At 37.4% G+C, this 72,089-nt stretch overlaps 2 protein-coding genes, 4 long non-coding RNA genes, 1 other non-coding gene and 1 pseudogene across 7 annotated transcripts in view; 2 read left to right on the top strand and 6 right to left on the bottom strand.

Moving 5' to 3' along the window:
- The window catches only part of LOC127938325 (uncharacterized), a 5,103-nt gene extending 2,030 nt beyond the window's left edge, over window positions 1-3,073 (bottom strand). The window contains exon 1 of the long non-coding RNA XR_008148668.1: window positions 3,019-3,073. This is a non-coding gene — a long non-coding RNA (uncharacterized LOC127938325). The remainder of the gene's footprint in view (window positions 1-3,018) is intronic.
- Window positions 3,074-25,053: 21,980 nt separating this feature from the next.
- On the top strand, window positions 25,054-25,817 carry LOC127938929 (uncharacterized). The gene is made up of 3 exons (XR_008148843.1): window positions 25,054-25,209; window positions 25,395-25,587; window positions 25,675-25,817. It is a non-coding gene; the product is annotated as an uncharacterized LOC127938929 (long non-coding RNA).
- Window positions 25,818-26,344: 527 nt separating this feature from the next.
- On the bottom strand, window positions 26,345-28,016 carry LOC127938928 (uncharacterized). Its single transcript, XR_008148842.1, has 4 exons — window positions 27,951-28,016; window positions 27,002-27,102; window positions 26,717-26,870; window positions 26,345-26,480 (listed from the first exon to the last, which is right to left on the bottom strand). It is a non-coding gene; the product is annotated as an uncharacterized LOC127938928 (long non-coding RNA).
- A 12,125-nt stretch (window positions 28,017-40,141) lies between these two features.
- On the bottom strand, window positions 40,142-42,157 carry LOC127938945 (alpha-1-antitrypsin homolog). Its single transcript, XM_052535873.1, has 5 exons — window positions 42,037-42,157; window positions 41,191-41,871; window positions 40,814-41,084; window positions 40,560-40,707; window positions 40,142-40,454 (listed from the first exon to the last, which is right to left on the bottom strand). Exons 2-5 carry the CDS (start codon window positions 41,861-41,863, stop codon window positions 40,266-40,268), a joined length of 1,281 nt encoding a protein of 426 aa, XP_052391833.1. The 5' UTR covers window positions 41,864-41,871; window positions 42,037-42,157; the 3' UTR covers window positions 40,142-40,265.
- A 4,386-nt stretch (window positions 42,158-46,543) lies between these two features.
- LOC127938193 (uncharacterized) lies at window positions 46,544-59,878 on the bottom strand (annotated as a pseudogene).
- A 489-nt stretch (window positions 59,879-60,367) lies between these two features.
- Window positions 60,368-61,388, bottom strand: LOC127938733 (uncharacterized). Its single transcript, XR_008148784.1, has 2 exons — window positions 60,917-61,388; window positions 60,368-60,524 (listed from the first exon to the last, which is right to left on the bottom strand). It is a non-coding gene; the product is annotated as an uncharacterized LOC127938733 (long non-coding RNA).
- On the bottom strand, window positions 60,632-60,888 carry LOC127939091 (small Cajal body-specific RNA 13). Its single transcript, XR_008148890.1, has one exon. It is a non-coding gene; the product is annotated as a small Cajal body-specific RNA 13 (non-coding RNA).
- Window positions 61,389-61,512: 124 nt separating the features above from the next.
- On the top strand, window positions 61,513-64,340 carry LOC127938732 (glutaredoxin-related protein 5, mitochondrial). The gene is made up of 2 exons (XM_052535559.1): window positions 61,513-61,926; window positions 63,815-64,340. The coding sequence occupies exons 1-2, from the start codon at window positions 61,635-61,637 to the stop codon at window positions 63,985-63,987; spliced, it is 465 nt and encodes a 154-aa protein (XP_052391519.1). The 5' UTR covers window positions 61,513-61,634; the 3' UTR covers window positions 63,988-64,340.
- The last annotated feature ends 7,749 nt before the right edge of the window (window positions 64,341-72,089 follow it).

Raw genomic sequence — 72,089 nt, 5'->3', positions numbered from 1 at the left:
CATTTGGCCAATTTAACAAGCTATAAAAAAAAAAAAAATCCGTAAATTATTTTGAGTTCACATACGCACTCTGGGGACATCATAGACTTATTTTATATCTTGTGAAAAGGGGCATAATAGGTGCCCTTTAAGTTTACAATATAATTGTATTTTTATTTAATACTAGGCCTAACTTTTATTTTTAATAATCTTATCACATTATTATTTAATCTATTATTAAAATAAAGTGCAATAATATTATATATATATATATATATATATATATATATATATATATATATATATATATATATATATATATATAGTTATATTTAATGGGTCAGGCTATATGCATTGTGAGGACCAAACCAAATCTACAGGGGTAAAGGGAAAGGGAAAGAGTTTTCCAGCAGAAAAGCCTCTTAGGCATAGATCCAGGGTTTTGATATGGGAAACATAAAAGGTTAAGTTTAATGTGCAGTCTGAACACTCTCATTCCTGACACTCCTCTTCTCTGTTGAGCTGATAGACTGGGGTCAGCGGGGTGAATGAATCACAGGATTTCTTCAGGCTTGGGAAATGGTTGCACTCTGTGTCATCTTTGCTGACTAACCAAGAAACCAAGAACATGAAACTGTACAAATTCAAGATCAGAGCAGCATCAGAATACCTACAAACCAAAAATGAACTGATCATGGTTTCATATATATCTCCAGCTTAACTATATTTGTTCTTGTTAAATCTTAAATAATGCTGTGTGCTTACCTTTAAATAGTTTAGTTTTCTATTCTCAGTTTACTCAAGTGTGATGAATCATAAAGTGACCATCATGATTATTATTCAAAACCCCTTTCACCATGCACATAACATTCATTTATTTATTTAAATCACAGCATTCTATATTTATGCGTGTATGTTTGTATGCTTGGTATGTAAAATCATCTACTTCTGCCATAATTTATTTAAATATATATAAAACTTGTGTTTATATCTTTCCAATATACTGTTACTAAAGAGAAGTTAAATGCTTGCAAATGACTGTGACTGGCAGTTCTTAAAATATGAATTCCCAAGGTAGGAAAAATCTATTTTTTTGCTGCTCTGGTGGATGGAAAAAGTAGCTGTAATTATTCGCCAAGGTGTGACTACACACCCCAGCCATGGAAAATTAGCAACCTGCTTTAAACCCCAAAATAAATGTCAAAATATGACCTATGTTTTTGGAAAGATACTTTAGATTAGAGCCACATTTAAAATATATCAAACAAAATATTCTCATCGATCATGAATGTCACGCACTATGCTGTTTTTACAGCCCGTTCACACAGAACTTGTTTTTACAGCATCATTTTGCATATATACTCTCAAGGTGATAGATATGGATATTTGAAGTATGTTACATTTGTAACGTAAGTCCAATTTGGACATATTACATCAACTATTTAATGTGACTTACTGCATTAGTTGTGTTGCTTCTCTAACATTCACAATTTGTATTTATTTTTTATTCCACCTAGTGGTACAGTAGAAAGTCAGTGAGTCAGGGAACAGAACTTTCATTTTTTGAGAATTATCCTTTTAAGGACACTACCTTTCTGTGTGTAAAAGCTTCATATGCCCTACATCATAACTTTGTGGTCATTTTGTGGTCATATGTAAGAGTCACAACTGAACTTGTTTATCGACATTCATTTTTCACAGACTAAGAATATGCTAGTTAAGTTTCAGCCATGCCACATTATCGACTAGCACATAAGTAGAAAAATTGCAGTTTGAATATGCATGTGATAAACAAATTTGGGGAACTTGAGATGAACAGCATCAGAGTCTTACAAGCTTATCTGATAAGATGTGCAGGAAAGGAGGAATGTTTGATTATAAGAGGACTGGGATGATATTAGGTTACAGTTTTACCAAGCTATTTTTGTTGACATATTAAACCTAAATGTAATGTCACTCTGGAAATACCCTGCAGATTATGTAATATATTCTCTTTTTGAGGTTTTAGCACACTTTCTGGTTTACTGGTTGTTCAAAATGAACTGTGAAAGCATTTTCTAAATTCCCAGATTAGTCACAACATAAAGAAGAGCTTTTAACAGTGATTCAGAGCTTTTCTTTTTTTGATCTAACAACCAAATGTCTCCATTTCCAAGAACGCTTCAGTCCCTATAGGCCTTAACTAACATGAATATTCATGTAATAAAGGCATCCACACGTGGCTGTTAATTTTTTGTGCACACTCATTAAAAGGAAACTGCCTGTATTTAGAGCTTTCAGACAGAATGTTTCTTTCATTCAGCTGTGCATTATCAGTTACATTTAAATGTGCCATCAACAGCAGCACGGATTACATTGATAATGAACTGTTTACTGGTGTTACAGTGACATCTAGCGGAAGGGAGAGTTGTGTTTGACTTAATGATTAACAGTTGAGAGATGGGAGGACAGAAAAAAAGCTGTAAGGAAATGGAATCAGTTCAGTTCTCATCGAAATACGATATGTATGACTTCTTTCAATTTTGTACCTTCCTTTCTGGTGACAGATTTTAAAATCCCTAATATTATGCATTTTTTATAGGTCATATCACACATTCAAATAGTGCTACTTGAATGGCAACAGGAGCTGATCTGAAAACAACAACAAAAATGAACTAATGTCACAGTGAAATAATCATATTTAACATTTACTACAGTACAACTAGGAAAAATGAGAAAAATTGTAAGCATGTTAACAGTGTACATGCTATAATGACAAATTATTTCTGCCAATACATTGTACAATGTTTTTTTTATAGCAAGTATTATATAAATTGTATATGACAGACAAATGCCACTACTTTAAGCAATCATATACCCAGTGCCTAAAGTTGCTAGATACCTATCTAGCTAGAACAAGTGAGTGTCCAGTTACATCAGTTAACTTTACCATTCCACATGTTAGCTATCATTTCAACATGCACAGCAGCACTTTCCACCTATAGGAAAAACTCAGAAGTGACCTCAAAGTTAGTTGATAAATGGCTGGTAAAGACTTACCCCCAAGAATAAGAATTTCCTGCAGGCAGTATCTTCATCTGTCCATGTCTGCTTCTCTAGTCAGGAAAATAAAGTGAAAAATCTATAAAAATCTGGGAAACTGGTATGATTTCTACTGAAAACATGTGTTACTGTAACATGGGAGCCGATGAGACGGGCGGATAAACGGCAGGCTTTTATTAGTGACGTGGTCTTTACATGCATTGGGTCAAACAATGACAAACAGGTATATAGAGGGCAAAACACGAGATAAATCCTGAAACAGGCAGAGATAAATCTACAGCAAAGGTAATCCAACGGGGCAAGGCAAAGGGAGATAATCCAGGGACACAGGCAGGAATCAGGTTACAATGAGACAAGACTAGACTAAGACAACACAATATGGCTCTGAATCACAGCTAACACTGGGAAAGTGAGAAATGCAGAATAACACTTGAGACCAGACAGAACAAACACAGAAAGGCTTGGTACGCCGCTTACATTAGGAGAGAGTAAAACACTAAACAATACTCAACAGTTGAAACTGATCTAAGTGAGGGTTATATAGTGAATGTGTGATAGGTTACAGCTGTGTGCAATCAGTGCACATACAGTTGTGTGTGTGTAATCAGTGTGTTCAGCTGTATGTGTGTAATTAGTGCAATGAATGATGGGAACTGTAGTCCGGGATAACGTGCAACAGTTAGTGTGGTGCAAAAGTCCATATAGTGAGCGGGTGACCTCTGGTGGTGAGTGAATGGAAGTTCATAGACCAGATCATAACTTGGCTCTGATTGGCTCTGAATGTAGTGCGCTTAAAAGAAAACCTTTTGACTGGCAATGACAAGAAAAAAAAATGAAATATTTACAGAAAGGAACAAAATAAATAGGCTCCAAAATCTACACAGATATATGCTTTAAGAAGCTGGAAAAATAAAGATATAACAATGAATGTTATATTTAATTTAACAGTTCAAACATTGCAAAAGCAATACTCCAGTGGTTTCTTCCAAGTCCTCTAAAGAAACACAAATACTCTATATGATTTAATATTTTTAATTAAATTTTTAGTTTTATTCATGTCCATCAATGTATGCACATGCATGTGCACACACCAGAACTAGTAAATTGAAGATTAGACATGCACGCATGTTGCATAATTACGCCTGAGCTTCAAAAGCCAATGAGGCTTGTTTTCATGCATTACATAGTGGGTTGAACTTGTTTGAATGTAGATATATATCTGTAAACAGGGTGAATGAACAGGGACATGAGAACTACCTTCTTTATGGTCGTAACTATTTACCACCGTAAAGAGGGCAGCCAGGTGAATGGAGAACAACTAGAAGAAAACAAAACAAGGTATTTCATATTGAATGGCAGGTAAGTACTTCTACGTTTTTAGAGAAAAGTAGGGATGTAGTGGAGGCTAAACGCACATAAACGCTGTTTACACATCTCCCAAAATTCGAAAATATCATTTACCCACCTCCAAAGTGCGTTTATCCACCTCTAAATTGAGTTTATCCACCTCTAAATAGCCTAGAGTTCCTATGACATTTTAAATTAAGCTTATGTCGTTTTAGTTTCATATTGTTCATTATTAGTTTCATAGGTTGTTTGTTGTTAAAGATGAAGTCTTTCATATTGCGCTGCAACTTGTAATATTATAATAATAATAAAAATAATAACGTTCGTTATTTTGAATAGAAATCATCACTCATACAGCAGCCATTCAACTCATCTCCGGTTTATTTGTGTTCACATACAATGTCCACGATCTGCCAGGGCTATAGTCCAATGTTGCGCACATTTGAATAGATAATAATTGTATGACATGTTGGTAAAATATTTCGTCATACAGAATAACATTTTCTATTTATTTTACACTGATTTATGCGATCTGAAGAGCTCAAATAGCTAACAGAGCTAGCGATTACTCTCCTCTTATTGATTCGCGTCAGCTATGACATCAGTGGGATATCATTAGTTTGTAAAGCTGTCAATCATCTCATGTGAACCACGTGACCAAAAGGATGTCCTTCTGCAATGAAGCTGTCTGTGTCATTGCAGTCTGTGTCATTGATAAAATATATGAAAGACAAAAGTAAAAATAAAAAATTGATTCCAGCTTGTTAAATGTGAATATGTTCTAGGGTCTTCTCTCCTCTATGACAGTCAACTGAATATCTTTGAGTTGTGGACAAAATGAGACATTTGAGGACCATTCCTGGGCTTTTGGGGAAACACTGATCCACATTTTTCTGACATATTATAGACCAAATAACTAACCGATTAATTGAGAAAATATTCAACAGATTAATCGACTATGAAAATAATCCCAAATCCCTAATCATTACGTACAAGTGTATTGCATTGGATCTTTAAAAAAAAAAATTGTTCTCTCTGTTTTTCATTTATATTCATGATTTCAACCTTATTATTCCTTCTTGAGTCTCTTTAACAAGAATTCACGATGTGGTCACCCAGAATTTATAGTTTACCCACCTCTTTTTTTACCACTACACCTGATAGATGTACTTATTTTTCATCAATCTTAAAAGAAAACTAACAAAACACCAGTCATTTATTTAAAACTGTGGCTAAATTAACAAAACATAAGGCATCAACAGATGCACACAATCCACAACATCACAGCAGTAATGACTTTATTAATTTCTTTACTTTCAATAATATTAGACATAAAATTCTAACCTAACCATGCAGCTGATAGCTACATTAAATTCACTATAGATCCCCCGAGGAACAATTCCACTTGTTACACAGATATGTCATATGTCTATATGTCTCCATAACCTTCAAATTGGCTCTTATCATTAGAAACAAAAACACAACTTGATCTTAGAGAATTAGTTAATTACACACTGATCTCAAATCTCAATTTTCTGTGCCAAAAATAAAATAAAATATATAAATACAAATACAAAAAAAAAAAAAAAAAAAAGAAAAAGAAAAGGCAGTATCCTCTCGGCTATGTTCCTTCTTAGAGAGAAATGGAATCTCTGAGTATTTCTGGTCAGGATTTAGACTGTATCACTGAAACTCTCATCAGAGTTACAAAAGACCTGCTCTTATCATCTGATCTCGGTTGTATCTCTATGTTAGTGCTACTGGATCTTAGTTCTGCGTTTGACACTATCGACCACAATATACTTTTGAGTACAAAATTATGTTATCATGGTTCAAATCTTACTTATCTGACCATCATCAATTCGTAGCAGCGAATGACGAGGTATCATATCGATAAAACAAGTACAGAACAGTATCTAGTACCGCTAGGCTCAATGCAAGTAGTGTTACTTTTCATGCTTTACATCTTACCCATGGGAAAGTACAAGAAACATGGTGTTAGCTTTCACTGTTATGCAGATGATACTCAGCTCTATATTTCTTTGTGGCCCATTAACATATACCAATTTGCATACAAACATGAAACATGCCAACTAACGGAATGCATAGATTAAATATGTATATACTTTTGGAATTTGAAGATCGAGGTAAATTGTACTTAATTTGTGTACCGGGAAATATACAAGTATCTTCTGTTGCTCACGAAGGGCAGAACTAAATGGAAAAAATTATATTTCAACAAAATAAGACAAATTTGGCCATCTTCATCGTGTTCAAAAGCTCTTAATGCATCTTGTTTCCTTCTGGAGCATCAGTGAATGTTTGAATCTTTTTAAATAGTTGTGTTTGAGTCCCTCAAATGTCCTCAGTCTGTAAAGATGTATCTCAAAATCATAAAGTCACTGCTGGAAAGGGTTCAATTATGCAAAGATGCTGGAAAACTGAAGAATTTGCAGGACCTTAAAGATTTTTCTGAAGAACGCTGCTCAGTTTAACTGTTCAGAACAAACAAGGGACTCATGCACAACCATCACAAAACAGAAAGACAGTCGAGGATCATCAGGGAACAGCACACAGTATTAAGAACCAAGGGTTCCCAAACTTTTGAGTGGGGTTATTTTAATAATTTCAGCATTTTTTTTTTTTGTCTTGTGGACTAAACGTTAATATATTTTATGTACAATATCTTACTCAGGACAGTACTAAATAAAATATAACATGCATTTAGTATGATATCTCTTATTTTTTGAAAATTACTCGCACTTTCACAGATTCTGCAAAGGGTGCCCAAACTTTCTAGAAATGTAGAACATTATAAGAACATTGTCTAACATTTGATGGCTGCTCTATTAATTATTTATCATCAGTTAGGAATCTATGTGTGCAATAGGTTTATAAAAATCTTTCCTTTGAAAACCATTTTTTCTATCTATTTTCATCTTAAAAATGTATCTAAATTACGACCTATGCAGAAATGTTAACTCGCGTGTTCATGACCTCAAGGTTACATTTTCGTAATGCTTTACACATAGAAGAACTCTGTCCTGTTGTTTGATCAAGCTCAAAATTAAATGTCAACATTTTTGTCAGATTAATGTGTGATTACCTACAGATACCAGAGGGTCATATAAATTAATAATGTCCGTAGAGGGTTTCATGTACTTATGTCTGTTTTGTTTATGTATCTATTTCCTCTTAAACTATCCACCTCCCCCGGCTTCACTTGTCTAGATATGCTACACTATTTTATAATGTCTTATATGCTCACAGAACGTTTTTGACAGTTGTCATGACTGAAATATACATATCACTGATCTATGTAAATCTCTGCTCTCTTCTTTCTCTCCTCACATGGATGCTGATGTCTTCAAGCTTCTCCAATTCAACCAACCTACCACTTGCCCTCTTGACCTTATTGCTTATCTTCTATGAGTTATCTCTCCTACACTCACCTGCAGTGGCAGACACCATCAATCCATCACTCCTCACTATGCTTTTCCTCGCCACATTCAAGCGAGCAGAAGAACCTACACTTAACCCCACACTAGTGGAAAATTACTGACCAGTTTATCTTCTCCCATTCCCATTGACTTGAAGTGACCTTAAATGTGCATCCATGAGCTTCCAACATGACAACTGCATGCTGTATTGTAGCTAAGCTTATTTTATCAGTGATATTGCTCTCTAATTAACCAAAAAATAATAAAAGCAGAGAAAACTTCAAATTCAAAATTCAGTTATCTCTTTGTTATAAATCTTGTATCAAATGCCTAGTGCTCTTGATAACAAGACAGGAGTATGCTACCTTCCTGCAAATATGATTCATAAAAATATAATAAAATGAAAATGGCAACCCCACTTCTCTAGGTATTAAAATATACAAATACAGCCCTTGTGTTGTTTTGCTTAATGTAACTGCAATGTCTTTGCATGCTATGTCCATGTTTGTTTATTTATTTAAGTGAAAATTGGGTTATTAAGAAATTCCATGGCAACTAGCAGTAGAGAAGATCTGTGAACGCTCACTATCACTCAGTCCCTCCAGATCCCCATTCTTGGGACAAATAACCAACCTGACTGGCTCTGAGTGGATCTCTCTCAGAAAGCCTATTGGACCAGCAGCTCAAAATACAAAAAGTGCCAGTTTTCTCTCCTACCTTACAAAACAGCTCCGGTGGGAGAGCATTTACAACAACCAACCAAGACTCCACACCGCTAGCTGGTCTGAAAGAGAAGAGGTGAGAAAATATTCCCTTATATAAATAAAAAAAAACTTCCCTCATCCTCATGTGATGATGTCTGCAGGAAATGATCTGAGCATGAATAAGGCTATATTTTATGCTGTGTGTGTTTCAGATGGCACACATCTCACCATAATTATTATACCAGACTATGAATTACTTCTGGCTCATTCAGACTTGCACACCCAGCATACAGAGTCTTTCTGCACAGGTCTAACATTCACTTTTAACAGTGACATAGAAACTCACAATCAAATGAACAAGACCTGACAAACAAGCTTGCCAGATATGCATAACAAAACCAGACCAATTGGTACATTAAACTAGCCAAAACTAGTCTAATTGTGCTCGGGGGGAAATTACTTTCAAAATCACTGCAAATGTGAATTATAGGGGGTCAAAGCCTCCTGCCAGGGTGTTCCACCTCAGTCAAAATCAATAAAAGTCTTGGTTCAATAAAAATGAATGAAACTTTATAAAACTGAACGTAACTTTTTCAGAAACTATCAAAAATATGGCATTACAAAAGAAGAAAAACACAATGAAAATGAAAAAGAACAAATATAACAGGCTCTTTAAATATGCTTAATTCTTTGTTAATGTTTTTTCAAAGATTCGTTTTCGCTAATCGTGGATTCTGAATGCATTGCCACAGATTTTGCTTATGCTTCGTAGTTTTTCGTTTGGTGTTTCCTTTCGAAAGCTTCAGTCGATGCTGCGCTACTCAGCACATTGGGAAACGTCTTATTCGTGACCAGCTGTGAATAATGTGTGTAACACGTTGAGAGAATTGACCCGGTGGTGATATAGCCTCGGTTGATGACGTCATAGGGGCGGCGCGCCCACAACACGAGGCTATAAATAGATACTCCACAGGAGCATCAACAGGTTTTTTGTCCTTGGATCATTCAGGAAGATTCTTCTTGTCGGCTACAGATCTTCGTAGGATGAGTCAACGAAATGGTAAGTGTTGTGTTCCTCCATGCTCTCGTCCTATGTATAAGCTGGATACACATGTTTACTGTTTTGTTTGTTTGGGGGAAGAGCACGCGGTTCTGGCTTTAGAGACGGGCAAGTGCGAACATTGTGAACTGCTCTCAGTGTAGATGCTTTGTGCTCATCTGAACTATTTTCAGACTGCACCCACCTTTTCATCGGAGGGCTCTCGTGCTGATTTGCGAGACGAACGAGCGATGGGCTCGTCCCTTTCGCTTGCGGTGTCACCAGATCCACTTATCCTCTCGTGATCTTCTTCGGTTCACGAGGAGGATGATATTTCTCTTGGGTATTCGGGCCATGAGCAGCCCGCCTTTGAGCATCCCTCTCGCGAGAGGAAATCGGTCGAGGAACTGCTCGAGGTGGTTGCTCGCGCGGTGGACAGGTTGCAGCTTGACTGGCCACGCGAAAAAGAGACCCCCAAACATAGTAAGCTAGAGGATAGGTTTATGTCGGGTGGTAGGAGAGAGAGACCACAACATCAGTCTCTCCCCTTTTTTGAGGACCTCCATGATGAGCTATCGAAGTTATGGAGCAAACCGTATACTTCCCGCGTCTTTGTGCCATTGACGTTGACTTTTTAACTATCGTGGATGCGAAGTTGTTTGGGGTATTCGGAGATGCCACAGGTTGAAGAGACGCTTGCGAGATCTCTCTTGCCCAAGTCTGCATCCTAGGTTACGAAACCTACCCTCCCCACTAAGACTTGTAAAATAGCATCATCACTAGTGGGTAAGGCTTACCAAGCTCCAGGTCAGGCTGGTGCTGTGCTGCACACTAAGGCAGTGTTACAGGCGTACCAGGCTGACCTGCTGAAGGCTTGAGTGTTGCCGGTACAATCGATGAGGGAGCGTTCATTGAGCTTTGTCGGGCTACAAATTTGTCTCTCCATGGGACCAAGCAGATGTCTTGTGCCATTGGTAGATCAATGTCAGCTTTAGTCAGCACGGAGAGGCATCTGTGGCTTAATTTGACGGGCATTAAGGAGAGGGGACGTTTGTTTCTTTTAGACTCTCTTATTTCCCCATTGGGCCTGTTTGGCAACTCGTTTAATACGGATGTCAACAGGTTTAAGGAAGTGAAAAAACATGAAGCGTTTGTTCAGTTCCTTCCTCGCCGCACTCAAAGTGAGGGGCCGTCAGCCACCCAGCCTCTCCCCAGTCCTTCAAAAGCCAGGGAGGTTAAGAGGCAGAGTGTGGTGAACCGTTCTCCCCCTTAGTAGGGATTGGGGACATGTTCGCCGTGCTCAGCAACCTCTCAGGCCAGACATCAGGACTGTCCTTGATAAGAAGAGGAAGTCCTGATGCTCTGGCACCCTTGCTGGTGGGGGTAGTCCCTCAAGGGATGGTGCACGCTAGAGATTTTCGCCCCGCCCCGTTACCCTCACAAAACTCCTCCATCTCTGCCACTTTGTGTGATTTGGGGGAAGGAGGTTTCCAGCGAGCTATTAGATGTTCCAGTGGTTCCTGCTGTCATTCAGGACACAGAACATCTAACATGGGCTGTTTGAAGATGACAGGGATAGGTCTATTTTTATATCTATTTTTTTATAACAAATACAGCCATGGTTCCGAGACCTTCTGCCTGGCGAGTGAAGACTATGACTACACTTTCAGCTGTGATTTATTTACAATACAGCACAGCCTCTTGTACCTTATTCATTCATATTTCTTCCCTAGACCCTTACTTTGTGTGACAGAGGATTCTGAACTTGAACTCCTGTCATACATTAGTTTTATATACATCATCATGCATACATTAGCCTTTCCCTCTGGTGCACACTTACATTTAGCTGAAGCTTTTATCCAAAGTGACTTACAGTTTACAATTGCTGTATATGTCAGAGGTCGTACGCCTCTGAGCAACTATGGGTTAAGTGTCTTGCTCAGGGACACATTGGTGTCTCACAGTGGATTCGAACCCGGGTCTCTCACACCAAAGACATGTCTTATCCACTGGACCTACACTACCACTTGGATTTGTACTATTGTCATGTTCAAATATATGCATACACTAACTTTAATCTTTACATATCCCTGCTATAACCTTTTCAATAATCACACACACACACACACACACAGGTTTAATTATAACATTTTGTATTTACTTATCTGTATATTTGTCCGTTTGTGTCTCTGTTCGTGCTGTGAGGTTTCTAGCTTGTTGCATCTTCCGTGTTAGATTTGCTATGAGTACGGTAGATGAGAAGGGTCAAAATGCCTTTGGCAGTTCGGAAATTCTTAAGAAAGGAACTTTCATGGGCTGCACGTGCAAACCTTCTGATGGCTTGGTTATGTGGTTATGTTTGGGGAGGGGGAACAGGGAAAAAATGTCTTTGATTTATGTCCTAAATTAAAATGTATGCATAATTTGATTCAAGACTTGTATACCCGTGACAAATGTGTGTATATTTAAATTACGTTTTTGAAGAAGGTTGAAAAAGTATTCATTACCTTGTACTTACCCTCAAATGGTTACTCTCTTTTCTCTCTCTAAGCTATAAAAGGGTTAATTTAGTTCTCTTAGGGGCAAGTTGAGGAGGACAGTTGGTAGTGTAGGCCATGCCAGTAGAAGGTAGCTCAGCCAAGCACTGGTTGTAAATATTCTGTAAATATTTATTTATTTATTGGTTTTGGTTAAAATGTGCGTATTTTGGGACTGTGGAAATTGGAAATAAATTACCTTGCACTTGTGTTGTCGTTTTATCATTCCTATGTTTTTCCAACCTGCCTCTTCACACTTTGAAATAGATATTAGTTTTTTTTTTTTTTTTAATGCGTTATTTCCATGAACACATTTGCTATAGGGATTTAATATTTAAACATCTAAGGTGCATCCATTTGGAAGGAAAGTTCACATGAGTGCAAACATGAGCATTATTGCTGTAGCTAATGATGATACACATCTAATGTGAGAACTGAAAAAATGATCTTTTTTTTTATGACACCAAATCCTTGTTTGATGACCTCAAAATTCAGCTGCAGCCCTGACTGTGTGTGTGTGTGTGTGTGTGTGTGTGTGTTTTGAAAAATCCAGTAAGTGCATACAGCTGTGTTTCCTTAGACCTGAGGACAAAAGCATCCATCTTTCTTCATGCCAGATTCCTCATTCCACTCTGACATGGAAGTTTGGCCCTTGATAGACTCAAGCTAAACCAAAGTCCAGCAAAGTCTATGAATGAATGACAAAAGGCCATCATTTCTCAGAAGGAACCTTCAAAACCTCATCTCTTCATCAGTTTCAATCTGTCAGATCCCAGAAAAAGTAGAAAACAGTGTGAATCTTAAAACTCTAGTTCCTGAAGTCCTTCAGAGAGACCATTAGTCTGTTGGCTGCATCTCAACACATTATTTGTCTTCCTCTTACTGGCCTTTTTTTATTTTTTGGACTGAATCTTAGGTTCTTGTGTTGAAATTTGGAGATGAATGAGTATAATTCTTTTGGATTTGAGTTTAATTTTGAATGGATTGCTATACTCAAGCCAGTAGTATTCTGGGATGTGTTGAATAAATTATTTATGAGATCCTGGTGAATGAACTGATTCTTAAATATTTTACTTTCAGACTTTGTCTCATTCATTTTAACAACTGAACCTTTTTGGAAACAGAGAAGCAGAAAAATAATATCCATAAAAAAAATTCTGAGGACCTACTTTCTTCATTCGGATGATCTGGCATGACCCTTACGCAACGGAAGTTTATTCAAGTGTGCTTTAGTATACTTTTTTTTTAAAATAAAAATAGGAAAGTATGCTTTTAGTTTACTTTTTATGTACTTCTCAGAAATGGGCTTTATGTACTCCTCAGAAATATACTTAAAATGACATTTAAGTATACTTGACGTATACTTACAAAAAGTCCAAATATATTTGAGCTATACTCCTAGAATCCGTGTTTTCATTATTATATGATAGATGGCGCTAGTTCACATCTTGTGAACAGAATCCCCCCCCCATAAAAAACAAAAAAAACACAAGTGAAAAAGAAAAAAGAAACCTTTGCCTGTCACACAGGTTTCTTCTTTCTGTGAAGATACTGCATGTAGTGGCATAGTGCAAAACTGTGAATAATTTTCCAAAGTAAAGTAAACTTCATGGGAATAGAGAGTGATGAATACTGTGTAGGGACATGAGAACTTCAATTGGAACACGCATGGATGGATCTCTCTTCTAACATGTTGGTTTCACATAAGAACCTCATGTCCCACATGTCTGCCCCAACAAAACACCAGTGTTGAGTTTGAAATCTTATTATTCCTCAAGTGTTGAGTAACCTGTCACACTTACCTTTAATGGCAGATCGGTCAGATCCACAGCTATGATCCCCCCCCCCCCAAAACACCAGGAACATCTCTTTTCAAATTGGAGCTCTGTACAAGGAAAGCATTAGATTATTGAATCACCTCAGAACCATATTATACTGGGACTCCCCTGGCTGCAAGTGCACAATCCTCAGATTTCCCGGTCCGAGACATAATCCACATTCTGCCACCTGAATAGTGATGTTCTGTTCTTAAACAAATCGTTCTTTTGAGTCGGTTCTCAGGAAGAAACCAGTCGAGCCAGTTCAGAAATAAACCTGAATGGAACTTTAGTTCGGGGTTGATGACACAGGACGCACAGTCGAAGTAGCAGGTCCAACATGAAAAGAACCGATTAAGCCAGTTCAACCATCTGTCAAAGTTTGCAGAAGATTACCGAGGACTCAACAAGAACCAAATGAGCCGTGGCGACGTTTGCCGAGGATTACCAAAGTTTTGATGAGTGAGTTGATGGTACTGTGCAAACCTGAGGTATATGCTTATTATTAATTTACATTTTATTAAAATCTGCAAAAACCTTTGCGTCGAGTGATGTAAATAAATTTTACAATAGTTAATTGAGCATGCATATTATATTTAATGATGCTTAAGCAAAATTAAGGAGTTTATAAGACTGGTTAATTCATTCTTTATACTTTAGACATGTAGAAGATATCTATGTTTGTGCATCAATGTCTATAATGTGTGCTGTAGGTGTGAAACTTTTAGGAATCTTATTCAAGTTGTAGGCTAGACAATTGATCAGTCAGTCGTATCTGACATAAAGGACCTGCAAATTAAACTGACCACAAACACCATTAAATTAAGTGAATATAGTAATAATCAGCAATATGCTTTCACACAAATATCTTTATTTTATGAATGTTTCAGTATGTTTTGACACAATTTACTTATTTGAAATTTTGATTGATACAGCACTGCACTTTATTTGTTAGAAAATAAATGCATAGAGACGTTATTGCTTGATGACGTCAGGAACCGATGAATCGGCTATGGAACCTGTGCTCTCTCAACAGCATGGTAACCCCTGAAAAACTCTTCCCTTGTGCTTATTACTCTTGGAAACTGAACTCAATGGAACAGAATTATAATGTTGGAAATTGTGAACTCCTCACCATGAAGGCAGCCTGTGAAAAGTGGCGTCATTGGAGAGAGCCAAACATCTCTTTCTGATGCTTACCGACCAATGGCATCTTGATTATCTGTGATAAGCAAAGAGACTCAATCCAAGACAGGCCAGATTGTCATTGTTTTTTTTTAACCCAATTTAATTTCACTGTGACTTACCCATAATCCTCTGCCAGTTTAATCAGCCCCCATTGTTTGCATTCAGATTTTAAACGGGTCTATAATGTGACAGCAAACTCCTCTATGGTCACCCTACACAACTGCATTATAAATCAGTGCTGCACCCACTTTGCAATCAGTCATTACACTAACACATACAACCACGTGATGGAGGACAGGGGGAGGTTGATTGAAATCTTGTGGGACAGCATAGGTTAATGGTACTGTCTTTTGAATCTCTGGTCACACACACCACAATGTCCTCTGAGGCTCGCATGAAGGGACTTCTCTGCGTAGCCAGATGCAAATTGACAGGAATTGATTTTTGCTCTGATTGAAATGCTGTCTTCATGATGTGCTTGACTCAGCTTATTACTCAAAGCAGACACCTGCTATAGATCCACACAAAGCTGTCTTCATCTTGGCCATGAAAGCGTTGAACTTATTCACACTGGCAGCCTTCATAAAAGCATAAGAAAACAGTGTGTATTTTTAATCATTATTATATTAAAATTATAGTATGTATACTTGTATGGCCAGCGAGCAGATACATTACAGATGACCTGATCTGGTCTGTGATACATTGTATTTTGCATAAGTTAAGTTACCAACTACCAGCCTCCACTACCAGCAGCCCCCTCTACCAACGTATGATCAAAGCAGCAGCATTGAGTTCCCTCCATCAATGGGGGACTGACTTGATGGAATTTGGCTTGAACTTCAGGAGTGCTGCGGATGGGCTGGATTTTATTGATGCAGCTGTCAAGGACTTGTTCACCTTTGCCCTTGATGAAGACCATCAGCACATGGAGGAGGTTTGGCAAGGAGCACCTGTCTTTTGGTTATTTTTTGGACTTTCTAGCCTACGACGGGAGACAGTCAGTTCTGAAAAAGGAGGTGTCTTTTCATGACATGGCCACCAGTTCAGAGCTTCTTCATAACATGGCCGCCAATCCAGCGTCTCATCACAAAATAGCCACCAGAGGAGTAAGAGAAAATAGAGATTTCATTCTCACCACCACCACCACCAAAAACCAAATCCTTGGGGAATCCATAGCCGGCTAGCAGGGCAATCTTCTCACAAGGAAGGACAATAAAGCAGAGATTATAAAGGAAAGGGGGAATGAGCGACAGGTGAGGGAGAAACAGCTTGTGATCTGTGCATCCCCGCCACAAGATCAGCGCTGATTGCCCAGGTCAAAAGTTGAAAATGAAAAAATAACACAGGGGAAGCCAATGAGGCACCTTGAACCATGAAACAAACACATAACCACATGCACATCTTATAATACATTGTAAATGTTTAAGAAAAAAAAGGCAAAAAAAAAAAGCATTTCACACAATGAAAGCTTCTACATGCATGGGTTTTCTTTAAATACTTATATCTAATTATTCAGGATTTTTTTTTTTATTATTATTATTATTATTATTACAATTAACAAGATTAAGAGATTTATGAGAAAAATGAATTGATTTTAAATTTCATGGCATCAACACATCTCAAAAAAGTTGGAACAAGGCCATGTTTACCACTGTGTGGCATCCCCTCTTCTTTTTATAACAGTCTGCAAACGTCTGGGGACTGAAGAGACAAGTTGCTCAAGTTTAGGAATAGGAATATTGTCCCATTGTTGTCTAAAACAGGCTACTAGTTGCTCAACTGTCTTAGGTCTCTTTGTCGCATCTTCCTCTTTATGGTGCACCAAATGTTTTCTATGGCTGAAAGATCTGGACTGGATCCTTCTTCTACGCAGCCATGATGTTGTAAATGATGCAGTATGTGGTCTGGCATTGTCATGTTGGAAAATGCAAGGTCTTCCCTGAATGTTCACTTTCGTTTGCACAGAAAACACACTGTGATGATATGTTTAAAGATTGCTTTCCTCTCTTCTTAGATTTACCCTAGATTTAAACTGATTCTTAAGAAGTCTGTGCTGTAAAAGTGTTGTCTTTGCTAATTAAGTAAGAAACTGTCATGCCGGATAAGTTGCATCTTCTCATCACCTTTGGAGCCCACACTTAGAAGCCCACCTGTAATGCCGCCATCTTATCCCTAAGCCACAGATTCAGAAAATAAATAAATTTTCTTTTCTTTTTTCTCTCTAGTATGGCCCTGTAGTGGCAGAATTCCTTGTATGGGCACTTCCCCAGGACATACACACATCAACCGGAGTGAGAGCAAGTGCACGCCAATGTGCTTCATTCTTTAAGAATTGTTAATCAAGTCTTACACAAATAAAATTTTACATATATACATAAATGCATTTCACAACGACATTATTATCTGTTCTATTTCTTGGCAGCAAAGGTGTTCAGCCTTAAATGGCATTGCACTGCACTTACCACATGCACATACTTTAAAATGGGAAAAAAAAATTACGACAACATCATGGAATATGAAGCATGCAGTATTACTCCATATGTACTCAAGATTAAGATGAGTTTGGCAGAAACTGTGTGTGTTATGTATGCTTTAAATATGGTGCCAGGTATTAGACAAATTCCTATCTAGCATTACTAGCATAACACTAGGTCAACTGCACAGACAATTCACTAGATCACAAATTGAAAACAACTACATTTATTTTAATTTCAAATGGCGGCTGCTATTTAACCTTTTTTATAAGATGTCATAAGAGTGAACATTTCCAAGCCCCTCCCTAAAGACTGTCATGGGCCGTCATGCTAAACAAACAAAACTCAACCCCTTGGAAAAGACAGTTGGGTCCAGTTTGATTAGTGCTGCATTGGGGCTGGTTTACTTGGTGGTCTATCATGACCCATGTTGTTCATCAAAAAAATAAAAATAAAAATTAGTTCAAGATGAAGTAAGTCAAAGGCCTGATTCAAACATCATGCATCTTCAGCACAAATGGCACATGTTAATTTTGATATTTACTATTTTTGCCTTGTGCCACATGCTGTGCTCAGCAGAAGATTCTGTTGAAAACGCACTGTCAACTAGTTTATGAACAGTCTTCTGCAGTAAAGATTTTTATGAGGCAACATAAAATGATGAAGTGAACTACTCGCGCATTGTTTGATAAAAATGTTGCTGTAAGTTTCACCCAACTTCTTATTCAGAACATCACAGCATTTTAGGTAAATCTGACTGAATCCAGATTATTTAAGCAGGTTATAGTTCAGTTTGAGGTTTTGTTCGATTTCAAGTAGATTCATTAAAAGTAGAAGTAAAAAAGTTAAGTAGAAAGCTAAAGTTGACACTGTGACTTCACTGTTACCACCACTAATATTTAATTATTTCAAAATCAAGAATTTGGAAAGTTTGAGTTAGAATAATTTGCAAGAGAGTGATTAGCACTGTAAAAGTATTTCTGACATTTAACTGACTTTGGGACAATGAAGCCAGAAGTGCAAAAATTTTAACTCTTTTCTCGGTTTTAGGACTCCTGCAGAATTGTATTTTAAAGGTGCACTGCTGAATTCTGGCCTCTGTTGCCATCTGTGGTTGAAGTTAGAATTTTCAGGGTAAAGCAAGAAAGCTTTTTTTTTTCTTCTTCTTAATTTAGCCATTCAATACTGTTTTATTGTTAATTTTTGCACACACACACACACACACATACATGCACGCATACACACACACACACACGCACGCACGCACACACACACACACACAAACAATATATAATCATAATAATAAAACACAAATGTTTTATGAATGTGAATTTCTGATTATAATCTATGATCTTGCATTACCTTCATTATCCTCTTTCCAGCACTGGACTGTTGTTTGTATCTGATTTGTGAACAGGATTATAGAATAAACCGCCTCATTCTGATCCTACACTATGTTTTCTTGTGACATGAGCCCTATAATCCTCAGCAGACAAGCTGGGATTTCTGTTTTATCCAGGGCTCATCACTGCATTATGGCATGAGACCATGGGATGTGTCCTGCTGACCTCAGCCTTGCAGAGATGATTGAGACAGCAATCCTGTTATCAGAGTTTCATGTGGATATTCATCAAAGCCAGTAGTTGCAGTAATCAGAGGATCTCATCTGACCCATTCTGTGACAGTTACTAAACCAAACAGGCGTGTGTTTCCCAAAAGCATCGTTAACTAACTATAGTTGATAATTCCATTTAACTGTATTGGTAATGATAGAACTTGCGACCATAATTGCTTTTGGAAAACACACCCCATGACTAAATGACTAAAACATAATTTTCTCCTGTTCTTATATAATTTAAATACTATATATTTATTTGATTTCTTCATAGCTCAGAGACTTTAACACAGTCCAGCATTGCCATTCAAATAAATTGTATTATTAACATACCTTTCTTTTACTCCCTGGATTGTTCCCATGTATTTTGTTTATTAGTCTTGTTAACCCATTCTTAACCCATAGTTATAGCCCTATTGTTTCTTAATCTGTATTCACATTAATACAGATAAATCTGAATACATTCACCCTTTCGTCCATACTGAGACGGTGTTTTTATTCATTGGAAAACTGCGCTTTTTGAAAACAATATTCCAAGTGGATACATTAAAAACATTTTTTTTTTTTTCATTGTAGTTTGTGCTGTGAGAACTGCAACCCAGGCTTACTGTAAAAACATGCAACATTTCTGCACAATGATATTATGTTGCTTCCTACCTGTTTCATGACACTTTCAAAGTGAAATATTCAGTGAGTAGTGCTAAAAGCATGTTTTCTCTGCAACAAATGAATGTGAATCTGGCAATGTTTACACATACACATACAGTATCCCAGCAAAAGGAAATACATAATGAGTGGCACCAAAAAGTTAAAGCTCTACGAAAATTAAATACCACCTACACTAAACCCTACACTTCACCTAAACAAGCACTCCACATTGCAAGTGTAATACTGTAACGTCTTTGACCAAGCAAGCTTTCTATGTCAGAAAAGCTATATATATGACAATGTGATGCAAACGACAGTGTATTCGTTTACAAATCATGCATTGCGATAAAAGTGTTTTGAGGTCATAACATAGTATTGTGCAAGGAACCACATGAAATTTGCCCAAGTAATCATAATTCGGGTGAAAAGGCATACATGCTGTTGGTGTTTTACTGCCATCTATCTATCGATCTATCTATCTATCTATCTATCTATCTATCTATCTATCTATCTATCTATCTATCTATCTATCTATCTATCTATATATCTATCTACAGTATGTATCCATTTCCATCTAATATCATCACTCCCACATCTCTTTTAAAATAAGTTTGAAAAAGCAAAAAGGCATAACTTTTGTAAATTGATGTTCTCTACATAAGAATAACAAGCTGCTCTACTTTGAAAATGTAATTTATCAAGTAAAATATATTCTATCAATGACAATGATGATTTTTGGGACAGGAAATGTAAATTTTCTTAATGTTATTTCCTGAACTCCTCACAAGACAATATTCTTTAATGACATTCTAAATGTAAAATGTAAGAAAGTACAACATTTCACAGTATTTAACTACCAAACACTAATGAGCCCAGGTGTCCGGAGACTTGTCTTTTCTTTGTCTGGTTGCATAATATTCAACAATAATGTAAATGTGTACTCTCAAGATATTATTTGAAACATTGTGTGTACAATTTGTAAAAGAAGTACTTCCTTTGTCATGAGAAACAATAATGATAATGTGGATCACAAAATTAGAATGAATTTTAAAGGTACAGTCTAGCTATTGTTATGCCATCTGCAGTTTGTGTGAAAGCTGGGGAGATATATGAATATGTATAGTTCTGCTTCTCTGGATGGGTTGATTGCTGTGATGTTCAGATGTCTAAGAATTATGAATTATGAATCTCTTCCCAAAATGTTATTTGTGAACAAAACGATTGAACCGCTTCTCCTCCTTCAACACCACACTCTCACCCTGCTAATAAGGTCTGATTATGCTTTGAAGTGGAAGAGCATTATTTCCATAGACCATCTTTAATCCAGGTAGACTGAAGACCTTTGTGTTTTGTTCTGTTTGTGTTTGATGTTTAATTTATGGCACATTTCCAGGAGCACAAAATGGCAGGAAAGGGAATCGCTTTTGCCAGGTGCTTTTATTTATTTATTTTCTCCACTCTCTTCCTTTTTTATGACTTATTGATGATGGCTGGAGGAAACATAAGCAGCTTCACTTTTATAACAGTTCTCTTGAATCTGATCAGAATTCCATATATAACAGTCACTGGGTGTTTTCATTGTTTTACATCACTTCCCTTGTCTTTGTTACAGCATTTCAGACAGGCTGGCAGCCTGTGCATTGCTGGTAGAGATTTTACAGTGACTCTTTAGGCAGGTAACATCATTAAGACGGTAAGAAGCAGCAAGTGACTCTCTATGAGTGAGTCATTTGAATCATTAACTGATTCGTCCAAAAATGCTGATTCATTCGGGAATTAAACAAGTAACTGTCTATATGAATGAGTCATTGAATTGATAATTGAAACAATATGTTTTAAAATGCTAATTCATTCTGGAATGAAGCACATGACTGCCTTTATGCTTTAGTAATTTAATCATTCACTGAACTGATTCACTCCATAATGCTGATTCATTCAGGAATGAAACACATAGTTGTCTTCATGAATAAGTCATTGGATCAATCATTCAATCAATTTGTTAAACAGTGCCAATTCTTTCTTTTTTTTTTAAATGAGTCTACCCCCCAATATTACTGGTATAAACATAAGCCACATACAAAAGGTAAAGGGGGTGGTGTTGCTACAAATTATAGTATATAACAAAGTTATACAGCAAAAGAGATGCTTGAGCTTGAACGCTCCTCTGTTATTACCACTCCATGGAAGGCAAACCACGATTGCAGAAATCCACAGGTTTGTTGGTTTAATAGGATATCTGTTCAAATGACGTAGCTGTCACACTTGAGAAATATTATTGTACCCCCTTCATGGTAAAGTAAGTGCTTACAAAAATGTATTTTATTACAAACAACTTTACAGAAGACAATAACTTTTGATCTGTTTACAACCTCTCTTGCAAGGTCAGTGAAGTAGCTGCTGCATGGATTACCTGAAAAATACAGATGTGCTTTTATAAAACCTGGATCTTTCAGGCTAACAAGCTGCATAGTGTTATAAACAGAAAATTGGGCAACTGCAAACAATTTAATTTTGCATTAATTTGAGTAAAATGAAAATGAATTCCCTCCTCTAAGGGGATTAATAAAATAAATGTACATGTGTATATATACTGTCTTCCAACAGTCTTGAAGGAGTTCCCCGAGAGATGCTTAGCACTTGTTGGCCCTTTTGCCTTCTGTCTGTGGTCCAGCTCACCCCTAAACCATCTGGATTGGGTTCAGGTCCGGTGACTGTGGAGTCCAGGTCATCTGGCGCAGCACCCCATCACTCTCCTTCTTGCTCAAATAGCCCTTGATGCCTTCAGTGTGACTCTACAATTTTCATAGTCATGAAAATAAAGAAAACTCTTTGAATGAGAAGGTGTGTCCAAACTTTTGTCACCTCTGTTTAAAAGCCCAACGCGCCACTCCTCGGGAGACCGGTCTCTTTCCCGTGCATGCACACTGGTGTCCTCGTGGGTCCAGGAAGGGTGCGTTGAGGGACTCCCGCACCACTGGAGACGTGAGCTGCCGGACCCGCGATCCGGATGGGAAAAGCACCCGTTTACACGGCCGACGGGCCAGAATGCCGGGCCGTCCATCCCCTGTCAGGGCCGCAGCCAACGAGAGTGATGCGGACGCTAGAGGTAGCCGCCGCCCCTCGCGCCCCGGACAGAAGAGGGGAGCAGTATATATATATATATATATATATATATATATATATATATATATATATATATATATATATATATATATATAAATAATGAATTTTAAGCAATCTTAAAATCTGCATAAAACTTTTTTTCAATTTACAATTTTTTTAATGGCACAAATTATTATTATTTTTTTTTTTTATTAACATTTATCCACACATTAAAAAAAAAAAAAATGAATGTAATGCAACATGAGCTCATAACTAATGAAGATGCTCATCATTCAGTAAGCCCACTGCAAAAATAATTAAATAAATAAATAAATAAATTCTGTTTTCTGCTTATCAGATTCAAGATGATCTGATGTCAGTGTGTACCTCTGTCGTGCATGTTAAGTGAATCACACCCTGAATGAGATGCAGAAGCACAAATGTTGCTTCAGGCTCTGTTCTGGATCAGTCCTGTATCCAGGATCTGTTATATTTGGTATATCATCTAAGCTGAAATTGAACTAATGCCATATTTTTTCAAGATGCAATAGAGTCATTCCACAAAAAGAGTACCCTTTTTGCCCACGAACATTTGTGTACTAAACACATCTATAAGTAAATGTTTAACATTTATTACATTAATTCAACATTCATTTAATTTGTATACACATTTATACATTATAATTATTTTATGGTGTAATCTTCAGAATTTAAAGGAAATATATACATACATGTATAGCCAGTAATATATATTAAATGTAAATAATTTTAATAAAATATTTTTGAATTGTATTTAAGAATTGTATTTAAATTATAATTATATAAACAGTAATTTCAAATAAAACAACATAATTTAACTGCATATTCACCACTATTTACTCTCCCATTCAAATTAATAATTAAGATTTTAAGTAAGATATCTTATGCTCAACAAAGCTGCATTTATTTAATGAAAATACAATATAACAGCATTATTGTGAAATATCATCACAATTCAAATGAGATTCAATAATTATATTTCACTATATTTTAAAATGCAATTCATTCATTTAACACTGAATTGTTAGCAGCCATTACTCCAGTCTTCAGTGACACATGAACATTCAGAAACGATCATGATATGGTGATAAAAAATCTAAATCATTAATAATACCGATCAGTCATGTAAAATAACCATGTAATCAGAGGTGAAAAGTATGGAGTCAAAATAGGGCCATATATATCTGCAAAATAAAACAATGTTTTGCAAACAAAAAAATATGTTTTGCAAAAATAAAATATGTTTTGCAAAAATAAAATATGTTTTGCAAATAAAAATAGAGTATTGAGGGGGGAAAAAAAATGCTTTTTTGCAAGTAAAAAAAAAATAATTGCAAAAGAAAAGTTTACCACAAGAGAAAAAATAAAGTTTAGCAAAGTAAAACTTCAACAGCAATGACTCAAGGGGCAAGGAACTCGACCGGAAGTTGAAGTCGGGTGGGGGCTGCCATCTTTTAGCAGAACTTCACTTGCGTTAGCATTCCCATTGACTCCCATTCATTTTGGCGTCACTTTGACAGCGAATAACTTTACATCTGAGGCGTTTAAAGACTCTGTTTGTCCATTATTTATTTCTAAAGATACACGACAATGTATAAAGGGCTCCATTACCTTCTATGTTACATTATGGCCCCGTATAAACAGTTTTTGTAAAAATAGGCTAACGATTGCGTCATAACCACTCGGCTCTCTGTCGCATTACCGTACAGACAGGTGATACTTACTCCTGCTCACTCACGACAAAGAACAACCCGCTCAAGCTCGCCGTCTCTGCAAGATTAACGATGGCAGTTTTCACGCACAGCTACTAGAAGATTTACATCTGGCAGACAGGTTGCTGACGTCGTCAAGCTTCGTTTGAGTCTGCGAGTCAGAAACGGAAGTGCTAAAAAACGCTAAAACTGGGCTTCATTTGTCTCAATTGAGTTCCAGTGGGGTCGCTGTGTCCATTTCTTTTACTGTCTATGCAATGACTTTGCAACACATTCCCCTTTGCGCTGCTCCTTTAAATCCGCGTTTCAGTCATCCGTGCCTCTGCGGTGCAAGCTTTCCTTTGCGCTTCATTTTTTCTTTGCGCCTCGCTTTGTGTCACTGATTTGACGTGGGGGAGGGGTCAAGAGGTTGAGGTGTGTACAAGGGACGAATGCCTGTCCTTCCCGTTACGTCATCAGTGCGAGCCCCAGACTGAGTGGATCGATCGAAATGGAGGAACAGAGACATTTGGGTGATGGATCACAGGTATGTGTTATTGATCGCTTTCTTGTTATTATTATAAGACTCCTATATTATTAATAACAGATACTTCAGACCGGCCAGAGGGTGGTATTTAACAGGGTTTTGAAGTAAAATTATTTGAGTAACACATAGCCTATTATGTGTGGAGAGCTTTCACTGAACATCATAATCTCTTTTATTTGATTGAGGTGGGCCTGTAGAGGCTTTTTGCACCTCTTTTGTTGTCAGTTTGTGTTCCTACCTCGTCTCCAAGCAAGCCTTGACTCCTTTACTAGTGGGTGGAATAACCATCCTCTCCACACAGAGAGTAATCTAAGCCCAGACCAGTTGTGGGAAATTGGACTCCTGCAAAACCCTGTCACTCCTCCAGTCCTATCCGAGGTATTTTAAGAATTTGTGTCTTTTAATGTAATGTTTTCAAGCAAGATATTGCCCCAATGTCCATAAACTATTACCAACTTTTAACAGATTGCACAAGACGACGACTCTTGACTGGGACACAGACAGTATCTCTGACCAGCCGTGGACAGGAATTGTAGTTCTTCCAGTCGAATGCCCCTTAACTTAAGAACTTAAGGCCCAAATTCAAACTTTTTTTAACCCAACCTCACACTCTCAAAACTATGGAAGAGACCATTATTTAGAAGTTTAAAATTTTGTGCTGCTTCATTCTTAATTGACACTAAATCAGTCATTGAAATGACTAGTGACCAAATGATCCATTTACAAGCAAATTAACATCCAAGTCAATAAAAAACAAACTTAAGTTGACATTGCATGCTTGTTTTATTTTCTGTATTAGCTATATTTAAAGCAGAAAATGGCTAGTATAACAACTGGTGTTCTCTTAACACAATTCATTAAGATATAAAATTTTACAATATGTAACACGTTGTGTTCTCTGCCCATACACAGTAAATTTCAAAACCATAAGAACATTTACCAATGTATAAAAGGTTTTTTTTTCCTGAACATGTACAATTCCATACCTTTAGTATCATTTTAAATTCTGTTTAAACCGTTGTCAAATTGAATGGCTTGGTTGGGGTTGGTATTGTCTGAATTAAATCAAATACATTTGAACATTAATTTGTAGTTTTTATTTTACAATATTTATACTAAATCAACTCTGTCAGTTCATACATAACACAGCTTTCAATTTCTTGGAGAAAGTCTTGCAGAAAGTTGATTATAGCTGTTTCATAAGTCTCTTGTACTGATCCCTTCTCCGACATTTTTGGAAGAATGTTCTGCATGATGAAGTCTGCATCAGCCTGTGGAAAAAAAAAAAAAAAAACAACCATCCATTTTCAGGTACATATGCACATGCATTTGGCTTTTATCCAAAGCTACTTTATTACCATTTTCTACTATTATTTTTTTGTAAGGAACAACTGTTTGACAATTATTCTTTAACTTGGCAAATAATAATTTTCCTATCTATAACATTCCTAAAGTGAAATACAAGATATAGGCATTTTTCTTTTTATCTTTTTTCAGTTACTGATACCTTATTATCATCATCCACCACATCAGGGACAAAGAACTGGTGGCAAAGTCCTGAATGGTTTTCCAGGATGTCCACAAAATTGTACACTTCAAGACCTTTTCAGATTTGCTTCAACAAAGGGACCAAACGTAGAGTTGCATGAAGCACAATTGATCTGGAAAAAGAACCAGAAAATTATTGCATAATATAGACAGTGTTGTGGCTAATCAGTATATCTGGTAGGCAGCAAAATTAAAACCGTTTGCAAGGTTTCAAATGTAAAGAAGTTAGAAGACTTTTTCTGACCTTATTATGGCCTCTTTGTTCTCAGGTTTAACGGCCCCAGTAAAACCACAGTTAATAATTTGATCATACCATGCAGAGAGATCAGTTTCTTCTTCCTCCACCTGAAAACACATAAATATGTAAACTGTGCGTAGAAATAAAGGTTTTATGAATTTGAGGCAGGAGGCTGCTGTCGTTGTTGTGGCTGCTGCTGCTGACCCTGAGCTAACTGAATCTGACCAAGGCTTCGGGTCAGAAGACCTATTAAATTCTGTGCAGCTGTACAGACATCAGAATATTCTCACTGTTAAATATGTCATCACAACATCATATAGGATTATCTGGATCAGGGGTTTTAAACTCAGTTCCTGGAGGGCCACAGCTCTGCACAGTTTAGCTCAAACCCTAATCAAACACATCTGATTCAGCTAATCAAGATCTTCAGGATTACTAGAAACCTCCAAACAGGTGTGGGTTGGAGCTGGTTTGAGCTAAACTGTGCAGAGCTGTGGCCCTCCAGGAATTGAGTTTCACACAACTGATCTAGAATAAGTGCATTAACAATGTATCATATAAACATCACAGCTTTTAAACATAGTCTATAGGAATGTGACCTACTGTATATAAATAAACTTGTTCGGAATCAAAAAGAGGTTTATTTCAAATTATGTTTACACATACAAGGCATTTGTTTTGTATTTGTTTTTTGTTTACAGTATATTTTGAGAGACACCTTTGGCATCGTTTATAGTCCATAATACAACTAGAGCGTGGAGAATAATAATTATTATTTATTAATTATAAAACAACGTGAAAGGTGTGCATATTGAGAGAAATGTACAGCCGCCGACGCAACCCGCATTAATTGATCTCTAACTTACTTAACTTGAGCAAACACGTTGATACACATAGTTACATATAGTTATCGGTCTATCTAGCGAACTTGAAGAAAGCGATCAATAACACATACCTGTGATCCATCACCCACATGTCTCTGCTCCTCCATTTCGATCGATCCACTCGGTCTGGGGCTCGCGCTGATGACGTAACGAGAAGGACACGCCTTCTCCCTTCTACACACCTCAACCTCTTGACCCCTCCCCCACGTCAAATCAGTGACACAAAGCGAGGCGCAAAGAAAAAATGAAGCGCAAAGGAAAGCTTGCACCGCAGAGGCACGGATGACTGAAACGCGGATTTAAAGGAGCAGCGCAAAGGGGAATGTGTTGCAAAGTCATTGCTGCTGAAGTTTTACTTTGCTAAACTTTATTTTTTCTCTCAGTGGTAAACTTTTCTTTTGCAATTATTTATTTTTACTTGCAAAAAAGCAATTTTTTTTTCTCAATACTCTATTTTTATTTGCAAAACATATATATTTTTTTTGCAAAACATATTTTTTGTTTGCAAAACATTGTTTTATTTTGCAGATATATATGGCCCTATTTTGACTCGATAGTAAAGTTTAAACTCTGACAAATTCTACACAATACAGTTCATAAGTTACATTACATACATATCTATTACATATCTGTTGTATATCTATATACAAACATTACATATCTATTATTTTCACATAAAATCACTTGATATTTTTTAATTGTATTTATTTATTTATTTATTTAGGTAGGTAGGCAGGGAGCAATAATGTTTATTTAAAATGTCATGTTGTTATCTCTTGAATGCTCATGAAAGGAGACCATAACCTTTGATAACATATATTATAAATAATAACTATAATTAAAGCTTAATATATATTATTAGTAGCTTGAAATACAATTTGTACAATAATTTATTGGCTCCTAAACACATGCCTCATCTGTTTCAAATCATACTCACATGTCACCTTTACAAAATGAGAAATGCATGGACTGAATAAAGTAGCAAGTCGCCACCAGTAATCAGCACATGTGATATTGTTTAGAAGCGTTTCTCGTTGATGTAGCTACATGTCATTAATAAAATCATTCTGGGCTTCATTTGTTTGGTGTGTTTGCTGGTGTCCTGTTGTGGCCATGATGTCTATCATCACCTCTATCACCCGTCTGTGACTCTGCCTGCTGGTAATTCATAGCATGCCCACAGAATCCATTTAGTTTCAATTAACTCTGCTACCATCCACCCCAGGGCCACGGCCCTTGCCTATCCGTAGATCTGCCAGCATCGAGCGTTCACCTGCCTTGTCTCTAAACTCGTGTCCCATTTCGTAGATTTAGTGGAAAGGGTCTGTCTCGAAGTGAATGCCACAGTTGTGTGTGGCCTTACTGAGCATGAAAGTCATTAGTAGTGTTAAATGGCCAGTGAATTTGGGAGGCTTGGCTGCTTTTCTTGGCGCTCAATAGCCAACTGAAAGAAAATTAGCATCTGCTGTGCTGGGAGACCAGGGTGTTCACTCATTTTCTCTCTCTCACGCTCACTCACAGCCTTTCTCTTAATATTCGGACAGAGAATCAACAGTGCCACCTTGTGAATGAAAAAAATCTGATCGATGAGCGCTGCTGTTTAATTTAAGCAGCTTTTAATGGGTGAGGGATGCATAGTGAAGCATGATAATGGCTAAAGGTCTTGGCTAGACAGAGTAATGGAGTTTTAGATGCAGTTAAACAGATATCAGTAGTGTGTGTTGTCTCTGAAGTTATGCAGGCAGAGGTGTTTGTTGTCAGTTCCTGCACACAAGAATACCAAATAAAGCAATGTTTATAGTCCAGCAAGCAAGTTGTGCACAAAATGAAGCAGTCATTCCATCTGTGCAGAACACTTTCAAGGCCACATCATATATGTCTTAATATATTAGATGCGATATTAAATGTATATTTTGAGCGAAGGTTATAATTTTGCCACGTCAACTTTTAAAATGAACAAAACAGACGATTTATGAAGAAATTTAAATTTAAATTTTCTCTCAAGTTGTTCCAAACCTGTAAGGATTTCTTTCTTTTGCTGAGCACAAAAAACAACATTAAGAAGCTGTAGGCCCGGTCAGACCTGTATGATCAGACCAGCACTGCCAGAACTATCTGGGTTATTTTTTTATTTTTTTTTCAGACAGTGCTACCTGCTGTTTGGAAGATTATCCAACCTGATTAGATAAAACTACCTAACCTAAATTCAATTGCTGATAGATTGCAAACCACAAACAATCAAGAATGCATGATTATATGGTGTCATGGCTTTGCAATCAAAAAATGTCATTATAATGGAAGTCAATGGGGCAAAAACAGCCACCAACAACAAATGAGGGAGTAAAAATTTAAATCTAATGCTGCACAAAAGCTAACAATGCATCATAGCCATTCTTGTTACTAAGCTTTGACATGCCCAAAACTGTGATAAAAGTTATCCTGTCCACAATCACTTTTTATATTGTGTAAGGGAAACAGGTCAATTTAGCTCAAAGGGAATCATTTAAGATTTTAAAGGGAATTTGAACAGAATCACTGTTTCACGGCTGCTCACGGAGACGCGCCTGCGGTTCAGTGAACGAGCCGTTTAACATCAAATCTGCGCTGGATACTAATATCCAAACTATAGTGAAAACACTATCAATTAGCACAGTAACAAGATCGACAGTTTAAGACATTAACTTGTAAGCACAAAACACAAGATACTTCTCTTTTCAATATGAATAAGGCTTTATTAGATAAATCTAAGACATATAAACTAATCTAACACATAAACGCACGCACACACACATTCACACAAGTTGCAGGAAGGTCGAAAGTTAGGGAAAGATGAGTTTAAGAGAATGGAAATATGGAATCCCAAGTTTACAGCAATACGTTAAATTGCATAGACATGAACAACCATCAATCACGTAATTAGCGCTCGCATTGAGTTCCTCAATGGGGTTAAAATTATATTAGATACACCAGCACCACAAATATCTGGGAATACGTTGCCTTCGTTTGCTGTGAAAGGGACTCCAGTTGAAAGGGGTATCCCGGTGTCGCTGATTGGCTGGAAGTTCAGTAGTGGCTGAAGTGACGTCTTGGGAAGCCCGTGGTTGGGCGTTGGCTGAAAGTGCAGAGTCGTGTTCGCTGGTTGAAGTTGAATGGACGTTACAAAACTTAACTCAGAACACGAAACTCTCAAACGGAAAAGAAAAGAAATAAAGTTTGACGAGACTAGGTTGTTTTCTTTCTCATCGTGGCATAGTAGCAGCAGGCAGGCACGCTGGAACCGCGCTCAAAGAACCATGATGACTAACCACATGGCTAGATGCTACAAGCTAAAGCTAGGTAGCAAAGCTACAAGCTAAGAGCAGGCATGACTGATAGCACGAGCAAGGCTGGAACTAAAAGCAGACTAAAAGCCCGCATGACTGATAGCACAAGCAATGCTAGACTAAAAGCCGACATGGCTAATAGCAGCAGCTAGACTAGAACTAAAAGCCGACTAAAAGCAAAATTTCATGGGATCCAAAGTATTTAAAACTTCCTTGTTGGCCACCCCTCAAATGTTGCCTTGACCAATCAGATATGTTCTTGGGGTGGGTATCATAAATCATTTGTTTATCTTACCAAGCATGTGGTTCTTGCCTCACAGGGTCTAATTTTGGACATGATTCCTATAACATGATTATGATATATTTTACAAATAAATGATTGTCAGGACAATATCAAGCAAGAAAATGCGATTATTTCAATACTAGACATGACTAGGTATCCTATAGTTATCAAAAGACATACACAATAAGTGATTATACATGATAGTCAAATGTGTGGGTTACACGTAAATGAATATGGAGTTAAGCAATGGAATGGTTCATTCATGAGTCTTTTTTGAGTTCATTATGGTCCATATATAATGTATAAAAAGGGTTTCTTTGCCATTCTCTGGCAAAGGACTTTTCTGTGAAGACAAAGGTTTAAAGCCCTTCCCCCTTAGGAATTTCAGTCTGGTTCTTCTGGGTGGGGGGAAGTCAATGCAAGTATTTAACTTGATCTCCTGGGTTTACATGTGATGTCCAGCGTTGCATTTCAATCACGAACAATAAATTTGACAATCTCTTCTTCGAATTAAAATTGTCAATAATTGTTATATTGGTGTTAATGTTGAAAGCTGTTGTGTGAACAAGTTGGTTGGTTGGTTATCTTGCTTGGTTCTTGTGGCACTAGAACTGATTTATGACTTCCTGAGGAATTCAGCTCATGTTTCAATGCACACAGCTCTGATAGACTCTTTGATTTGTCTGATTTGACTCATTTCTGCTACATTGAAAACATGTAATTTTGTCATTTTTTTTTTTTCAAATCATTTATGAACTTGGTAATTAAAGAGTTAAAATCTTGGATTTTATTTTAAACATTTGGGAGTTTTGATCAGGACTGAGGTTGATTAAAGCTCCAATATGGACGAATTTTGTAATAAAATTTCCGAAAATAACTTGCACAGTGTGATATATTTCCTCCAGTTGTGTACTTACAATATCTCAAAAGTCTCCAAAGATTTTCTATTTCAGAGAAATTCCGATTTTAAATAACTGGCCGTCCCGGAAAAGAAATATCGCCACTCAGTGACGCAATGTCCGCTCTATACTTTTTTTTTCAGTGTAGACCATGTGATGTTCCACCACACTGGAATATCACATGGTCAAATGCGGAAGTGGTGGTTATGTTATAGCCGCGCGTATGGTTTGGTTGTCGTTGTTATGGATCACGATTACTCTTTTGCGAGTATTGAGGTGCCAGTAAAACATAAACGTCCATATTCCGATACACGCAGACTGTGTGATAAACGGAGGAATAAAACTAGGATAAATATCGGCCAGGCGTTTACGAGATGGAGAGAGCTGCGCGGAAATCTTGGACTTGACAGAGACTCTGCTCTCGCGAGTGTATTGATAGACAGGTAAGCAAATCAATTATTTATTTTGTTATTGTACAAGTAACGTAATAGTTACAGTAAAGATGGTCCAGGTCTCATCTGGATTTGATAATTCCAGTGAGGATGTATCTGTGTTTCCCTGCAACACACGCAACTGTCAATAATAGCACTTATAAACAAAGTTATATTGCTCTTTGAAGTAAGGTAAGGATTTTTATCACGTGTGGTGACCGAGATTATGGCAGTACAATTAAATACAATGGGATGTGTGTTGTTAAAAATATATTTAGTCATTAGTTTCAAATGTTCGTTCAAATTTTCTTTTAGAACGATTGGTTTGAGCACATAAACAACACGTCTTCGCCTTTGTTATTGTTATTCGCATACTGGAGCTTTAATAGATTTATGCAAAAAAAAAAAAAAAAAATGTAAAAAAATATTTATCTGATACATTTTTACAGCAGTTTAATTTAGTGGATGTTTTCATCCCGAACATATCCAAAGGGTAGTGAATTTGCCCAGAGTGTACCATTGAGTTTTTGGAAATTTTCAAAGCATTTTCCCAAAATATGGGTAAAAATAAGATTTTTTTCACCAAAAATCATTCTATTAGCTCAAACACAGAGAACGTTGTGGCCAAAATAAGACTCAACTTTAGTGGACGAAAACGTCCCCAACAACGCATAAGGGTTAAGTTGTATTTCAACACTGTTCCAGAACAGTCCAAACCAAATATTCAGATGTGTGCTGCGCATTTTATGGAGGAAGAGGACTGTTTCCTGAACCAGTAGCCTGCAATGCATCTGTGGCGCAATGGCTGTTTCTATAAGGCTGGGCAGTTCAAACGCTGCAAGAACAAGTCTGTCACTTCTGACTGTAAGCCTGTAAGTACATTATTTATGTAAGGAATAATTGATGACTGGCCATTGGATTATTAGAAAAATAATGCACACCCTAGGAGGTAATGCGTCCATGAAGCGAAGGGATTATTCCGCTTATACTACGTTACCACACCTCAAGACATCGATCAGATGATATATATTTAAAGGAATTTGTCCAGGTTTTGTACTTAAATCATCATGGCAGCATGAGCCGTTGATAGCATTCTAATGCAGTTATTAATGAAGTTACTGAAGTTAGTATAAAATCATGTCATGTTGTTGTTGTTTTTTTTTTTGTTGTTGTTTTTTTTTATTTCAGTTATCACATCTTTACTGTGTGAAGTGATATGTTACTGTAATGCGGTCAGGAGAGCTGTCTTGAAGGATGTTCGCCGTGCATTTACCAGAAAATAATTGCACACCTCAGAACGTTCGTCAGGCAATCAGACTCAATCATTCAATGGCCCGTAGTATTAATTTTAATAATTTGCCAATGATGATACAAACGAGAGTTTTGAACAGTGTAGGCTTGTTTGTTGTTTCTCAGATCACAAATGCAGACATGGTTTTATGTTTACGCAGCGCGATAAGCAACGCAAAGCAATGTGTAAAAAAATTTGATGTCCGGTTTGCAAAACAAATCTTTTTATTTAACCGGATCTTCTTAGTGAACTGGTCAAACCAGTTAACCAAATTGAACTCATTTGAAATGGTTCGCATCTTCAGTAAGCACCAATCCACAAATTACTTAGGTTATTCGGTTTATAAACGTGCCTTACAATGCCTCTGACGAGAAATAAACCAATATCCAGAGTTATTCTGCATAATCACATTGCATTATACCAAATATGCAAAATAATATTATTTTTTTTTGCAGGATCATATGACCCCTTTAAGTTGATTTCTCACCGGAAAATCATATCCAGTCTTTTCAGTCCATGTCCCATGATCAACTTGGTAAGACAAAACATATTGGCAGTAATATTGACAATGACAGCTCACCTCAACTTGAGAACACCATGTATAAAAAAGGCTTGATGAACATAGACAGAAGTGCAAGAAACGGCTTTAGGAAAGTAGCGTACCTTATTGCTTCTTCCAAGATATTTAGGTGTTTGATTTTAGAAACACACATATTGCAATAACAATCAATATATTCACTAGACATTTAAATATTTTGTTACACAGACAACAAAGTGTTCTGGTCCATTTGCATTCGTCCATGCTAGAAAGTCTAACAGGTATTTTATGTCTGCATCTTCTTAGAATCGATCAGGACTGTTATGTCCTCCCACACAGTAAATATAGTACATACACTCACCGGTAACCCAGTAACAATGTTGTGAGGAGTTCTTTTCCATACAGGGACAACATAAAAGTATTCAATGTATGTGTCCTTGCCCTACAGGAATGAAAATAAACTGTTGACAATGACATGAACAAGGTTTGTTTTTGTTTTTGTTTATTCTCCATTGCTGTAGCCTGAATTCTTCATTGAAAGATATGCCCCTTTGTCATATGACACCATGGGCCCTATTTTAACAATCTAAATGCAAAGTGTAAAGTGCACGGGTTAGGGTTAGGGTTAGGGTTAGGCTAGGTTAGGGTTAGGGTTAGGGTTAGAGTTAGGTGCAGGTGCACTCAGGGTGTGTCCAAATGCTCTTTTTGCTATTTTAACTACGGAAGAATGGTCAGCGCGCCCAGGTGCATGGTCTAAACAGGTTGTCCCTATTTTCTTAATGAGTAGTGGGTGTTTTGTGGGTGTAACGTGCAATAAACCAATCAGAGTCTCATCTTCCATTCCCTTTAAGAGCCAGTAGCGCTCGTGCTATGACGGATTTGCTATTTACACAGCAGAATTTGGCAAGCGCAAAGACAAGAACGCAACTCCGAGATGAAACAGAGCTCTTCGTGTGTGAGCAAATAGCCTAATTCTTATTTATGTGATGACTATCCATTATGACATGTAGGTATATATATATATAATATGATATATTAGGCTCGTAGACCAATATGAATCTTTTTGATGGTGAGACTTCAATCTTGGATTCAACTGACAGTGGTGCATTTTCTTCTTGGGCTAGTTTTTGATGATCAACACTGTTTTATTTTGTCCTGCCCAAACCACTTGCTTGTAACCATTTCTTTTAAACATTCTTCTGTGAGTGAAGTGAGGTTAAAAAAGGTTTTGCAGTATGAAACTGACCGGAGGTGAACACACTTTCATGACAGCAGTCCACTTCTCCAAGCCAACTCCATATTAGACCGGCATTCATTTAATTCACATGAAACACGATGTTGTTGCCCCCATATTTTATTGTGCACACTGAGTGGTGTAGAAGCTCCAAGCTTACTTTTGCGGACCATATAGACTCCATTCTGGGGGTATATGCACTCACTGTCAAGATGGGATGAGGAAGTAATGTCCGTCATTTTTGGGGTGTGTTTGCATTCTATATGTCTTATAAATTTTTATGGTATCAAATTACATTTCTTTAGTTACTTTTTGTTTTTTGTTTTTTTTCCACCATTTTTTTTAAGGTCCTATAATTGCTAGAAGTGGTTGGCAGAGTAGTGGCAGTGGAGGAAGTCACATGATTTGTGGGCAAAGCTGTGGCAGCGGAGGGAGTCACATGAATGGTGGGCAGAGGTTTGATTGATTGATATTAATCCAACACCATGGAACATGGAGGGGTTGAGCAAGGAGGCAGTTGCGGCGGAGGACGGACCCCCGGGAGACGGGGCCTGGAGGGAGGAGCCAGGGAGGAGACAGGAGGAGCTTGAAGCAGGAGGAGACCAGCTGGACCCAGGCCACAGCCATAATTACGGGCCATGATGGAGCCGACGGTGGGAGGAGCCATGAAAGATAGGTCTAAGGCGAAGATGGAGAGCCAACGAGCCAGGGGGATACCGAGGATCCGGGGGACAAGGGTGGATCCAAGGGGACAAGCTCCATTTTTCGCCAGTGTCCACTCCACAATTGCGGCGAATACCCCTCGAGGGCCATCTTCGGATGATGGCACTTTGCACGCGGTGTTGAGGCTGGCGTCATAGAACGTGAAGAGCGTGTCGTCCAGATAGGTGGTGAGATGGGCCACAGCTAGGGTGACCAACCGTCCCACGTAGCGCGTGCGCGCACAGCGTTTGAAGCCCAATTCATGCGTCCCACAAAATGAGACTGTGTCACGCATAATCAATGCTTGCTCAAAAAAAGTTGGTTGAGAGCGAGCGAGTTTGAATTAGAGATGAAGTTTACATCTTTATTATTTCTGTTTTAACATTTTTCTTACATTGTTTATATTAAAATATGTTATGTAGGCAATAACTCAGTTTAATATTTGACTAATTTACTGAGGTGGCATCGTTGTTAACTTACAAAAATGATTATAATTTGGTGGATAATTTACATTTTTCCGTTAATAACAGGTAGTGTATTCCGATGTAAAATTAACGGTGGTCTGAGGACGCTCAACAACCATCTTATCTGAGCTCAAAATGCTGCTTTAGCAAGTGTCAAGATACTAAAAGTAATAAATACATAATTATGAACGTTTATGTGCTTATTTTTGTTCTCAGTACGTTATCTTAATAGCATTTAATGATTATGAAAATAAAAACATTAAACATTTTATTTATTTATTATATACCATCGATGAAACCACAAAGCTGACGTGGGTGGTATGTATAACTGCAATATAAAGTCATTTTGAGTATTATTGCTATTAGTATTCTTTTCTAAAATTAGGTACATGTAGTATAAAAGTACACATGGCAATGTTTTTGCAACAGCTCCAAGTCTCACGCGCAGTGTAGGCTGTACGTCACTGTCCGAATCCGTTCACTTATTTATTTGTTCACTCCTTCCTGATATAGTGAACTCAACTGCCATACACTATATAGGGATTAGTGAATGAGTGAATTCCCTTCCCTTGAGTTGTGATGTTAGACTTTTTTTTTTTTTAACTGTTCCTGTGGTGTTGAGCAACTACAATTAATTTTAATCCTATAATTTTATATTATAATTTATTTAAAGTGAATAAATTGTAATGAAAAATAAATAAAATGGCTAAAGTAAATCGTAAGTGGAAGTGCATCTGTCAATTCTGTCATGAGCATACATCAGCAATTACACATGTTTAGGGGAATAGGGCATTAAACCACTATCAGTGAGTCTGCCCATGGGATGGGGGCACCGCCGCGCAAGGTGTCCCACATTGTCCCTCAGAAACATACCCCTTTTCCCCCATTGGGCTTATTAGCAGGTGGTCACCCTAGCCACAGCCAGAAACTGGTATGACCCTCTAGCTAATTTCCCCCCTGCTCCAGCAGGAGGCAGATAAATTTGGGCGAAGAAGGGATCCATAAGGGCACACAACAGAAATAAAAGACTGAGGAAATCCGGAAAACAAATGGAGGGTAGACAAATGGAATAAACTGGGGTCTTCTGTCACACTACTGTGTCGAAAGGAACACGGAGCCGACGATAATCAAAATAGTCTTTATTAATCCTAAACAGGAATAAATCCAACAGGGAGAACAGAAGGAAGACACACATATGGAACTGGTAGAATCGAAAAAAACAAAAATGAAAGGACAAGGCTTATAAAGACAGGATGATTGGGACAACACAGGTGCTAGGAATGAAACAATTAACATGGGACATGGAACCCATGGAGGGAAAACACAACCTGATGAGTCCAGGGGCGTGACAACAGAGCTCATATTGTCAATTCTACGCAGATTACTTGATATTATGATAAAAATAAACTCAAGGCCATGTTTTACTCTAAAGATCTTATTTGTAATTATTACAGAACTTATTAATAATTCTTACACAGATTTTATTGTCTGTGGTAGCACTTTGTTTTTGAAATTTGTAAAGTAGTCTACAATAAAAAAAGAACATGCAATATTATTTTTCTTACACATACTACTACTACTAATAGTGAATGTAGTAGTAACATTAGTTTATAATAATAGTAGTTAATACAGTAATATGTACAGTAGACCTACATAGTTCTAAAATATAATAATTTTATTATATATTATACATTTTATTTTAACTTTTCTACTTTAACGTTTTCTTTATTTTGCTAGAAAACATGTTAAGTATCCCAGAATGGTATAATAACACAGAAAATAAAAGCAAGCTGTAAAATTCCGTTGTCACAGAATAATAATATTGGAATAACTAAATTTTGACAAAATTGTGAGATATAATTCCAAGGGGACGAATTATTATGTTAATGCTACAAAACAAATGTTCATCCAAACAGCAGGAGGCACTTTCTGAAAAAAAAAAAAAAAAAACGATAGTTCTGGAAGTGCTGCTCTGAGCGTGCATGTCTGAGTGTAAAGTTGGGCCTCCAGGCCTGCGTCTTCACTGTACTCACAAAAACAGATATTTTGAAGAATGTGGAAAACTGAAAAGTTGATGGCCCATGTTCCATAGTATTATTTTCCCCTTTACTATAGAAGTCAATGGGGGCCATCAACTGTTTGATTACCCACATTCTTCAAAGTGTCTTATTTTCTGCTGAACAGAAAAAAAGCCTTATCCACACCTACCAGTCATGATTCTGCCCTTGAAAGAAGTCACAAGCACATGATGATATCAGGATTGAGCAGAAACATGTGAGAAACTGCCATATGATCCAGAGCATTTGCCAGTGTTATCTTGGAATGGGAATCATCCTGATGTGATCTATTTCCTGACTGTATATCTCATGAAGGGTTTCATTTTATTTGCATGTTAATTTATTTGCACTTTTGATATCTTAGAAGAAACACACGTGCCTCAGCCTGATGTGTGGGATTTATGGAGGACGTGTTATTGATTGAGCACACTATCCTGGAGCAGTGGCTCTATCATAAGGTTAAAGGCCAGAGAGGGGAATGAACCAGAGGTTATATCATCCTTTCCTCTGTTGTGCAACCTAAAACCCTTAGAGTAGCTTATTTGGAGACAAACATAAATTGCTGCCAGCCTTCTGGTTTTTATTTTTTTGTGAAGTTTAAAAATTTGGATTATTATATCTATTTATGCATTTTTTTTTTTTTTTTAAGGTTTGAGATTCAAAAAATCATATATATTTATATGGTGTTGTTTTATCTCAATGCATTTGAACTCCAATGTTGAGTGTTGAGTCCAATGTTGAGTCCAATGTTTGAGACCACTTTGAAAATCTGGGAACCAAAAACTAGAAATAAAGTTTTAGGATTTTGCATCATTCTTTCTATAATTTACTTAGGGTTCTAGACCCCAATCACGACATACTGCCTTCTGAGCATTCTGTGAAGTCCAGTATCTCTCAACTGTGCTCCAGGGACTAGATGAAGCCTTTCAGGAAAAGATCAGTTTTGCAAACCAAAATGTCTGTCATTAATTTGCATAACTACTGAGGAGTAGCACTGAGACAACAACAGAAAGCGTTACAGAAGTCACTACCACCACTGATACACTCAAACTCTTGCTATAAGAGTTCAATCAAACCAGTTTATTGCAGTTTACAATGAGGAGATCTACATAATGATTAGTAGCCTTATACAGACTGCCAGCAAGTTCTTTTTGGAGTTGGACCTCACACTGTTGGATTGGTGATCTTGCCCATGAAGAGGATGCTCTTGGTGGTGTCCTCTACAATCAGTACCAAGAAAGGTCGGTTGAGTATCACAGAGTCTGGCAGGGACATAGGCATGATTTCTATTGTGGTTGCAGCCGCTGCCTCTGTGCCCTTCTCATCCACGCTGAGGACTGCCTTATGGACAACCTGGAGATTGGGCCCAAAAGGTTAACATCACTTAGTAGAGTTTTTTCTGAATCTTAAGGTCTAGCAACCATCAGTGGTGCTACACAAGTTAACAAGTACACGTACCCGTGACACCTTGACTTTGACCTCTTCTGTCATCCCAGAAAGATCTGCTGCGTCACTGAATGCATCAGTCACTCCCATGTCCTGCAGAATGCCTTTCAGTTCGGAAGTTGCAGAGATTGAGAACTTGGGCATAAACAGGTCAACAGAGCTGCAGGGCAGAAAAGTCAAATGTTGTATGACAGATACTATGTTGTATGGGTCATTTTCAAGGTGGTCAGAGGTCAACCAATACATGGATTTAAATAGTTTACTACCTTCTGAAGAGTTTATCATGCCAGCTCTTAAGATGGTGTCTGCTGATGGATTCTTCAACCTCCTTCATCTTCTCTTCCTCAGGAAGAACAATCATCATGGAGGTATTGCCTTTGTAGGGCACCATCATGACAGTAGTTTGGTTGACAGGGTCTTGATAGATTTCATAGCGACCGGTTCTTTTCATCATATCAACTTGCACGGTGGTGTCCTTGTCCACTTTGAAGTCAGCTTTGTGGGTCAGTTGTGCATCAAATGGTTTATCCCACTTCCCTATCAGGACAAATTGGAAGAACTTCAGGTCAGCATCGACCAACATCAAACCAAGATTCATTTCATGAATATCATTAAATGAAAGATAAGGTGGGGGTTTTTTTACCTCTAAAGTACATATAGTTGATCAGCATCATCACTGTATTGGCGTCCAGGTCCTTCACCATATTGGTTATCTTGTCATGGGTTTTCTTGGCGATGAACTTGTTAATCTCTTCTGCAGCAATTTCAGGCTTGGAGAAGTCAACCTTGAAGGCTTCGCTCTTATAGTAGTGCTGAACGTCCTTCAGGAACTGGTCAACCACTTTGAAGTCTTCTCTGACGGCCACACCAGCGCCTGTCTCCAGCTGCATAGCTTCTTGACTGTGGCCCAGCATGTGAATCAAGTGTTCATAACCCTCATTGACCTGTGAAGCCTGCAACTCACTGTAACCCAAACTGCTGTATATCTGTGAAAGCGTGCTGCCCTTGGCACCTACAGCAAGCATGCTCAAAGCCATTGAGATACTGACTGGGGAGAAGAAAATATTCTTGCCCTCGGCATCAGGATGTAATGCAAGTTTCTTGTAGAGGGAGAAGGCGAAGTCAGCGTTGTGTTGAGCAAGCAGAGAGCAGCCATGCTCCCCATCATGGTGTGGGTGGGCTTCATCCTTCCCGTGGTGGAGATGGTGGTAGTGATCAGCTGTGTGGCCTTCGTGGTCATGGTCATCGTGGGGTGCAGCCCAGGCCATTGCTACCAGCAGGGCAGCGAACACACTGTAATAAATCTTTCCCCACATTTTTTCACCTGTGTTTTATGACCAGAGGGTACAGAGTTTCACAAACAGATCTTGAAATGTGTGACACAAATCTTAGATTTTGCATTACACACAGTAGCAATTTCACTTTTTCTGGTTCTACAGTAATTCAGTTCAATCACGGCACTTCTGGAGAAACAATTACTGTCACTTACCATCAAAGTCCTCTTGACGGGAGACTGCTCGGATGGAATGGAGTCAATTTATAGTCCTTCAGATATCAGTTGAGTAAATCTTTAAATATTTACCCGTTTCCACCCCCGTTCTGTGAACATAATCGCTAGTGATTAGCTGTTGCTCTACATTCAGTGATGCAACCAAGTTTTGGACTTCAGTGTCACAGGTTTCCAATACCTAAATTGTGTGTGTGTGCATGTCTGCTGGTTGATGGGATTTAGATTTAAAAAAAAAGAAACTTGTCAATTACCATTTTATTGATATGACTGTCTACTCAAACGGTTGATCAAAAAGGTCTTCACATCTTAATCTTTTTCTTTCTTTCTTTCTTTCTTTCTTTCTTTCTTTCTTTCTTTCTTTCTTTCTTTCTTTCTTCCTGATGATGATGATCAAAAATAAGAAGTCTTACCTTTTTTCTTTTTTTACATTGTTTAATGTAAATAACAAAATGTTGCTGTGTTGGAAACTCTTTTTGTAGTATGAATAATTTTTGCCTTCAAAACCTCTAACTTCATCATATTCAATAAAAAATCTCAAAGATAGCATTGGATTTCCCCTTTCTTTTAAATCGGGTTTCATCCACTCTATGTGAGAGACACCATCACTCAACCTATGATATACTGTACTGTTAGAGAAGGGTGCTTAAAATGAATGCCCTCACATGAGACAACACCGATCATTCTCCTTCGAGGGGTACAGCTGGCTTACCTGGAGAACATATAGTGAACAACATACTTATCAAACAAGTATACTCTAAAGTATATGTTTTTTTTTGTTTGTTTGTTTTTTTTTTTTTTTTTTCAAAGCAAACTATGGGAGTCGGATCCCTGCAAAACTGTCAAAGGGAGAAGGGAAATCAATGTTTTAGACAATGCACAATGTCACCTTCTCTCCATTTTATTGGCATGTTTACAACAGTTGAATTCAAAATGAAGCTTCTTGAGCTTGTTGTTTACAGAGATGCAATTGGCCACAAACAGAATGTCTGACTTAAGACAGCTCCTTCTGTACTGGATTAGATTGAAATACACAGTGGGGTCTAAATGTCTGACACCACTGGTTCTAGAAAGTTTCTTTCTTTCTTTCTTTCAGCATAACACACTCACTGAGAATTTATGGATTTACTAGTATTTTATATGTTTCACTTTTAAGGCAGTGGAATTTACAAAGGCCGTATGAGGTCTTTTTCAGTCTTGTTTTTCTTGTTTTCAAGACTTTTGTGATGTGTAATCACTGTATTTCACTAACCGTTTCTCTAGTCAACATCTGTCAAACTTTACTGTACAATGCAGATGTCTCTGTCCCCCAAGTCGGATGGAAGTGAACACCTGATGCTTGTAACCTGATTGTGAATGGTCCAAAGAGAATCTTGTGCTTCAGCTGAAAAAAAAGTTGTAATGTAATCAATTTTCTTATTTTATAAATGGCCTAGAAATAGACCTATATATATATTATTTATTATATTTTATTTTTTTATTGAAATGTTGCCACTGGGACATATTTCCAATGAGCCTAGGTTGCAATACAATGTTAAGTAGCTCGGCCTGCCCTCTAACTGACCCTTTGCGGTGCCTCCAGCTTTCTGGGAGGTTCCTGGTTCACAACTGCACTTGCAATCAGCATTACGCTTAAGATAATAATGAGCGAGGTTTGTTTTGTAAGAGTCTTCTGTAGGTTATAGATGGTCAGGAAGGTGCATGTATGCACCAGCAAAATAAAACTATTTTTAATCTCTTGATAGCTCACTGCTGCACAGAAACCACAGCTAAGGGTATACGTAACTGTCCAAACTCCTCTTCGGATCGTTTTCCAAGGGAAATGTTGAAAGAGACTGACATTGATTAGTGGCCCTGACCTTGACAGCAAACAAACACATTCTCAGAAATTGTTGGCTTTGCTGTCGAGAGAGCTCAAATCTCACCCAGTCCATGCTTAGTCGTACATATTTGAACAGTTTGGCTTGTTCTATCGCCCCCAGATCCACACACACTGTTTGATTGCTCGGATAGTCTCTCTTTAGGCTCAGTATTAGTGCATAGATTCAGGCAAATTTATGTCATCAAAAAGTGGTCATATCATGAAAAGTCCAATTTCACTTGCCAAAATAACGATCTATGAATAAGTTACAATGAGGTAATAGAAAGCAAATATATATTATTAATCCTAAACATCACAAGAAGATGCTAGCTGGCATATGAAGTTATATATTATGTTATGTCATAACAATTATGTTATGGCAAACGTTTGCCAAAATTGTACTGTTTCTGGATCAAAAAAAAGAAAAAGAAATTGTAAAGAAAAGAAAAAGTGTCTCACATTTAAGTAATAAGTTATCATGTGCATGTATGTGATTCTGATATTGAAAAATAATCCCAGAAACCATTGCTATGACCTTAATGTAAAAAATAAATAAAATAAATAAATAAATAAAAACTCTCCATCCTCCATCTGGATGGACAAAGATAAATTTTGATTGTTAATAAAATTAATTCAGTACCACAAACCATTGATGAAAACATATTTCATTAATAATAAAATAATTAATGATTGTTTTGCTCAATATGTGTACTATGCATTTTTATGAATATAAGAAGAAAGCTCCACATTTTGTATTTAGCTTAGCAACATGCTAACTCTGTTGGAATCACTTGTGAGTGGAGAGCTGTTTGTGTTGTGCACAGCTGCTTTTCTATAGATGTTTAATCTGTCGGTTATATTCCAATTCCTTATTTTAGGATATTACTACCTTAGAAGGCAGCTGCCTATTTAGGAAGAGGGGGAGCTCACTGATTTTTGGAACAGACCTTGTTTATGCATATTTGATTACATATTGTTTTGTGAACCTTTTATGATGTAAAGCAAGATTTGCAATTTGTTATTGAAGGATGAGGGAACACCAACTACTGTAAACTACTACTAAACCTTGTTTCTCGTGGCACATGCAAGGACAGTTGTGTATGCTAGATTTATTAAAGGTACAGCAGCAAATACATATATACATAAAAACCCATTTCTGGGTTTTAGGATTAATTTCTGCAGCACTCAATAAATATTATTGATTATTGACCAAAATCAAATCATGGAATCGTCAGACCTTGCTGACACAAAGTTCTGGATTTTGTGTCAATAGACAAAACCGTTTTCGCATACCACAGCAACGAATTTGAGGCATGATGCCAAAATGACACTTGAGGCTGTATCTCTGCAATGCTTTGGCAAATTGACACCAAACTTTCTGTGTGTCATTGTCAAGTCACACAGAGCACACCACATTTGACAATAAATTATGCTACTAGATGTTGTATTTTTTTCAGCCATTATGTCTAAAAGAATCTTAAAATGGTTTAAAATGTGTAATATATTGCTATATAGGGTTTAATAGACTGAGAAAATCCAAGTGAGGACACATAAGGATGCAGTTGGCGATCATCCAGAGGAACAGAAGCACGTGTAGCTCTTTCACCTCTTTAGGTCAACTAGTAAGGTCCAGACCCCCCTTCCTAAAACACACAAGAAGCAATCATTCAACTATTAAAATGTAGTACTTTACATATTATGCAATAGTTCATATCAAAGCATTGTGTAAGGAACTGCACAAAAATAAGTCTTTATTAATCAAAAATCTGCACCCATGATTATTATTTTATTTTAAATCCTAAAAGTGGTTGCTGTTTTACTGCCCCTAATGTTCATTACACGTGGAAACTGAATGTGTAATGCATGTAAATTTTTTGGAGCTTTGCAAAAATGTAGGTAGAGGCATGCATTTCCAATGACCATAGCTTGTTTCATAACTACTTTCAACTAAACAATGAAATAACATGTATGTAGTATATAATCCATACCTCTTTGTATGTGAAACTGTCGGCTCTCCAGTTATTCTATCTAAAACTCTTCAATTCAAAACACTGTTTTGCTCATATCAGTCATTATCTGATAGACCATCCTACATTGCACAGGGGAAAAGGTCCTCTCCGATTTGATCCTTATCTAGACCATTTTTCCACTGGAGGCACAAATGCATCATCAACACCATCAATGTGAGTCAGATTCAGTGCATCTGAGTAAATACGGTAGCACTTTATTTTACAGTCCTGTTCCTTATGTACATACTATGTACTTATTATAGTAATTACAATAACTATGTAATAACTAAGTACTAACCCTGAACCTACCCCTAAACCTAACCCTACCCCATGTAGTTACCTTGTATTACCATAACATTCTTAGATAAATACACTGTAAGTACACTATAAGTACATGTTAGTACACGTACTGTAAAATAAAGTTCAACCCTAAATACTGTCCTTCGTTTTAAATGAACAGCCCAAGACCAAATGTTCATCACTATATAATACAGCTATATATTTACCAGACTGTTTCATCTGCAAAGAGTATGTGAGAGTTCTAATGCACAGTCCCTTTGGGACACATGGATGTCTGCACTTTTATCATCACCTGACCTAATCAATACATTTGTGTGCTTTAACTGCCTCTTTGTCTCACAAAAAAATTACTGGCAAACTCTATTCCCTTTGCATCCATAATTGTATTTAATTCAAGGCCGACATTTGACTGTAGTTTATTTTCATGTTTCAGCACTTATATGTAGTTATATCTGTCCTCTTCATCTGATCCCAGCACTTACATAACATAAACAGCATGTTTTGAAACCTCTGAAAAGTTACCAATGTCCTCCAGGCTTCCCATCGAGCCTTTCTTCCATGCTAAAGAGTCACAACACTGCCTCCAAGTGGATTCTGACAGGGATTGCCCATTTGACCAGCTGGAACTCTTCATGGTGACGAAATGTTCAGACAGAGCAGCTAAACTCACAGGGTTGTCTGAAGGACAGGCAGACTCTGACTCTGAGCTGAGCTCTTGGTCTCCAGTATAGTAGGTTTGTTCATCTTGGCTGGTCTCAGAAGAGTTATGAAGTCCTCTCAAAGCTTCAGCAGAGATATTATATATAACACGCACCTAACTGAATCAGTCCACATCTGCCTCATCTTTCAATGAAATTTGGTGTGCCTAGAGAAGAATCTGTTGATGCACTGTCCTTTTGAAATTGTCTGTGTGTGTGTGTGTTCATTTTCAAGAAATAAATATATCCCCACCTCATTATGGCCTGGACAACATTCAAGAAACCGGGCTACATAAGTGATGACAGACTGCTCATCTGGTTAATGCACTGCAAGATCTAGTGTACAAAAATAAATAATAAATAAATAAACAAAACATCAAATTATCATTCATAAATGCTTAATGTTATAGCTGGGGTCCAGTGTCACTCGATTATGAATTCCAGCCTAACTCAATTCTGCCTTTTTTTTTGTTATCACGGTTACAAAGCTAAAAAGCAACACAACAATTTGCCATCAGATTCTCAGGAAATATGACTGGTAAATGTCTTCAGAAATAAAGAAATGAGCGGGCCCAGAATTTTACTGCAGAACTCATGTGTTTTCATTACATGTTTATTTCTGAAGTGTGAAAGCAGGTCATACAGCAATTAAGTGCATTCCCCTAGAAGGCACAAACAATACACATCTATTCTTCAAAGAAAGTGAATGGTTTGTTTGTGTGTTACCATCTGGATCCAGCAGTGGAGGAATCCCCAGCCACTCATTTGCTGCTGTGTAGGCTGTCTCCATATTTAGTCTGGGCTCAGAAGACAAAGCTTTCCCCATGTTCACAAACTGAGGGCAGAAGAATTTAACCAGAGCCAAGAAATGCCAATCCACTCCTACAGCTTATACCAAAATCATGAATTTCTTCCCCATATCTGAAGGTAAAGTAAAAGGCGAAATTAATCATGGAATTCAGAGATTACCCTAAAACAGTTTGTTCCAAACCAAAATCATGGTCGTGCTTCTGTGGAAGTCAATTTTTGTTTTCCATGAAATTAAATTGAACAGAGACAAAAAAATAAATAAATAATAATAATAATAATAATAATAAAAATACTATACAAATATCATAAAAGTGGCCCATGCAAAGGTTTCTGATAGCTAACAGACCAAAATGTGTTATATTTACTGAACATCTCAACATCCAACTAAGACATCCACCTTACATGAGAGATCATACTGATTCTGTTCCTGAGTTCAACTCACTTTTCATGATCTTCATTTACACTGTAAAACATTATTTGAGGAGTCAACTAAAAATAATTTGTTACCTGCTGCCAAAAAATGTTAAGTTATCTTGACAACGCATTTCTTGTTGAAACAACTTCCCATTAGAGTGGAATTAGTTCAGCTAACAATTTTGTTTAAATTGACTTGGGACTATTATTTCCAGTAAATTTAAATCATGTTGTGTCAACTGTGATTTTTTTTTATATATATAAATTTCATTTATTTAATGATAGAGGCAACACATTCATTCACATTTAAATTGAACAAGCAATATGCTGACAATTAAAAAAAAATATAATAATAATAATAATAAACACACTTAAAGATCTGAACCAACACTTCCATTCCTCAGATCAAAACCACAGGGATTATTATTTATTCCATACCGCAATATGAAAATCAAAAGGTTAAACAATGCATATCGACCCTTTACATGCACTCCCCCAACCATAGTGCAAGTAATTGGTCAAAATGAGAAACCAAGATATTACAGTATATGTATAAGGCAAAAACAATCACATTTAATAACAAAAAATGAGTGAACTGTACTTCTGTATAATAAAATATGAACAGAATGCACATGGAAGCACAAACATCTGAACCGTCAGATTCTAAATTTCATAGTACAACATGACCACACATAAGTGTCAACTTCAGAAAGATCTTGAAAGTTTCCAAACTCTCCCCCATCTTAATGCTATTTAGTGGTCATAAAATAACAAAACAGAAAAAGGAAAGCAAAAGCACTTGTCAATTTGAAAGAAAATGTGTACATTACTGTATAGGAAAGTGAGACGTGAAACAACATTTGTTTTCATGATAACATGCATATTCCAAGTCATAAAACTTTAATGTGCATTCTAAAATGTAGCGAAAGGCTCAAAATAATCTAAAGTTCATTAAAAAAAAAACCACTTTTTATGAAAGAGCATGCTGTTTATAGCTAAGTATGGTGACCAATACTCGGAATTGGTGCCCTGCATTTAACCCATCCAAAGTGCACACACACACACACCGTGAACACGCGTACACCGCGAACACATACCCGGAGCAGTGGACAACCATTTATGTTGCGGCTCCCAGGGTGCAGTTGCGGGTTCGGTACCTTGCTCAAGGACACCTCGGTCGTTGTGTTGAGGGTGGAGAGAGCGATGTACATTCACTCCCCTTCACCTACAATTCCTGCCGCTGCGCCGAGCACATGGTGGGAGCAGCTGTTCTTCACAAGTTTTTGCAGAGCCTCAATGGTGTATTTCATGCGCTTGAGGCGGTGGATGTCCACTGCATACAGACCCATTAGGAGTCCAAAAACCTTTGGGATGTGGGAGATGTCAGTGATAAAAGGATGTCCAATGAGAGCAATGTTGGTTATTCCTTGGGAAGGAATATGTTCCTATATGCACTATATGTTCTGCAGTAAAATTCTGGGCCCGCTCATGTGTTTTTACATTTAAAGTTGTATTAAAGGTGTTTGTTTTGTTAAACGGACAGCTACCAATAAATTAAGATTTTCATTCACCCTCAAGTAGAAGATATTTAGAAAAATGTTACAAACATTCAAAATAACTTCCTGTATTATACTTTTAAAAACGTATATATATATATATATATATATATATATATATATATAAGATTTTTTTTAATCTAGATTAATCTCACTGTGATCTTGAAATGAATCTAGATTAATCTAGATTAAAATGGCTCATTCAGTTCTGCCGACGGCATTCAGAATATGTGTTACCCAAATAAAACTGACAAACAGTAAGTCTTTGAGAAGGGGTTTATCAAGCTAGATGGTGCATTAGAACATACGTAACGCAAACGGACTGCATACACACTGCAGACGGAGTATGTGTGAAACAGGCGTGAGCAGGGCTGTAGCTGTATGTGTGAAACAGGCGTGATCAGGGCCGTAGCTAGGGTCAGCGGGGCCCTGGTGAAGGTTGTACCAGTGGGCCCTGTTTGAAATTGTTTAATTTGTATGTTGGTTCATTTGTATTTATTTGTGCTATTTGCACAATGTTTACGTTTTTTTTTTTTTTTTTTTCAAGTTTGTAGGTGTCAAGGTACAGAAACCAAATAATTAAATGTAAAATAGCACTGGATAGTCTTCAATGTAAAAATGAAATATACAATCAAACCTACATTTATTCAGACACCTTCAACATTTCTCACATTATTACAGTTTTGCTATATATATATATATATATATATATATATATATATATATATATATATATATATATATATATATATATATATATATTAAAAATATATCTGGTGTCTGAATAATTTTTGGTTTTCTTTTAAAATTTAGTAATTCAGTCAAGAGCACTGAGTGATTTTCATTTTCTTGGATTAACATTACAGCAGCCAGTAGCTAAATTAGGCGCGGTCACTTTAAGAGACGATGAACGCATCCAATATAATACACATCTCATTTTTTCCTTAACTGTTTACTTTCACTTAAGAAATAACTGACAGTTTTTTCGAGCATAATTTCCAAGGTGTATATTTTGACATATTCAATATTCAAGTGTTTTGAGATGCCTTTCTTTACGTGAGTCCTGAACACCAGAATACCGCTAGTACTGAATTGGGCTCTTTCACATCTTTTTGTTTGTTCAAACTGCGATTTGCATTTGTTCGTTCGGGTGCAGGAGGAACTTCGAGGTGAACTTCGCGGAAGAGAGCTCGGTTCAGTGTCGCTGTCCGTGATAAGCGGCTCTCTCTCTCCCCACCGAACACAGCGCGAGTGACCAGCCTTTTCGCGTCTTGTGTTTGGATGCTTTAATGTTTAAATCGACAAGCGGTACGGCTTAAAAAGACGTGAAAAAGATAAGCTTTCGTGACGATGCACAGCAGTGGCCCGTCAACTGTCCTGAGCATCTATTTAGGCTGTCCTCAGCGAGTCTGTTAAAAAGGCCCGCTGTAAACAAGTGTTAGTGTTTGGTAGAAATAGCCTGCACGAGTAGGTGAAAGCAAATGTACTCGAGGCTTTCTCAAGTGTTGGTGTTGTGTGCGTATGTTAGATGAACCAAGTAAGTTTATTTATGTACTTCAGCTTTTGATAGCTGTGACCCTTCTGAATTTTAGTTGATATTCATTGTTTAAGGTACTTTAAATGCAATTACTGGTTGTCATCACACATTCTAATGTAGTGTATATTGCTACCTTCTTTGTATGAATTTACCTACTTTATTGATTTGTTTATACTAATTTGTTGTTATATCTTTTGTTAAAGACCACACCCAGATGGAAACACCAATGTAATGTCTTCAACATTTGTGAATTGTTGTGAAGAAAATAAATGCATCAAAGACTTAACCTGCATCTTTATGTCTCTTACCGGACATCTGTGGTGAACTAGTCCCCCCACTGGCAACCCCAACTGGTCTAGTTATACCAGTTTTCTTTATGGTCCTTCGAGCCGGAGGTAGAGTTTTCCACAGTTATGGAGATGCATCCATCAGATGATGTTCCTGTTGAGCGGCCCAGGAGACAATCATCTCTGCCTGCGCACTTGCAGGATTATGACTTGACTGGCTACAATCTACAAAGATCCTTATCACCACCTAGCTATTCCCATGAAACCCCCTGTGCTGTGTCACCTGAGGAGGATGTCAGGATGGACACCCCACATGTAGCAGCACATCACAGTGACTATCACAGTCCTCAACAGTGGTATGTAGCAGATCGATGGGATCAGCAGGTTGAAACCTTGAGAGAAGAAAATGCTGATTTAAGGAGACAACAAAGTGGCCTGATTACTACAGCTCAGCAGCTGAAGGAGGAAAGAGATGATCTTAAGCAGGCCAACGCCAAGTTTACATCTCAGATGTCTCAGCTACAAGCGGAGGTGAAACAATTGTTAAGTTGGCAGAATCAGTCACAGCCTCCTCAGGCATTGTCTACCTTTTCTGTACCTTGTCAGTCCGAAGCCCAAGACCGCCCTAAACCAGTTCCAGCCCCAAGACAGCCAAGAGTAGCTGAACCTGTAGCAAATTCAAACAATGCCCAAGCCTCTTACAATGCATCGCAAGATAGTAGTTCAGCAGAAAGTGTGGAGAGCTATGGGGGTTCTAGCAGTCAAGAAAGTTTGTCCTCTTCTGTTGAGGGCATGAGAAATCTGTCCCTGAGCTCATCCAGGAAGAAGAATGTTAATATCAGTCCAGCAATTGTTAGACAAATTTGTCGGAGAAAGAGTGGAGGAACTCAAGCCGAGAATGTAAGAAGTTATGTTCGCTCTGGATCTCCACAATCTTCTTCCAGATGGCACAGCTTGTCTTCTAGGAGCAAGAGACGGCACCACCACTCTCTGAGTCCAACTACTGACCAGGAAAGAGTATATCGTGGCCCTACTCCTACAATTCCTGACCTGATTTACCCAAACCCCAGAGAGTTTACACGGCTTAAGATTGCTTTAGAAAACATTCTACCAGCTGATGCTATAGAACGCTTTAAATTTCATATCCTGCTAGAACATCTCAAGGTTGAAGAGGCTCAGTTAATTGCTGAATCTTACAGTAGTTCACGTCATCCTTATACCAACACTATGGATGCTCTCAATAAACAGTATGGCCAGCCACATCAGTTAGCATTACAGCGCATAGTGGAATTGATGGATGGGCCCAGCATCAGCACTGGAGATATTAAAACTTTTCGAATGTATGCTCTGAGGGTGAGATCCTTGGTGGGAATGCTGAAACAACTAGGTAAGCCTGGCATGATGGAATTAAGATGTGGCTCGCATGTCTCCAGACTTCTGAGTAAGTTGCCACATGATCTGCGTAGCAGTTTCAGAAGATTTATTTATCCATTAGATGTGAAGATTCCAACCCTCCTTAACTTAGCAGAGTGGTTCGAATATGAAATCCAAGTGCAAGAAGATTCCACAAGGTATGTAAGCCGTTCGGGCAGAGGATACTCAACCAGTTTGCCCAGGGATAGGTCAAGGAGGTTGACATCATTCAACAAGGGCACAGAGGTTCTGCTTAGCACAGAGAAATACCCTTCATCACCACCACATTCCTCAGCTGTCACTGCTAAGATCACCATGAGGAAATCTTACTGCCCTTATTGTGATAACAACAAACACACTTTGAATAACTGTGTAAATTTCTCTCAACTTTCCAAGTCTCAGAGGCAGAATTGGATTAAGGGGCACAATCGATGCTGGTGCTGTGGACGGGGCCATAGATCATCAGAGTGTAACCTTAAAATGCGCTGCAAAACATGCAATGGTCGTCACTTGCTTGTTCTTCATGATGTTAATATATGGAACAAGGAGAAAGTAGTGGAAGGAGAAGATCCATCTACTAGCCCTGTCTTGGGGGAGGCTGCAAATGAGGTGTTATTCATTGACAAGCCCCCAGGAAGTCGTAAGGTACTGTTGAAGATATGTAAAGTGATTCTAAGAAATGGAGATCGATCGATGACCTCTTATGCCATTCTGGATGATGGCTCCGAAAGAACCATCTTGTTAAATACTGCAGCAACCCGGGTGAAACTGGAAGGTAAGCCAGAGGACTTGCCCCTGCGTACTGTCAGACAAGAATTAAAGGTCCTGCATGGGGCGGCTGTTTCCTTTAACATTTCACCAGCCTGCCAGCCAAACAAGATGTATCGGATCAATGGAGCATTCACTGCAGCGGAGTTGGGGCTTGGAGTGCACTGTTATCCTGTCAAGGCTTTACGGAAAAGGTACCGTCATCTTAAAGGACTTCCCCTCCAAGAAATTAAAGCTGCTCATCCAGTTTTGCTCATCGGATCTGACTGCCCTCATTTAATTACCCCAGTTGAGCCAGTTCGCTTAGGTCCACCAGGGGGTCCTGCTGCAATTAGAACTCTCCTTGGATGGACAATGCAAGGACCAGTTCAAGCATTAAAGCATCTTCTTAGAGAGCAACAGTGTCTGTTCACAACAAGTTGGTCACCCTCTGCTATGTTGCATGAACAAGTTGAAAGACTCTGGCAACTGGATGTCCTTCCGTAGATGAAGCAAGGCTCATGGTAGACCAGCTGCAAAGTGTTTTAGCAGGGTGAGGATTCAAACTCAGGCAATGGGCCAGCAATACACCCTCAACCATTAGTCATCTACCAGTGGCATCCAGATCTGACAGTGCTGAGCAATGTATTGCAAAGGGTAATGCCATCAACCATGAATCAGTGCTTGGACTTCAGTGGAACTGTGAAACTGATACCTTGTCCTATAAGCTCCGTGCTGTAGAGTGCCAAGAGGTTACCATGCGCAACATCTATAAAGTGCTTGCTAGCCAATATGATCCTCTCGGCTACATTATCCCATATACCACACGAGCAAAGGTAATAGTACAGCGATTATGGGAAAAGAAGAGGGACTGGGATGATCCTAAACTACCTGAGAACTTAGTCAATGAGTGGAACAGATGGGCATGAGAGCTCTGTGGTCTACAAAAGAAAGTCTTACCCATATGCTATTGCAGTGCACCAAAGGATGATGTTTCAAGCCAGCGTGAGATCCATATCTTTTGTGACGCATCCGAGAGTGCCTATGGATCTGTTGCCTATCTTCGAACAGTAGATCAAAAGGGAGAAGTGGAGATCACCTTCATAGTGGCCAGATCAAGAGTGGCTCCTAAGAAACGTCTGTCAATACCTCGTTTAGAGCTATGTGCAGCCCTGACAGGGGCCCAGTTAGCAAAGGTCCTGCAAAATGAATTGACTTTGCCCATTCATCAAGTTTTTCTTTGGTCTGATTCCACCACAATTTTGACCTGGATTAAATCTGAATCCTGCCAATTCAAGGTTTTCGTTGGTACATAAATAACAGAGATTCAGGACCTTACCAGCTGCTGGGAATGGCGCTATGTGCATTCAGAAAGTAACCCTGCTGATGACATCACTCGAGGTAAAAGGCTGGCAGAACTTGGACCACAAAGCCGTTGGAATACGGGACCAACATACCTTCAACTCCCATCTGATCAGTGGCCGGTTCCACCGCCATCCTGTTCCATAACTGGTGATGAATTGAGAAACTCTACATTCTGTGGTCTGACTAATACTGTACTTCGTTTGTCTATCCCTGATCCAAGCCAATTTCTGACCTTCCAAGATTTATTGACTGCAACAGTAGAATCTCTTGGGGAATATGGGATCAATGTATCAGCTGAGGACTTTCAACAGGCTGAAATGGCTATCCTTCAGCAAGCTCAAGGGGAAAGCTTTCCTTCTGAGATGGCACAGCTTACGGCAGGGAAACCACTACAGACCAACAGTCGACTGCTTTGCCTCGCCCCCGAACTTGACACTCCAAGCAAACTCCTAAGGATAGGAGGTCGTCTTCACCGCTGTGAAGAGATTGAGCCCGAGTCGATGCATCCTATTATCCTTGATCCCCGGCATCCAGTCACTACCCTTCTCATTAAGGAATATGACACGAAGCTATTCCACCCAGGTCCTGAGAGAATACTGGCGGAGATGCGTAGGAAATACTGTATTCTTCAGGGTAGGGAAGCAATTCAACGTTATCAGCGCAAAGATTGTCCAGTGTGTCAGAAGTTTCACAAAACCCCACAGATACCCAGGATGGCAGACCTACTTCCTGCCAGACTACGTCTATTTAAACCTGCCTTCTATTCGACTGGCATTGACTGTTTCGGGCCATATTCCATAAAGATTGGACGTAAAAGTGAGAAGCGCTGGGGTATTCTATTCAAGTGCATGACTACACATGCTGTGTATATTGATCTTCTCCCAAGAATTGACACTGACTCCTTCCTGATGGCCCTCAGACGATTTATAGCCAGACGTGGGAAACCTTTTGAGGTTTTATGTGATCAAGGTACTAATTTTAAAGGAGGGGAAAGGGAGTTGCATCAGACATATGCTGAACTAGTTCCGGAGCTTCAGGAACAACTTGCCAGTCAGCAAATTATCTTTCGATTCAACCCGCCTCATGCCCCACATTTCGGTGGGTGTTGGGAAAGGGAAATTCGTTCCCTGAAACAGGCTCTACAGGTCACTCTGGGAACTCAACCAATACCAGAGGAAACCCTTCAAACTGTGCTCATCGAGATTGAAGGGATTCTAAATTCTAAACCCCTGGGTTATACATCATCCAATGCCTCTGATCCAGATCCTATTACTCCTAATTCGCTTCTTATGGGGCGGCCTGATTCGTCCCTTCCTCAAGTGATGTACCCCCAAAGTGAACTGTTGAGTCGACGTCGTTGGCGCCATAGCCAAATTATAGCAGATCACTTTTGGAAGCGGTTTATCAAGTTCTATTTGCCTGGTCTTCAGACTCGCAGCGAGAGTCACCCGATATCAAGGTGGGAACTACTGTTATGATTGTGGACCCTCAATTTCCCAGGGCCCTATGGCCCATTGGTCAGATCTCTCAAGTATTCCCGGGGTTTGACAATAGAATCAGGACTTTTGAAGTGAAAGTTAAGGACAAGTCTTATGTGCGACCTGTGGCAAAGGTTGTACAGCTACCTGCGATACCAGATTGAAATTGACTTGCCTTTTTATAATGTACAGATTTCCACATTCTTTAGAAATCTGGGGGTGGCTGTTAAAAAGGCCCGCTGTAAACAAGCTTTTATTTTTAAGTTTTTCTGGTGATCAGCCAGTGTTTGAATGTGATGTAGCAGCAACGTAAAGACCCTATGCTCCGCCAATTTCCAGCAGGTGGCAATGATTAGTGTTTGGTAGTAATAGCCTGCATGAGTAGGTGAAAGCAAATGTACTCGAGGCTTTCTCAAGTGTTGGCGTTGTGTGCGTATGTTAGATGAACCAAGTAAGTTTATTTATGTACTTCAGCTTTTGATAGCTTTGACCCTTCTGAATTTTAGTTGATATTCATTGTTTAAGGTATTTTAAATGCAATTACTGGTTGTCATCACACATTCTTATGTAGGTTGTTCATTTAAGTGTATATTGCTACCTTCTTTGTATGAATTTACCTACTTTATTGATTTGTTTATACTAATTTGTTGTTATATCTTTTGTTAAAGACCACACCCAGATGGAAACACCAATGTTATGTCTGCAACATTTGTGAATTGTTGTGAAGAAAATAAATGCATCAAAGACTTAACCTGCATCTTTATGTCTCTTACCGGACATCTGTGGTGAACTAGTCCCCCCACTGGCAACCCCAACTGGTCTAGTTATACCAGTTTTCTTTAGAGTCAGTTATATAAAATATCAAGGTGAAAGTCATCATAGCTTGCTTAGTATAGACCCAGCTCTCACCCCAACTATGAGAATAGATTAACGGTGATATATATATTTTTTTTTATCGCCTGATAAGAGTCTCACGTTAACGCAGCACGTTAACGCCGATAAAGGCCCATCACTTAATATATATACACATACATATATATTTGTTCTGCTGAACACAAAGAAATAAGAGGAAAATACACCCCCGGACAGGGGGAAAATGTTGCATGTTATTTTCTTTACTGGTATTCTACATGATTTCTGAATTTCATAAAATGTGACAAACCAGTGCAACATATATATATTAACTTTCTAATCCCACTATTTTAATAATGATCTGAAAATATATTGGTATAAAGAGGTATTCCTTTTAAATAATAGTCGGTTGCACTGCATGTTCCAGAGTAAAGGGTTAGTTAACCCAAAAATGCATGTTTTACTCACCCTCATGCCATCATATGTGTGTATGACTTTCTTCTTTTAAACAAATCCAATCGGATTATATAAAAAATTATCCTTGCTCTTCTAAGCTTTTTTTTAAGAGCTTTAAGCCCCAAAACAGAGCTTTTCTCCTTTAAGGATACGCTTTCTGTCCAGTGTTTTAATTTGTGCAATCTGGCAACCCTGTGTGTGCTTGCCAGTGATGTCACACATTCATGTGCACATGCTCCACAAATTCAAAGGATCAAAGCCTGAGTTGATGAAAGTTGATGAACAGCATCATGGTTCCAACAAAACCTGATTGGAGAGGTTTGGTTTTGTCAAATCGTAACTCTGAATTTGTTCAGCTACTATCGTGGTATAGGCCAAAGGACATTGTACAATGTCTAATTGTTTGCCCTTGGTTCGGACCAAATGAATCAAACTAGAGATGTGAAAGGACCCTTAGAGTGGCCTTTTATTGTGGCCAGCCTAAGGCACACCTGTGCAATAATCATGCTGTCTAATCAGCATCTTGATATGCCACACCTGTGAGGTGGATGGATTATTTCGGCAAAGGAGAAGTGCTCACTAACACATATTTAAACATATTTGTGAAAAAAAAATTGACAGAAATAGGCCTTTTGTGTACATAGAAAAAGTCTTAGATCTTTGAGTTCAGCTCATGAAAAAAGGGGGCAAAAACAAAAGTGTTGCATATATAACTTTGTTCAGTGTGTATATACATACTCTTCTTAGACAACAATACGTAATTTTACACATATTAAATCAATAAATACAAATATTTACTTACCAAATTTGTAGATTGAGTATATTTCCAAAAATTGTGAATTGAAAGTCACCAAGATTGCTAACGATTGTAAGCAAACGATTGTCAGCAACAGTCTTCACAATAAGATCTAGTAATAAGTGATATTGTTATTAAGTGGATTCACTTGTTTTTTTAAGTTAAGTGGGCAAATACTCTATTACAGTCAACTTCCAAACTAGTTGAGACAGTGACAACAAAATGTTTAGTTGAATGAACACGTGGAATTATATATGGAATAATAGACATAACAAAAAAGTGTGAAACAACTGAAAATATGTCATATTCTAGGTTCTTCTTTTGCTTTGATTACTGCTTTGCACACTCTTGGCTTTCTCTTGATGAGCTTCAAGAGGTAGTCACCTGAAATGGTCTTCTAACAGCCTTGAAGGAGTTCCCCGAGAGATGCTTAGCACTTGTTGGCCCTTTTGCCTTCTGTCTGCGGTCCAGCTCACCCCTAAACCATCTCGACTGGGTTCAGGTCATAGTCATGAAAATAAAGAAAACTCTTTGAATGAGAAGGTGTACTGTATATATATATTTTTTTTTACAGTGTAGCTTTGTAAAAATATCAAACACGAGTCATATCAATCACTTCTATGACACTTTTGTTGTGCTTTTGCATCTTTTTGAAGCTTAAGTCTCCAATTGAAATTTCATGTAAAAGAGCAATCAGGACATTCTGTAAACTGTCTAATTTTGTCTTCCACAGACAAAAAAAGGTTAAAAACTACATTAATGTAAGTTCATTACGTAAATTTTTGAATTTTGATTTATTGTGGCTCAGTAAATTGAATTCACTTACTTTGCCATGCTTTTCTGTGCCCAGCTAAGCAGAGTCTTTATGGCTGTACTGCAGTACTTGAAATTTTGAGATGACCTTTTGCCTTTTGATATCAAAAATGTCCTCTCCAGGTGATGCTGGAGAACTACGACCTGAATAGCCTCTGCCACAAGGTAATGACAGCAGACTGAAGGTGGATGGGAACTTCTCGAGGCTTCCTGTGACCTGTTTAATCTTGGAATGGGAAAATGATTTAGCCCAGAGTAACTCACAAAATCAATCACTCACAAGAACAATGCATCTCTTTCATCACCATTACACAATGTGTGCTTTACCTGACATTACAGTGTGTAAGTAACATGCTGTCATTTCAGAACAATATAACAGGTTTAGCGCAGGTGAGAATATATAAGCATGTTCACTTTCATTTTAAGAGACATGTAGAGTTAAATAAATGAGGACGTTTGTCTTCTGTTTCTACAGAAGTTTCTACATTCACACTTTACATTTCTATTACTTTTCCTTTACATGAAATGATAATATATATATATATATATATATATATATATATATATATATATATATATATATATATATATATATATATATATAATTCACTCTTGTCTGGTCGTGAGTCCTGCAGTACCTTTTGTACAAAGTCACTTCTTTTGCAAAACACAGCCTAATAATAAACCACAATGATGATAACCATGTTCTGGTTTTACTTAAGTAACACACTTTCCCCTGGTAACTAAATTAAATGCATTGGCTAAATGTAGATACCTCAGAAATGTCTGAATCCTGTATCAAGTCAAGTCACCTTTATTTGATTAGCAATATATACATCACTGATTGTGTCAAAGCAGCTTTACAGTGTCAAACAGGAAAATAGTTTGTCAAAAATGCAAGAGGACAATAACAAAGAGTCGTTTTTCCAGCTAAAGTCAGTTTATTGATGATTCAGTGATGGTATCTTCCAGTTAAGCTCTCTATTGTGCAATCAGTCAAGAGTAACACACGCACACACACTATTGAGCTCCTGGTGAGCAACGGTGGAGTCAAGCTTCCAACTGAATCCGGAAAAAACTACAGATAGGGGTGAGGAGGGACGAATAGAGAGAGAAAACATGTTAGTCTGAACTGACCAGAGATGGGGTTTCCCCGTTCTTTTCTCAGTTTAAAACACACAGTTTAATTATGGCAATTCAAAGTATCTGAAAGGAGCACTTCTCCTGCCAGACAACATCTGACTGCCACTGCTTTACTCTGCCTGTTTTGAGATTGGTAACGGTACATAACAAACCATCACCTCCGTGGAAACAGGTCATGACTTGTTGAAAGAATATCGCACGTAATACTTCAAGGTCTAGAGAAGTCACGACTTTTGCTCCTTCGGTTTTATCTGTGCAGCCTCATTGAGTCTCCAGCCACTGCTTCGAGACTGCGCTGTTATTATCGGGTAGTTAAACGTGCCTTACCTCTTACAAATTGTAACAAAATACACAAGGATTTCACCAATCCAAACATTCACTTAAACAGAGTTTCGGGAATGAATCATTCGTCTTGATTCAAAAACGGATTCAGTTGAACCGTTTCAATAAAACGGTGTCAATGATTCGTCCACGAATCGGACTAAATCCTAGTTTAATTTTTTTACTAATGTTGGAAATGCTAAATATAATGTATTTAATGAGCTGACTCAATGAAACATGATGAACTTAAAAAAAAGGAGGAATCACTGAGTCTTTTATTTGAACCGGATCTTTAGAAATAAAATGTGTGAAAGAACCGATTCGCGGAAATGAGTCGGAGGAGCATGTACCGGAAGAAAAAACCTTCACTAATTACTTCCAAAGAGTTTTTCTGTACTCTTTGTTACATCTTTAAAAAAAAAGCAACAAACGTTTCTATATTACAGTGGCGATAAATGTAACACATTTTATAAAATATTCTACTCTGCTAGAGATCAATATAAACAGTAACTGGTGTAAGAATCATGACTGACTGAGTATTTAACCAATCAGAGAGGAGGACAAAAACGAGACCCAATAGTTTCCATCCTTCAGTGTTTATACTCGAAGGGGCGGAACTTGTGTCCAGAGAGTTACTTCGGCGGGCTGTGTGGCGCTTGTTAAGAGAAGTGTCAAACGTATTTAAACCTGTTTTAATCTCTACCAAACCTTTCAGACTTGCACTATGAACAGCATTATGATAATGGCAGCACGGTGTCTTCGATCGGGCGCGTACAGAACCGCGCAGAATAACGTAGAGCTGCTGTCTGGTAGGGCTCGCCTCATGTGCTCCTCTTCAGCGGCCCAGAAGACCCTGGAGGAGATGGTGAAGAAGGACAAAGTGGTGGTCTTCATTAAAGGGACCCCTGCGCAGCCCATGTGCGGCTTCAGCAACGCCGTCGTCCAGATCCTGAGAATGCACGGGGTCGACAGATATGCTGCTTATAACGTGCTGGATGATCAGGATATCAGAGAAGGTCAGTGCCTGGTGATGGTGTCATGAAGGGTTTTGAGTTTTTACCCAACTGGAGTTGTATACTGGTTTGAATGACAGTATCTCATAATGACGATAACCTTTGTCATAATTCTCATAATGTTGTAACCTATAGGAAAAAGAAAAAAAAACGGCAAAACTAACAATTATGAGTTAAAAGTTGTATATACACACACACACACACACTGTTGGGGGTAATGCATTACATTAATGCTAGTTACGTAATCAGATTACCTTTTTCAAGTAACTTTTTAAAATAAGTAGCAAGTTACTATTTATTGATTGACAGCTCTCCTGTCCCCATGTTGGTAGAAATCGGTTACTGTAGTTCTAAAATAAATATTAATATCCATTAATTCATCTCACTCACAAAAAAATAAAATATAAACACGGATTCAGTATTCCTCAAAATCAATAAAAAATAATGCAATTCAGAATATGATGTAAGCCGGCCATGATTAAATGTAAAACAACACAAATATCTTGTATGCATTTAATCCCTTTCTATAAACCAATGTCTTTGCTTCTGACCTTCGATGATCTAGTTCAACCATACAAAGAAGAAAAATTACTCTAGACAAACATGTCTTATTATTATTATTATTATTATTATTGTTATTATTATTATTATTATTATTATTATTGCTGAGGTGTGTTTTAATTTCTTCTTCTGCATTCTACTATACGGATGTAAATTTACTTGCCCTTCAGCCAGAGGTGTATTCATTTTACTTTTGGCGTGAAAGGGCTTTTAAATTTGGCAAAAAATGTTATTTTAAAAACAAAAAAGCAAGCCCTATCCAGATTTAAAAAGTAATGTAAAAGTAACATAAGGCATTACTTTCCATAAAAAGTAAATAAGTAATCTAAATACTTACTTTTTTATGGAGTAAGGCAATATTGTAATGCATTACTTTTAAAAGTAACTTTCTCCACACCTGTGTGTGTGTGTGTGTGTGTGTGTGTGTATACAGTACACACACACACACACACACACACACACAATGTTTCTCATTGTAACTATACTTTTGTAAAAGGACAGCTTAGTTTCTCATTAATATCTCATAAAGGTGACTAAATAGATAATCAGAAACTTTCTCTTTATAAGGAATAAAGAGTTTTTTTAATAATAATATGTAAATTTTTGCTATAATATGCAAATTGTAAATAATAATATTGCGAGAAATAATATCCTTTAGTAATTGTTATGAGAAAATGAAACATAGAATTTTGAGTTATTAATTGTAATACTGTTTTGTTATTATTACAAGTTTTATCATAGTAATGACTGAACGATAATTTAACAATAATTTGAAACCGTTATTATGAGTAAGTTTCTGATTTTTGAGATGTAAAGTCATTATAATAAGCAAGTTTCCCATTATTGCAAGATATCAATAAGGCAATAAATTGACAGTTTCTCTTGATATTTTTTCCTCATAATATTGACCTACAATTGAATTGTTACAATTGAGAAACTAAGTTTATGAGAATGTTTCTCATTATTATTATTAAAGATGTTCTCGTTACTATGAGATGTTTCTGATTTACTGATTTTTAACTTAACTGTAGCAGAAATGGCCTTCCACAGTTTCTATACGTAGAGTGAGACTCAGTGTAACTTTGAAATGTGTTAGTTTGGTCAGAACAGCAGTAGTAGGTTAACGGCACCAGCTGTCCAGTCCTGCCGGCTCTGATTGCCTTTATCAGTCCTGTGCAGCAGAAAGAAAGAGGTGTTAACCCTGCATGACTGAGGTTAGTTTCCAAACAGTATAGCCTAGACTCTGACGTGCTTAAGTGGAATTAAAAAGAGAAGGAAACAGTCATGTTAAATAACACCACTGACATGTGACTTTAATTTTCCCTAAAAGGAATCAAGACTTTGTCCAACTGGCCGACGATTCCACAAGTGTTCTTCAACGGGGAGTTTGTAGGCGGCTGCGATATTCTTCTTCAGATGCATCAGAGCGGAGATCTGGTGGAGGAACTTCAGAAGCTGGGAATCAAATCCGCTCTCCTGGATCAAGAAAAAGAGTCCAAGTAGGAGTCTAGTCAGCTTTGGGATGATTGTTCGTTGACGTAAACCTCCCAAAGGTTTGACATGACATGCCGAGTCCAAACTGTCTTCAGATTACTGAAGGAACTGATGTCAAACCTCCCGAATTCAGAAAAATCACTGTAACAACACTTGACATAAATTACCGTATTATACACAATAATTGTATTTTCTATTGCAGTATGATTATCTTTATTTCAGATACTCGAATGTTAGACCACTGCATATTTAAAATGTTGTATTTTCAACTATAGTATTCAATGTATTTTATTTTTTTTTGTCAATAAAATATTTTAAAGCACCCTTTGTTTGAAACTAAAGCTGCTGGGTGTGTCACAAGATTACTGTATGAATTCTGTGTATCTGATGTTATTACAAAGAACATGCTTCTTGATTCAGATGTACGGTATATTTGTCAGGTGTTATTTCTTGTCTAAAGACATGATTCGAATTTGTCCCACCAGAGAAAGAGAGAGAGGGTAATTCTCAACACTTGTGTGCCAGTAACTCGTGTAAGATGTTTTAATCGTGTGGAGCAACAGTATTGAAGGAGTGGATGCCGATTTGCCATATCCTTCATACTGATATTAATTATTTTATTACATGATTTCTTGTTTGACTATTAATCAAGTTATAGCAAGAGTGAAATGTGTAACCTTATGTGTGCTGTATTTCTTTTCCTCAAGATTAATGTCCACATATTATGTGTGTGTATCCAATCGTAATGATAAGACACTCGCCAGTGCTAGAAAGCCTTGAATTTTAGATAAGTTCTCTATGTATGTGTGTTAGTATCTGTCTGTACAGGGAGAAGCTCAGACAGTCCCAGGACAAACGATCAACTGCCAGTGTCCAGCATATCAGATATACGTCTTTGGAGAGTTTTATCTAGGTTTTGGAACCAATCAGAATTTTGTTGACTCATGTATTGACGCAATTAGTATCCTCTGTCAGGGTATAACTGTGGTTGATTTTGTATTGTACTGGGGGGCGGCCTGCGAACTCCTTCGAGAGTGTTGAAGCTGACTTCTGCTGATGAAATTGCAAACTATTTTCTTCAAGTAAAATTATTATTATTAATTGAACTCATCTCTGAGTCCTGGTCTTCATTGCGACATATCTGGTCCTTGGGTTTTAACTGTAAATTCCCCTACAGTTAATGGTGGAGGATCGGCGGGCAATAGTTCTTTGGTGACATTCCTGATCAATCATCAAACCAAGGTAGGAAAGATTTTAGATTTAATATTATTGGTTAGGAACTGTCTGTAAGTGGAGGGGGTCGAGAGAAGGAGGAACGATAGACTCACTCAGACGTGAGGGGGTAGACACCAGCTCCAGGATGGAGTAAGGTAAATTGGTGTCACAATATACCTGTAAATAAGTAACCTTGTGAGTATAAGGGGTACAAGTACACATCGGTAGGTCTTGATATAAGATATTTAGAGATGTGTACAGTTACAGAGGGAACAGGTGCACACCTATAGGTCTTAGAGAGAGATGTAAAAATTTGTTTCTAGGTGTGCACAGTCCAGGGGGGGACAAAAACGCATTCTTAACAGGCATGTGAACCCGTAAAGGGCAGTGCTGGGTCAAGCACCGAGGGACAAGGGACACGTAGGGCCGTAAATAGGCAGTGCTGGGTCAAGCACAGAGAGCCAAAAAGCACGAGAGGCCATAAAGGGCAGTGCATTTACGGCCGGGTAAGCCAAAGTAGGGGTATGGGAAATCCCGAGAAGAATGTAAGACGCTAGACGGGGGTTCTAGTCGTATCTCGCTCTTCCAACTCTCGATCACCCACCATTACAGACAGGGGCGCCCCGAGCTTAGAAATAGGCCAGGTCAGTGGTTAGGGAAAAGAGTATCCAAAATTAGTGTTTAAAAATAAATAGTGATAATTCATATGTGCACCTATAAAAATATAGGGATACATGCAAAGGGAAAGTATTGATTGATCTGGGATGCCTCAGGAACAACCCCAAAAGAGCTAAAATGTAGTTTTCATGACCCTGATTGGATTGGACCAGTATATGGAAATTCTGGAATATACTTTGCAATTTCATCAAGCAGAAGTCAAGTGCTGTTGGTAAGATTGCCGCCTCAATATGTTTTTGGTTTATGATAGAAATATGACTGACAAATTAGGTAACCTGGTCAGCCCTGATAGAAATAATGAAACAGAAGAGAGCAAATGCTGTAAACAGTTTGGCTCTGAAGCTCTGACTTTAAAAATATATATATATTCTCTGAATTCATTTAAAGAATGATCAGTCTGAGCTTTAATTCTGATTGTAATGTTAAAACAAAAACTTGATTGGCTTTAAACTTAGAAAGAACCTGAGAAATAAACATTTATAAATGTATGTGCCGATTTGTTAAAAATAATCCCAGAAGTAACTGAGTGATGATTTAATCTGATTCTCTGTGCATAGAAGGTTTAAATGACAAAGAAGAATATCATAAGACCTGTTCCAGTTCCTATATAATTGTTGAAAGTCCTGACAAGGAATACTGAACAGAATTCTGGGTTAGTGAAAAAAAAAAACTGTAGGCACACAAATTGGCAGTGGCATTTTGAAAAAACTTAGAAGCTTATGTTTTGTTAAAAAAAGATAAAATTACTTTGACTACAATGAAGCCGTTGTTTTATCTCATGCTGGCCCCCACCATGACTCTGGCTTAAGCTTTGAAAGTACCAGAGACATGTTCTGAGTAAAAAAAAAAAAAAAAATGTAATTCCTATATTTACTAATGTTTGGCCAAAAGAGTAATTTTATTGTTGGATTGCAAAATTGTAGTCACGCAGCATCATAAAAAAAGAAAAAAGAAGAGAAAAGAAAATTATTTTTTGTTTATGAGATGATAAAGTTGTAAACAAGTAACATAAACGGGGGTTTCAAAGTAACTTTGAAGACAGCATGCTAGCAAGACCCAAAGTAATATACCTGGGTCAGATAACCTCTGACAGATTTAAAACCAATGTTGAAATTCAGAAGCCATGGCCAGAATTAAGTGAATGGATAAATACAAGTTGATGTAAAAGTAATGACAATGACTGCAAAGAACTTTGAGAAACATTTGAGTTGCGAAAATAAAGTAAAAATACAAATATAAAGATGTTTATTTTTAAAATGCATATAATTTCTGACAAGTTTTAAACTGGGCTAGAGTAAAATGATAGTACGATGAAATTATGTTAAAAATGAATGAAAATGCATTGTTACGAGTCCTGAATCCCTCAGAGTTCTCTCTCTCTCATTCAAAGTAAGCTAAAATGCCGTTATCTGAGCTTGTGTTTAAGTGATAAGATATTTATAGTACAGCACAGTGTTTCAGTCAAATCATAGGCAGAGATGCTAAAGGACATGCTAAAAAGAGTTCAGATTTAATGCATTAAGAGGGCAATTGGTAGTTAAATGTTCAACTGCCCAATGCATGTAAGAAATAAGAGATTATAAAAATAATGAATAACAATTTAGGAGCAATTTTTGAAGAGACATGAGGTCTTTAAAATCATAATACAGACCCTGAGCTATAGATGTAGTAATTTTGAATAGTTAAACAGTTGTATTGCTATTTGTTCTATGACCAGTAACTTATCTGTCTTATTTTTAGTCTCCACCACCATACAGGGCCTGATGGCTGCAGCTACAGAAGCAACAGAAAATTACAATGAATGGACGGGTGTGAAAAATAAATTCACTGAGTAATCTCAGCATGATAGTTTGGAGGTATCCAATTGAGTTTAGCGATTAAATATTAGTTTGATTAACCTTTTTCAATGTTTTAACACTAGTAGGTGCTGTCAATGGCTCTCATGGTTCTTGAGTGCACCTTTCCTAAGCTACAGGAAATACTGGATTCTGGAAGAAGACTGTCGAGGATGTTGCAACGGGAAAGAGTGGTTACCAGTGTGCATGAGGTGATTTCTCAATGACGGGTAAGATCCTCTTCTGGCCAATAGGGGACAACCTAAGGCAGGGGGTCACCGCCACTGGGCACCTGCCCTGAAGGGAGGTGTTATATGTGAGATGGTAGTGGAGTTGAGCGGATGCTTGATAGGCCTAGAGCATCATTAAGAGGGGAACTGTATGAAGTACAGCAATCTGCCTCAAAATGTGAGCTCCTCCAGACCTGATCACCAGCAACCGCATTCCTTGACTGATTGTTGTGACAAGCGTCCACAACTTGATGCAACTATGCCAGGGGATCGCACCCTGAGGACAAGGAGCTTATTTATAAAAAGTTAATGGCAATGGGCTTTTAAGAACCATCTGAGACCATGTGATGACAGCCATTATTTTGAGACAAAAATTTCTTATGAGGCTAAAATGATATTGAACTAATATGTCTATATCATAGTCTTTACTCATGCAGGTCATTAGGCATGACACAAGATGATAACAAGATATGGTGGTGGCTAAAAATGAAGACTGCTTCTGCTTAATCAAGAGATGGTTTAGATAACAAAGGTTAAGGGAATTAAGCATGTAAGGTAAAAATAATTTTAAAGAAATGTTCCTAGCATTATGTATTTTAAACAGTTTAAACTGAGATTTTAGATCTAGAAACTTTGACATTTTTAACTTATTTGAATAATTTAGGGTTATATGTTGTAATGAATTTTATATTATAGTCTAAGTTAAAGTTTGGCAAAAATTGTCAAAATAAATAAATAAATAATATTTTGCACAGTAAGAGAGAGAGAGAGAGAGTGCTTGAGTGGAGGCAGGGATGGTGCTCTTCTTCTATTATTGGCCTGCTAAGAAAGAGTAACCAAAACAGAGCAATAATTTTAAGACCAAAACAACCCAGCTGATTTTTCTCAAAATAAAAATCATTAATGAACAGGCAAACTTTGAGATTAGATAAGAGATTAGGTACAAACTTGGTAAAATGCACAGACAATGTTTGAGTTTAAATCCTTCCGATTTAATACCAAAAGGAAAACCTTAAATGTGAGCTGTTAAAATATAAATGTGTTAAGTATGTGCATGCATGAGGATGGCTATATATATATTATTGGGGGACAATTCTGTTCCTGTTTTGTTTCAATTGAGTCACTAACCTCTGGAATGAGTGTTTTATCATTACAGATGTGTTAAGTGAAATTACTTTACAGAAGTCGATAATTTTGAGTGAAACTAATGAAAAGACAATGCCAAACATGGGACGAGCTTTAAGTGGATTGGTTATCCAGCTCTGTCTGCTACTGGTAATAATGACTTGTTTTGTCTTTTATAATACTGATTTAAATCACTCTCTGGATTAATATGTTAAAGAGTGTTTATATGATTGGATTTGTGAAATTTAAGTTTGCCGTCCAAAATGGGTTTAAAATCCATGCCTAAATTTAAATGAGGGTCTAAATTTTAACAAGTTAACACTTTGTTGTTTGAATGGTGAAGGTAAATATTTTAGACTTGACGGCAGAAAAACAGTGACAGATTGGCTACGTCACTAACCAAATTATCCAGAGAGCACCCTCACATAAAGAAGCCTGGTGGGAAAACAAAGGAGTGAATCCTGCTTGTGTAATATAGTGCAAAAGCTTTATGTAGTGGTTTATGTAGAACAGAGATAAGTTGAACAAAAACGTGTGGATAGCCCCTTAATGGAGCAAATCCATAACAAGAGGTTTGAATTAATTGAAATAGCACAGCAAAAAAAAAAAAAATAATAATAATAAATTTTGTTTGAACAAAACAATTGTAATAGGCTCTATGGAGCTGCTTATGAACACCTGTCAGGTCGAATCAAATTAATATTGTGAACACTGACAGGGCTTTTTGATAATGTATACTGTTTCAATACAGATTTACAGAAACTGAGGATGTCTCTTTAATAAATATTTGGGCGTTTAGAACTAAGTAATAGTATTGTTCATTTAGTAATAGTATTGGGAAATCTGTGTGCTCTTTTTCAGTTTATAATAATTTTGAGTAAATAAATATCACTGCCAAATGACAAACATGAACAAAGGTTTTTAAGACATTGATCACATAGCTGATGTGTAAGCATTTATCACTGACAAAACAGTGAGAACTAAATTGACTTAATACGAGGTATTGAGGATTTGCTTCTGAATGTGTCATTAATATAGTCTGAGTACAGTAATATGGTATGATAATTGACAAGACTTACATTTAAAAAAAAAAGAAAAAAAAAAAAAGGGTAATAATAAGGCAATGAGTATTGTTAACAGTAATGTCCTGGTATAAAATACATGCATGACAATAAGTGGATAGGTTAGTTGTATTTTTGAAGTTAGACACTTCGATACTTAAAATGTAATTTTGATCAAATGTTGTTAACAATGACAAGTTTAGGTTAATGGTTAATGTATGTTTAAACAGCATGTGAACTATGATGACTGCAAATGGATTCGTGGTGAAAGTAAAACTTAATAAAAGGGCTATTAAGTAATAAACTAGGAACTGCTCTAGGTTTTCGAGGGAATAATGATTATGATTATGATTATTTTTATTTTTATTTTTTTTAAGATGGCTCAATATTGATCTTACTTATTTTTGGTTTGTTTATTTTTGTGTTTTTAACACCAAGTTTGGAATGAAAGGGTAAAATAGATAATCAATCTCTATAATTGTACCATTGATGGGGAAAATTATAGATTTTCATAAAATAAGGGTATCTTTACTGGGATTTAGGTTATAAGCAATGTCTATATTTGGTATCTGTGAGGTGACTGAGGGTCTGACATATGTCAGGAATGCAATAACAGTGGTTATTCATTTAGCCCGGCTTCCAGAGAAAAATATATATACGTTTATTGTAATGAGTTTATTTTAAGATATGACCAAATTAACTAAAATTCATCATAGTTGTATAAAACATGCTAAAAGAAAACAAATAAGGCAAATATCCTTCTTAAGGGTTAAAAAAAAAAAAAATGAATTGGTTATAGTGTATGCGGTTTTCTTTAATGATTTGTTAAATCTGGTTAATGAATATGCAAATTTAGTCTTAAGGCTGTTGGATAAATGTTTTGTTTTAGAGGATAAGTGTGAAGTAGCTGTAGTAGGAAGAGAGGTATTTACAAAGAGATGTTGATGAAAGTATATATGGATGGAGGACACTTTTCCAGGTAGAGGGACACACAGAATAATTCACTGGAAAAGACATTATGTGAAGAAAGACTAGTGCAAGTGGCGATATTGTGGGATTAAGTAAGTAGATGAATGTATATGGGAAGTAAGAATGATTATGGGAAGTATTTTGTACAAAATAATGTGTTTATTACTAGAAATGTCAGCCAGTACCAGAGATCTTAAGTATATGCACCTGCTTAAGTTGACCAACAGCCTGCATTCTTAGCATGCTTCACAACTACACCTGAACTCATTTATTAGACCAGATGTGGGGTATTAGACCCCACATTGATCTAAAACGGGGGACTGAAGGAGTGGATGCCGATTTGCCATATCCTTCATACTGATATTAATTATTTTATTACATGATTTCTTGTTTGACTATTAATCAAGTTATAGCAAGAGTGAAATGTGTAACCTTATGTGTGCTGTATTTCTTTTCCTCAAGATTAATGTCCACATATTATGTGTGTGTATCCAATCGTAATGATAAGACACTCGCCAGTGCTAGAAAGCCTTGAATTTTAGATAAGTTCTCTATGTATGTGTGTTAGTATCTGTCTGTACAGGGAGAAGCTCAGACAGTCCCAGGACAAACGATCAACTGCCAGTGTCCAGCATATCAGATATACGTCTTTGGAGAGTTTTATCTAGGTTTTGGAACCAATCAGAATTTTGTTGACTCATGTATTGACGCAATTAGTATCCTCTGTCAGGGTATAACTGTGGTTGATTTTGTATTGTACTGGGGGGCGGCCTGCGAACTCCTTCGAGAGTGTTGAAGCTGACTTCTGCTGATGAAATTGCAAACTATTTTCTTCAAGTAAAATTATTATTATTAATTGAACTCATCTCTGAGTCCTGGTCTTCATTGCGACATATCTGGTCCTTGGGTTTTAACTGTAAATTCCCCTACAGTATCGATTTAACCTTAATGGTGAGGCATTTTTTTAAGAGGTTTGCAAATGCAGTTTTCTGAGATAA

Source organism: Carassius gibelio, chromosome A20 (assembly GCF_023724105.1).
Source record: "Carassius gibelio isolate Cgi1373 ecotype wild population from Czech Republic chromosome A20, carGib1.2-hapl.c, whole genome shotgun sequence".
NCBI classification, from domain to species: Eukaryota; Metazoa; Chordata; class Actinopteri; order Cypriniformes; family Cyprinidae; genus Carassius; species Carassius gibelio.
Note: the sequence above shows the minus strand (reverse complement) of the source record. Positions and strands in the feature narration are given on the sequence as shown.

Excerpts from the sequence above, each read along its gene's own strand:
- LOC127938945 (XM_052535873.1), bottom strand. The coding sequence starts at position 41,863 with ATGTGGGGAAAGATTTATTACAGTGTGTTCGCTGCCCTGCTGGTAGCA. Across the intron at positions 41,085-41,190 it reads CAACTATATGTACTTTAGAG|GGAAGTGGGATAAACCATTT; the intron begins GTAAAAAAACCC and ends TTGTCCTGATAG. Across the intron at positions 40,455-40,559 it reads TCAAAGTCAAGGTGTCACGG|GTTGTCCATAAGGCAGTCCT; the intron begins GTACGTGTACTT and ends CCCAATCTCCAG.
- LOC127938732 (XM_052535559.1), top strand. The coding sequence starts at position 61,635 with ATGAACAGCATTATGATAATGGCAGCACGGTGTCTTCGATCGGGCGCG. Across the intron at positions 61,927-63,814 it reads TGATCAGGATATCAGAGAAG|GAATCAAGACTTTGTCCAAC; the intron begins GTCAGTGCCTGG and ends TTTCCCTAAAAG.